At 34.1% G+C, this 54920-nt stretch overlaps 1 protein-coding gene and 1 non-coding gene across 2 annotated transcripts; one reads left to right on the top strand and one right to left on the bottom strand.

Moving 5' to 3' along the window:
• Positions 1-8452: 8452 nt before the first annotated feature.
• Positions 8453-8911, bottom strand: LOC113859513. Its single transcript, XM_027492266.1, has one exon. The coding sequence runs from the start codon at positions 8909-8911 to the stop codon at positions 8453-8455; it is 459 nt and encodes a 152-aa protein (XP_027348067.1).
• Positions 8912-40682: 31771 nt separating this feature from the next.
• LOC113860481 lies at positions 40683-40789 on the top strand. Its single transcript, XR_003503933.1, has one exon. It is a non-coding gene; the product is annotated as a small nucleolar RNA R71 (small nucleolar RNA).
• The last annotated feature ends 14131 nt before the right edge of the window (positions 40790-54920 follow it).

Below are 54920 nucleotides of genomic sequence, written 5' to 3'. Positions count from 1 at the left end.
TTTTAATATTGATCAAATTATAGAATTATAATAAAAAAAATCAAATATTAACTAACTAAAAAAGCCAAATAGCAATATCATTTAATATCTTCCTTAGTCAACAATCTTTGTTATTACGAAACAAATCAATGATGAGATAGAATTATCTTCAATTAGAACTAAAATAGAGTTTAACAAAATTTTATAAGATATAGCCTCAATATCATCTTAAACATCCCAAGATGAAAGTGAAAAAAAGGTTCAAAATAGCGAAGATCCTAATGACTTCTTTAGTAATGGAGATGACTCGTTAATAATCTTCTTCTTTCTTGATGAATCCATATTTTTACTGATATTTTAGCATAATTCTAGCTCATTTAATAAGAAAAATATATGAAAAAAGCAGAAAAACTCAGAAAAAGAGAATGATTGAAAGTTTTATTTCAATTTGTAGTTATTTTCGCATTTGTAGAATTTATGCTTAGTTCTTAAGGAATTTATCTTGTTTTCAAGGAATAAGCTGAGCAAAAGTCATGGAAATGGAGAATCAATGGAAAGGAAGAGGAAGAATGGCAATGTTGGACTCCAAAATACAAGAATTAAGGGTTGCAGCTTGGGCGTGATCACTATTGTTAGTGAAAGTGATCATTCCAGAGCCTAAAGGAGAAGAAGAGCCTTGCGTAATCACTTTTATTTACAAGAGTGAGCGTTGCCAGTGTGCGTTATCACTTTCGCCAGCGAAAGTGAACGTTTCAGAGAAGACTCCATTCCTGAGGAGCTGCGCGTTGTCACTTTCGCCAATGAAAGTGAGCGTTCCAGAGGGATTTGTATCAGGACAGCTTGCGCGTGGTTACTCTTGATCTCGAAAGTGATCACGCGCAGCCCTTGACCTCCTGCGTTGCCACTATTATGAATAAAAGTGAATGTTCCAGAGGAGCCTTCAACTCTGCAAGTTGCGCGTGGTTACTCTTGCTCTTGAAAGTGAACACGCACACTACATAAAGCTTCTGCGTGGTTACTCTTGTGAAGAAAAGTGACAACGCACAGAACTGGGTTTCTATAAATACATGATTGAAGCGCGAAACTGGGATCTTTTTGCTCATTTTCTGTTTTGTTAGTTAGAGTCTCGTTGAGAGAGAGTGGAGAGAAGATTGGGGTCGAAGCTTGAAGCTCCAAAAAGAGGGATCGGATTGGAGCTCGTGGCCATGGCTGCTTTGCATTCTTATTCATCTTCTTCTTCTTCTTTCTCTGTTTTTGTTGCAATGTGTGCTTAATTTCCCATAGTTAGGGGTTTATGGAACTCGAATTGATGTATTGATTCGACTTTATCTTCTGAACTTTAAGTTCTTGGATTAATTGAGTTGTTAATTCTGCTTTTCATGCAATCTCTGAATGGAAATTCATTTGATTAATCAAGAGGAATCTTTACCAATGGGAATTGGATTGTTTGCTCCGATCTAAATTGGCAACCAGAGTTTAGAGATTTCTTAGGGATAAGGAGACCTAATTCTGCAATCTTATAGTTCTAATTCTTAATGCAACCTGAAATTGAATCTCACCTAAGGGATTAGGGAGGTTTAGTGGATTGTTAGGGTCAATGAGTTAAGGAATTAACCTTTGGCTAGATATATGTGAAACTGATTGTCAATTATTCAATTGCTTGAATGTTCAGAGGATTTAATTGGATTGATATTGATATTCTTGTGAAGTAAATTCCTAACTATCCTTCATTGCTATTTCATTTCATCACAAATCTTATACTCTGTTTCTCTGCAAGTTCTTTGCTTTAATTGCTTTGGTTTATTGCTGTTATATGTTACAAATCTCCTTCAAAAATTCGTTGGCTCAAATGGTTATAATTCTGTAAAGTTGTACTTGAAACCTAAATTCCCTGTGGAGACGATATTCTGATCTTAAATTTACTCATCACTTGCTGCAATCCTAGTGCACTTGCTAGTGTTAGATTGCAAACAACATTTCTATAATAAAATTTAGTACCAATAGCATCTACCAAATGATGCCTGACAAAAATAAAGTGAAAGTTAGACAAATGAGTATTGGGAATTTTTTAGAAGGGAATCTATCAATAATATAAAGAAAAAACAAATGACAAGGAAATAGAAAAAATCTGGTAACAATCAAAATTATGTAATAATTTAAAAGAATATATGACAATAGTATTCACAATTATTGTAATGTTATTTTTTAGATTATAGATCAAAGGGAATGCAAAAAGAAATCCTTTCAAAGCAAACCCTCTCTTATAACCTACTAAAGTTTTCTAAAGTCTAAGTTTTATATCTTTAATCTTTTCCACAAAGATTGTATCAACTTACAAAAATATAACAAAAGTTCTGCAATATTTTGTCAAAAATTAGGTTTCTTATTTCTACTTTATAGTCTAATTGTTTCTACTCTGCTTCTTGTTGTATGTTGTTCTTACTTTTACTATTTGTATGATTTTGGTTTTTATGTCTTCCTCCCCAGTATTGACTGTCATCTATGGTACCATAACCTAAACCATGGGAGAGGTTTAAGTTCTAAGTGTTAAAACATAGGTCGTAGTGAGAACTGCGAATACATTGATCAACACAAGTAGTGATCCCAATGGTAAGTCCTCACCTTGGGTAATAAGTCTGTTGATTAGCTGGGGTGGTTTATAGCCTGATGTGTTAAACTTGAAAATCATTACCAAAATTTGTCATTTATAGTTAGAAGCGTTGGGTCTATTCTAGGAAGTAATAGACAAAGTATAGAAATAAAACACAAAATGGAGAAATAGGAATTTCTTTGTCAAGGCAAAATCTCTCAATAGGACAAATAAAAAAGTCATTACATAATTGGTCTATATTAAAAATAAAACCTTCAAAAATTTATAAATCAAGATCTCTTTGGGAATCAAAATCAGATGAACAAATACATGTGGTACAATACTCACAACTAAGAAAATAAATAATAAAAAAAAGAGTGGTTTTTCTTTACTTATTCAAATAAACAATTAGTAGAATTTAGAGAAAAATTTTATAATTATTTATACCAAATAGAGATTAATATTTACTTCTTTGACTAGTTAAAACAAGTAATAAAATTTTTAAATAATTATTTGTAACACCTTAATTATTTTCAAATAATTATTTTTACATAATTCATTTTTCGTAATTCATAAAAGGATAACAATAGTAAAATTTCCATTCAATTTGTTTTAAATGCAATATTCCAATGAGTATTTCAAAATATGGGACGGGTATTACAAGTTTAAATCAAATCATTGTTACATGACTTAATAAATACATTTTTAAAAAATTGTTTCCTAAGTCCTATAACAGTTTCAGCCATCCCCTTCACTAAGTCTGATGCTGATCGTCTTAGTCACCTGAAAAATAAATGTAAGGGTGAGTATTCTACACTATATTACACATAAGCACAGAGACTCACCTTGCATCTTTCATACATTTACTAACATAATTCAAATCATGCTTTAAACAAACATGAACTAGTACTTTTTAATATTCCACTCTAATTCACATATAGGTGTGTTCACTGCATCATCAAACAATCCAAATACACACCCACATGCGCTCACTGTACATTAGTCATGCTCACTGTGGTACTGTGATCACAATTTCATGATCCCATCAACTTTAGGGACTTACTCAGTTTCACATTATGGATGATCGTCAGTTAACCCCTGCCTCACGGATACAATATGTTCAGTCATGGGCCTCTTAGCAAAGGCGTTAGTTAGATGCCGAGTCAAGAGGAAAGTGTATGGCATGTGGTGCACCTACGCTCACTGTTGGTGTCACCACCACCCTCTTTTCTCTAAGGTATTTCTACTACCCCATCTTTCACACCCCCAGTGTATCGCTGTAACCATTTATAGTTTTCAACATTTTTAAAAACAACCACAATCACACTTAACATGCAATTCACACATATTCTCACCCATTTCATACTATTCATCATCAACCAATGGCATGTCAATACATACAATCAATCACATTATACTCCACACTAAATTTTCATCAAAATCCAATCACAATCAAACCATTCTCATCAAATACACATAATCCTACATTTTATCCTAATCACATTGTAGTACATAACATAATAAACGATTTCTAAGTACAATGAGATAGAGTAGAGTTTCCCTCTTACCTCAGAATGAAGACCCAATATGAAATAACGATAGAAAACCTTCTCCACACAGTGCTTCATCCTAAACACATGGAAAATCTCCATGAGAATTCGAGAAAATGAAGAAAGGGACAAAAAAACCAAAACTCTAGCTCTCAAAACTTACCTCCAAATGTGACATATGTGATTCTAACCTTCAATCTAGAACGGCTTTAGAGACAATTTAATTGGTAAAAATAGGTTAAGGGTAGAGAGAATCAAAAGAAGGATGAAGATAAAGAGTGAAAAATGAGTTTCCCGAACGTTAAACCCCTCAAATACCCTAGGAGTCACAATATTCTTGCAACAGCGATACATCTCTCGCTACAGCGAGATCCTTTCTCACTACAGCAAAAATATCATTCCAAACTGCACTCTGATTTCTGCATAATCTCATTACATCGAGATCTTCTTGTTATAGCAAGACTGCACGCATAAAACACCTTCTCTCTGTTGCCCTCTCACTACTGCAAGGAGCGTGGCACTCCTATCTCTTAAGGCCTTCTGGCTACAATAAGAACGTAACAAAGTCACGCCAGTTGTCTAGGATCTTCTCGCTACAGTGAGAATGTCCTTGCACTAAACACCAACATATATTTCCAATCAATTTTAGTTCAGTCACAAGTCTACATTCACATTTCAACCATAATATACACATATATACATATCTATATGTATTTATATACATATCCACATCACCACACAAGTCAAATGAACATTCAAATAGCAATTTATATATTTATATTAATAATCAAAATATCATTACAAAATTCGAGGCGTTACAAAATACCCTCCACATGAAAAGATAATAATACAAACCAATGAAAATGTAGAAGTAAAGGCATCACCTTTTAAGAAAGTCAATCCACAAGAAAAATAAATTGAAAAAATGATATTAGCAAATTACATCAACAAATAAGCTTTACTAGTATTATATTGGAAGTTATTTGAGTTATTTTAGAACAATTAACTAGAATTAAAGATATGCTTGAGTCCTGTAAAAAAAAGGAAGACTTAGAAAACCCTATTCTAAAAACAGGTATATTACCTACAAAAATAATAGAAGTTCTAAGAAAAAAGAATAGTCTAGAATTGGACATAAAGCAATTGAAAACAAAAATATTACAATTAATAGGAAAAACTTCTATAAATACAATAGAAATAAATAAGTTGAATATGAAAATATAAACACTAAAAAGTAAAACCATATTATAATAAGTCATCCTTACTAAATATACTTTTAGAAGAAATAAAAAATTTTATACAAAATTCTTATACTAGAAATTATTTAATAAAGTGAAATTTAAATGAACTAAGTAAACAAGCAATCTTAAATGTTACTACACAAATGGCTATGACAACCACAACATATAAAATAAGAAGAATAAGTTATAAAATTGTAGCAGAGACAATTGTTCAAGAATTTACAGAACAATTAAGAGGATGGTAAGATAATATATTATTCCCAAAAAATAAAAATGTAATATTAGTACATATTAAATAAGAAATATAAGAAGAAGATGCAAGTAAAATAAATTTTACGGAATAAAATTTATAAATTAAAAATAAAGATCGTGAAGCATATAAAAATAGTATATATTATGTCAGCATTCCTCCTGATTTATTGATACACGAGCTTAATCAAATTTACTTATCCTTATTTGATAAGAAATAAAATTATTGATTTCAATTAACTTTTGTATAATATATATCATTGATACAATTTATTCAACTATTTCATAAAACTGACGTTATGTATTTTGTTACTAATATATGATTTCAACATTTTATGCAAGTTCTTTGACGATATAACATTAACATAGATTTTTGTATGTTTTATGAAAAATTTTTTTTTTAATAAAATTCATTTTATTCAAGTACTTTAGAAACTATTTAAATGGTAAATGATTGTGTTATTTCAATTATTGCAGAAATACAAACGAAATATTTAGGTTCAAACACATCATGTTTCTCAAATAAGAATTTTAAAATTAGAGGAAAGTGATTTATACCACTAAGTTCTCAAATAATATTAAATCTTCAAGACTTTCTGAACCATTATGCTATTTGAGAAACATAGATCATTAGTTGGCATATGTAATGGAGCTAGGATAATAGCTAATGAGTTAAGAAGAAATGTTATTGGTATGACAATAATTAAGAGGATAAATATATATTAAAGACAAATTTATACTTTATGGATGAATTTTTTATCCAAGATTCCTCAGTAAATTGGAAATGAGACAATTTCTCATGTTTTGTTATGACTATTAACAAATTTCAAGCATAATTATTGTCTCATGTAATTTTTTTTCTTTTAAAATTAGTTTTCACACACGAACAACTTTATATTGCTTTGTCTTAAGGCAGGATCAAAAGAAGGTCTGAAGATATATATTGATAATTGATGAGGAGAGAAATCTATGTTTTTTTTTAAAATAATATTATTATAAAAAGATATTTTCCAATGTTTGATTATTTTATAATTCTATTTCCTTTAAATTTACATAATTTGGAATTATGAATTATATTTATTTTTCTCTTTTAAATTAGTCTGTAGAATTTAAAATGCATATCTTTATTACCTCCAAAAAGATAGCCTTTTTATTTAGTAAACATCAAAATTTTACTGTTTTTTTTCTTCCAGAAAAAAATGTAAATTATATATCATTAATTTTCATAGTTTTCTTATATATAGTTTGTCACATTATATTGTTCTTTATGTTGCAATTGGATAAGAAGTAAAATATAGATAAAATAAATAGAAGAAAATATAAGAAACAAGAGGATGAGAATTAAAGTAAAAATAAAATATAAAAAATTTGATATTTATATAAATTAAAATAAAAGAAAAAATAAAAAATTCTTTCATTTATTTAATTTAATAAAAAGAGAATAAAAATAATTGAATTATATTAAAAATATTTATAAAAAATTAAAATTAATCTGAAAATTTTTAATTTTAATTTTATCATTTTTAACATCATATTAATATTAAAAGAAAAAAATTCTTCCAACATCTGTCCACGGTCTCTCCCCTCCCCCTCTCTCTTTCCTCTAATTTGGAGAAGTTTTTTCTAAAAGAAAAAAATATTTTTTCCCCTACCAAACAAAAACATTGATCTTCCTTCTTTTCTAATTTCTTCATTTTTTTCCCTTAGTCCCATACAAAATTGTTTTTTTTAAATAATATAAAAGAAACTAATTTCTAAACTAATATTAAATATAAATTATTTCTCTATTTAAATATTTTTTCTCACATCACATTAAATATTGCACTTATAGGAGGAATGATACTAATTTTTTTAAAAATCAACATCACTTAACGTATCACGATACTTAATTTTTTATTATTACTTTTTTAAATATAACATTTATAAGCACGATACATGATCTTTTAAATTAATTTTTAACTTAAAAGGTGGATACTCTGCAAAATCCATTTCCAGATCCAAGCGAAGGAAGTGAAGAATTTGCAACCTTTTTCCCTGAAAATGGCATGCCAAGACCATATGGCTGACTCCCAACAAACCCATTTCTAAGAAGTGGGAGTTCATACTGATGATTTTGTTGAGTAATAAGTGTTTCAAGATATGCGAAGAATCTGAGAAATTTCTCATTTGAAAAGGATCACCAGAACTACTCATCCCACGCATTGAACAGTCATAACTTTGCTACGACCATTGGACGAAGTGTGGGTCCAGCGTTGTGCGATGAACTTCAGGACCAACTTCATATTATGTGAGGCAATATTTATTTAAAAAATAATAATAAATTAATATCACCCTTATAAATGCATTGACTCGATGTGATGTCTAAACAAAAAAATAGTTTATATTTATTATTAATTTAAGAATTAGTCTTTTTTATACTATTTTAACAAAAAAAAAAGAAGTAAAACAGACAATGTTAAAAAGGATCTGTTGAAACTTATCACACTTCTTGACTCTTGTTTTGAAATTAAAATTATTATGAATTAACTAAAAAGTTATATTTCAGTCTTTATTTAAAATTTCTTGAAGAGTAAGTGTTACATTACTTCCAAGTTACAACAATGTCCATAATTGTCAGATATTCATAATTTAACATTAATATTTATTTATTCTTAATATGAACAAAACAAAATTCCTAGCCCAAGTTTTAAACTCTATTTCTAATTTTTTTAAAATATTCAATTAAAAAAAAAAAGACGTCCAGAGACAAGAATCTAAACCACCACACTAGTTTGATAAAAGTCATAGTATTCTACCACGCAAGGAATTAATCTAGAGCAGCTATAAGAACATGTGTGGCAAGTTCATGCATAGCTTAAGGAGCCAACGAAATCAATGATCTGATATCTTGAAAAATTAACGTCATTATGATGATCAACAATGGAAGGAACACCCCATGGTCCCTTCCTCCCCCAAAAGCTCCCAAACGCAAACTCTCCCTTTTGATAAAACTCCTCCATCACCTTTTCCACTTCATCCATGCAACAACCACAATGGCGTCCCGCATCATCCATTAGTGCCATCTCTGCTTGAATTCTAATAGATTGTTCATGAATTCCCACAAGCACATCTTCATAAGAACCCATTTCCTTTTTATCATTTCCCTTCCTTTGACGAAGCTTTTTCTTAGCATATTCCCTTGTTTTCCTCACCAACTTCCACGGAAGCTTCAGCAGCACAAAAACAAGAATTTGCATCATCAAGCACTGACAGCAGCATGATATGACCACACAATCAGCGCCAAGCATGTTCCAATCTTCCATGGTTGCGAAAGAGAAGGAGAAGAGGAAGGAGGAAGAGGTGACGCTGTTGAAAGAGATTATTAAACGAAGGCATGCTTGTTTAAAGAATAGGTTCCTTCTCCCCTGTTCAGGTCTTAGTGAGGACGAAGCAAGAACGCAATTTGATGAGGAAAAGCTAAGATATATTGGTGAATAGTGATGGATACTCGTGCTTTCCAATTATTTGATTGAAATCCAAACGCAAACTATAACTTCGGAATAAGGGTTATCGTATCAGTAGAAAAATATATAGGTGATTCTCTAGGGGTTTAGGACCACTAGATACTAATCAATAAAATTATGGCTTAGTTTTCAATGAAGCCATATCATAATGTCTCTATTTTTTTTTTAAAATTTAGTCCCTATATATTATATATTTATTTTTTATAAAATAATCCTTTAATTTAAGGATTACATTGACGTTAAGCTATGGTTTATTTGCAAGGTGTCAACGTGGGACTTGACTTTTGATGGAAGATTGCTTTCCCTCTCTTTCTGCCACGGCAATACATCACATCAGTTTTAGAAGAGTATTAGAAGATTTCTTCTGTGCTTACTAGTTACCGTACTTCTCCCCTTGTCCAGCCCTTAATATTATAAAAAAACCATGGAAGTACGAGAAAATGACAAAAAAGCCGTGTAACAACTTTTACATTGTCAAAAAGTTCATTTAAAATATTACTTCCTTATTTTATTTATTAAAAATTGATATACCATGTGATGTTATATTTTCGTACTTTATCTTTCTCTTAATTTTTTTATATACATATTTAAAAACATTCGTTTACAATACAATATGTTGTCCTTTCCAAACAATAATTGAAGAAATCTGACTTACAGCACCATCAATTATGAATATTAATATCTTCTAATTATATATTGTATTATCTCCAACCTTTCAATATAAAAGTATATCCACGTGTTACTACTTGTATGAACATTTGTAAATTTGAATTAAAATAAATTTGGTTTTATGATAATAATTTTGAGTAAAAATGAGTATATAATTTTTATTTAAATTTTTTTACTTAAAATTAAGTTTATAGTAAAAATTATTATAAATTTATCAATTTGACGTCACATTAAAATGTATAACACCTTAATGTCAAATAATTGTTGCAATTAAGATTTTGATGGAGAAAAATGAAAAAGGAGAATAAAAATAGAAAAGAGGAAAAATATAAATTTAAGGGTTTTCAACCTATAAAACTTAGATTACAATCTAAAGTTTCGACCCTTTCTCTATTTTCTCTAACCTCTCATTTTTCTTCTTTAGAAATCCTTCTTTAAACTTCAATCTTTCTTCGAATCTGGACTTGGAAGCTCAACTATTTAGATTCAAGTAAGTTTCTTTGGAGCTTGGTTCTCTAACTTTATTTTTATTTCTCCATTTTATGCGATCTAAAGTTTTGTACCTTAATCCTTAAGACATTTGATACACATTTTCTATATCATAGTACTTAATTGGTGTATTTCAATACTAGCAAGTGTACTAGGTAATTGTAGCAAGTTATAAAATGTGGAAATCAGATTGAGTTCCAAGTATCGTCCTCTAGGATCTTATTTTTAATCACCAATTCACAAGATAATAACCATTTGTACCAAACAATTCATTGAATAGATTTCAATATGAAAGAAAGTAAATTTTTAGAATTAAAGAAATGAGAAATTGTTAAAAACAGAATGTTAATTTGTACTATTTGAATGAATTATGAATGAAGGAAAGTTAGGAATTTATTTCACTTGAATATCAATATCAATTCAGTTCTGCCTCTGAACATTTAAGCAATTGATTGATTGACAATCGGTTTCTCTTTACAATAACCAAAGATTGATTCCTCAATTCATTGGTCCTAATATTCAACCAAATCTCCCTAATTCCTTAGGCCAAATTTAGTTCAATATTGCATTACGAATTAGAACCAAAATATTGCAAAACTAAGAGCACTTATACCTAAGAAAATCAATAGTTTTGGGAATTAATTCAGATCCAAGCAACAAACCCAATTTCCATTAGTGAAGGTTACTTTTTGATTAATCAATTGAACTTCCATTCAAAGATCAAGTAAACACAGAATTAATCCCTCAATCAAATCAAACACTCAAAGTTCAGAGTCAAAACGAAATCAATATATCAATTCTAGATCCATAAATCCCTAACAAAAAGAGTTAGAAACACATGACAATGAAATAGAGAGAAGAAAGAAGATAAAAAGCAGAGAGCCATCTCCATCACTTTGTCTTCTCCTAGATTCCTCTAGCAAAGAAGAACAAAAGTCACTCCTATCTTCTCCCTCTGACTTCCCTTGGAAGTTAAAACGGTTATAACTGAATACCAAAACTAAAAAATGACAAAAAGCTCCTTTTCTAAGTTTCTAATTCCTATTTATAGAGTTCCTCTAATTCTTTGACTTAACCCTTGAAATTCTGAAAGTTAGTTATCCCAAGGTGTTTTGGAATCTTCTAAAAGTGATACAAAAGCTCCAAACGTCCAGAATTGGCGAGAAAAAGAAGTTATAAAAATTGCAGAGTTTTGCACCAAAACACGAAATGGCTGAAGTGAAGGCGCGCGGTGTAACATCTGTTGATTTACAAACTCCCAATTAGGGAATTAGTGATTTGATATATATATATATATATATATATATATATATATATATATATATATATACTAATAATGTTCCCTTCATACATAATAACACATTTCAGAATTTTGTCACTTTATAAAGTACTTAAGGTAAACTTTCATAAATATTTAGATATCCTTTTTACAGTAATACAAAGGGTAAAATGGTTAGTAAATTCTCTGCACTACACAACACTGTTAATTGAGGAACTCAATTACCATTTCACCTATCAACATAATTACATTCATATGAAACATCAGTTACTGTTCTTCAAAATAATAAAAGCAACACTGGAGATGACTTCCTACAGAGCAGCATAACTAATCAAAAAGAGTGACTTCTACCCGATATCATAAAGACCTATGTACAACAAAATACTACCTACGACTAACCTTCGCCACTATACAAAAAAAAACAAAGTAGCATCAATACTACTCTGAATCCATATCTTCAGACTCATCGATGATCAAAGGATCATAATCCTCTGGAATATCAATATCCATTTCCTCCTCCTCAGCTGGAGGGGGAATTGGTGGTGGTATGGGCTGAAAAGGATTATTATTATCTAAGTCAAGGGTTAGTCTAGTCCTTATGGTAATAGGGACACCACCTCCAGGTCCTGCCGCTCTCCTAAAAAATATAGTAAGGATGCCCGCAAAAGTATGGGTGTGTCTATCCCAATCGTGCTGCCATCGCTGTGGCTCCGGGCTAATGAGCCTGATCGTCATATTCATTTGGTGTGGAATCTGGGCCATCTCTCTCTGCTACAGGTGGTAACCGATCAAGTCCAATGAATACCGCAGGTACAGAGAAAAAAATAAAGAAAATAGAAACAACGATAGGGTGAGCAATAGTTCATACATCACATTAAAATTAAACATCATAAACATTCACAGATCAATCGCATTCCAATGAATGATGATGATAGTGCATGATCTTAGTTTGTTTTTCTAAAATGTCCATGCATGCGGGCCCGAATCGTTTCTTAAATCAGTGCTGGGGTAGCCAGGAGTTGATACTACTAGGTATGGAAATCCAACCACGGAATTGTTGAGATCTACACTCAAATATGAACCTAGTAGCTCACTGACCATGATATACGGCAAGAGCACAGTCAGGTATAGGAGAGTTTGTACAGTGGGATCCCCGACAACAGGTAGCAAGCCTGAGCCTTTTAGGGCTTCCAACCACTACCCTTCCTATCCCCAAGTCCTCCCTCAGGGCCTCCCCATCGTATTCCCAGAGTCCATAGTCTCTAATTCCCCATTTTGCACAAAATACCATTTTCGGATGAATAATGTATGAGTTCCTAAGTGGTTTTTATTTTATTTTATTATTATAAGAGTTCTTAATCCATCATTCAATCATTTCAATTTGTTTTCATTAAACTTTCCTATAAAAAAAAAACCATGCACATAAATGCTCACTCAAAGATGACTCATATCATATAACACAATTTATGTCTTAATGAAGTATCAAACATATATTTCCATCACCAAACACATAAGCAAACCATTATCAAAATTAAGCATATAAAGAAATCACAATCATTAATCATAACAAAATTTAGATAATTTCAACAAATAAGGTTAAATAAGTTTATGATGTAATCCTTACTACATAGCCCACCCCTTACCTGTTACGTCCACGTTTGTTCTCTCTAATGCTTGAAGTTGATTTCCGATGAAATCTATACACGTAATGAAACGATAGTTAGAACCTTATAGTTCTCTAATTTTATCTCGTGAGAATTTAAACTCACTTTATTTTATTAATCCAATTTTTTTTTTTAATATGTTAAGCTCACATTTACCCCACACTTAACTTAAAAAAATCATCCTAGTTAGTACACACTTAGAGTAGGAAGAATCCTCATGGCAAGCATGAACAAGGTTCAACACTTTGGAATTTTCTAGAGTTATATAGACTGTTTTGGCATGAGGTCAAAGCCCAAATTTTAATAACGTAATTATCTACAATATTGATGTAGAGGTCAAAGTCTAATTCGAAATAAATTGTGCAATAAAGTTGATCAAAATCATGACAGGAAAATTTTCGAGCAGATTGCACAAGGTTCAGTATTTTTGCCATAACTCAAGATATACTTAATATTTTAACATGAGACCAGTTTCTAAATTTCAAGGGTTTATTTATCTAAAAATTTTATGAAGGAATTAAGTTCAAATACCCTATAGAATAGTGCCAGTTTTCAGGTTACAGTGGCTGTTTCTGACAGGGATCAACTACACTAACACTCTGAACATACCTTAGTAATATGGTCATATCTCACGCTACACATAAGATATTGACATGAAACCAATTTCTAAATTTCACGCATACAATTTCCTACAACTTTTATGAAGGAGTTGAGTCCTAATTTTACACTAATAAGTCCCAGTAAATCAAAATCCGTGACTGTTAGAACAGGGCAACCTCCTAAGGTGACAGCTAGAATACCTGTTAGTAAAATGGACATAACTTGAGTTACAAATATCCGTTTGAGGTGAAACCAGTGGCTAAATTTCAAGTATTGAAAGGGCTACAACTTTCATGAAGACATAAACTCCTAATTAAGTCCATACAAATCCCAGAATTTAGTGAACAGTGACCTGCGAATTTGGATTCTTAGGTTTTTAGCTCAACCACTTCTAATCTTCCATTTCAAGCATGATTCTAGTATCCTAGATGTAAAACCACAACAATAAAAGCAAGATAACACCCTTCCCATTCCTATTCAAGCTCATCCAAGTAAGAAGGAAAAATTAAATAACACCATTTTAAAAAAATAAAACCATACAAGTGTAGAGGAGGATAAGGGTAACAAGTTTTGATATGCTGTTTCTTTTTGTAAGCTCACCCTTGCAATTGTTGTTGTGATGTTGTGCTGCGATGATCGTATCTTGGTACGTGAGCAGATCAGGCAGGTGAGGCTTCGGCTTCCCAGGCTGACCGGAGTAGCTGATGAAGAAGCGGAGGATTAGGCATTAGGATACGTTAGGACTTTCCCATGTATTAGTCTTTTGCTGTAATTAATTTTGTAATGACAACTAAGACATATTTTGTAATACTTATATTGTTTAAGAATTATTCTCTCAATCAATACATGTTGATTCCCTTGATAATTATCAATGAATGCCTAATTAAGAGTAATTATTGTGTATTGCTGAGATTTAGTGGATTATGTTTATGACCTTGCCCTTGGGGTCGTGACACTACAACAGTTCCATCCAATCCTTCACTGAGTCTGGTGCTGATTGTCTTGATTACCTGAAAAATGAATGTAAGGGTGAGTACTCTACACTACCAAACACACAAATGAGTATAGAATCTCACCTTGCACAAATAGTTTACATTATTTCTAATACATCTCACACAATATAATCACAGACAACATTATCATGCATTTCATTTCCATTCATAACCGATGCACTCATGGCACCAAAACATTCATACACGCGTGTGTTCACTGCACGCAACAGCGCTTACTGTGGCACTATGATCACAAATTCTCACCATAAATGGTCATCGGTTACCCCCGCCTCACGGATACCATGTCGGCAGTCATGGGTCACTCAACAAAGGTAATGGTCAGAAGTCTAGTCAGGAGGAGAGTGTGTGGCCTAAAACGTCCCTAATTCTAATAGTTCAATATACCCAAGTTTTTTTCTTCATAACATATATAAAAGTCAATTATGTCTAAAGCATCAACTAACTCTTTTACACAAAAGCACTAATATCATACATTGGCCTAATATTATAGTGCTTAATCGGTTACAAACCTTCTAAATTTCTTCTTGTCATTCAATTAATTACATCATAAAAGAACTGAAGGTCTACATAGTGACCCTTAAAAACAAATCACTAAACATGTAATTAGTTGCAACAATCTTAAGCTACTCCCTAGTTAGCTCATCACCTACTCCTTTGGTCCATCTAGAGGAGAGTCATTCTGTATCCATAACATTGTCAAAAGACACAAAACAAAGAAGAGGGGTGAGTACAAACCTTCATAAACAATAATACAAGGCAATACATATGCTTAAATGAACAAAACATCATTCAGGCATCAACGATATCAGGCATCCCCATACTTGTGCTTAAATGAACAAAACAACATTCAAGCATCAAGCAACAATCATTCAATGTCTTTTGTCTGTGCATTCTCCATGGAGTAATTAATTAATTATCCAACATTTTGTTTTCAGGTTGAGATTGAGAGTTTCGTGTCTGCAATTCAGCTAGTGTCATAAGTACATCTTCTCCCTTTACAGGAGATAAAACATAAGTGCACAATTCTCATTTTATGATCACTACCAGTAACCCACACTCAAACTAATCTTGGTATGCTCTAGTGTGTGTCAGGATAGGCTAGCAAAGTTTCCACTGCCTAGACACAAGTTAGCTAGACTTGGTCCCCTGTAAGTCTTGGGCACTCTTCTATCCCCTATGGTAAGACCAACACTATTTGCTCCTCGCCTGTACCTTGGCCTATTCAACCTCTTTCACAATCACAAACACAAATAATATCATAGCCATTAATTGTCTAACAGGCACATTATAACATCTCTATTTCAAGAGAACAATCAATTACATGGACATGGCTAACAATCAAAATTTTCCAAATTTCATGAACTAACTTGTAAAATTCATAACTAATTCGATACAAGCCCAAACATCATGAAATCACCAAGGTTTTCTTTGTTTAAATGTATACTGTAATATAAAATTACATTCAAAATACAAAAGCTTCCAAAGAATTAATCAAGTTTCAGTTTACCTTTGCTGTTCTCAGATCATTTCACTAAACAACCAGCATATTGTAAAATTCATAATAAATTCAATTCTCATACAAAACACATGAGACCAGTGATATTATTCTAATTAACATGTATATTTTCATATAAAAATACTTACAAAATAAAAATATTCCCAGACATCAATTCGTGCTTTAGTTTCTCAGTTCATGTCATAGAATAGCACAATTTAACAACAACATATTGGAAAATTCATAAGTTATTCAATTCATCATCAAAACTCATGAAATCAGTTGCATTATTTCACTTTGGTTATCTAGTTTCCTGTAAAAATATAATTAAAAATTCATGGCTTCCGGATTCCAGAACAAGTCCTAAACATTCTCTGTCACTCTCAGTAACATACTTCTCAGAATAAGTCAAATAGAAAAGTCATAACTATTTTATTTTAAGTCCAAAACTCATAAAACCAGTGGCAATATTTCTCTCATAGTCTCTATTTTAATAAAATAATAATAATAAAATAACACCACTTATAAATTGTAAAATGAAAATATGTTTCTCAGTAACATGCACAAAACGTTACTCTAATACAACATCATATTGAGAAAATCATAAGTATTTAAATTTAACTTCAATTTATGCAAACTCAGAGCCAATATTTTAATTATGAAGTATAATTTTTAAAAGAAATATAAATAAAATAATATTATGGATGGAACTTAAGACAAAGAGAACTTATAGTGAGCTGTTCTCAGGAAATCATTCACACACATCATAATATTCAAAAATTCATATCTATTTTGTTTCAAATCCAAATCAAATAAAATCAGTGATAAAAGTTCCATTAGTAAGTCTATTTCTATAAAAAAATAGAGATAAAATAATTGCACAGAGAGAAATTAAAACGAAATTGAATCAAGGCACACTGCTCCCAGAATACTATTTTCATGTAGCAGAAACTTAGAAAAATCATAAATAAATCAATTTAAATCCAAAAAAAGTAAAAACAGTGGGAAAAGTTTTAAAATATAATTATACACATGAATAAAATACTAAAAAAAGTTTTTGCAAAGGTTTTCTCATATGTTACATTATTTGCAGTTTAGTCCTTTTACTTTATGTTAATTGCAAAAAGGTCCTTTTCTCAATCTTTTTGGTAATTCTTAGATAGTCCAGAACGTTTCTAATCAGCCTATGGGTCTTGAATCATGTCCCCACAAGTTCTAAAATATTCTCTTGGTTCTACCACACATTTGGTCAAGTGTCTTGCACTTTTAAGGTATATTTTAGTCCAAAATCATAGTCCATCATCATGTTAAGGTTCAATCTTTCAAATTTAATCTTAGATCGTTGTTTTCATCATATTTCTCATATATTCCAAAGGTTCCAAATATGTTCAAGGTTCCATAGGTCCTCCTCATAGTCATTTTCTAATTTTAGTCCATTTCTTATTAAAGTTTCATATGAAAATCTTCAATAATGTCCCAAAAATACTTTTTAACTCCAATATAATCCAAACCAAAGAGAAAATCATATATCTTACTTAATTATCCTCAAATAAAATCACACAACATAGATCAAAGAGAAAAATTTCAGAATACACTCCTTAGAAACAAATTTTACAGAAAACCCATATTTATCCATGACAGAAAATATGCAATTTCGTAGAAAATTTCCAAAGTCCATCTAATCAATTCCAAAGCCTAAATCCACATGAATATATCATAGATTCATGAAAATAACACATAGCAAACAAAGTCATTAACAAAATTCCATTAAAATATTGTTTTACAGTTAATTTCAGTTTTTCTGCAAAACTTTCTGTTTTTGCTATTTTAGTGGTTTTCTTGTGCATTCTTTTTCCAATCAATTTTTCTTTCATATGTATACCAAGACCACAAAATTTTCATCATACAAAAAGGGTTAAAGGATCCCCTTTGACTCAAAAATTCATTTAGCAAAGTATTCCCTTAATTTATGAAATAATACTCCTCCCTTACTTGATTTTTGGTTGATTCTTGGCTTGATCTTTGGGAAGTCCTCTTTCTCTCCTTCTCTTACTCTTTTAATCCTTTTGAAATTTATCTTCCTCCTCCTTTGGTCTCCTCTTCCATGTGATCAAGGCTTCCATCAAGAAAGTTGATTGCTTTGTGGATTTTGTGGGGTTTATTGTCTACTTTAGGACTTTTATGATAAGTTGATGGATGATTCAACTTGGTGGAGTTCAAGAGATTGGTGTGGCACTGATTGTAGAAGTGTTTGAAGGTTGCTAATTATTGTTAAGTTTGAAAACTCTCTCTCCCTTGCATGGTTGCTCTATTCTTATGTGAAATGACATTTTACTTTGAATGGGTTTCTAAAATTTTGTCTTGGCTAAATTATTGTGGGTGGCTTACGACTAAATAGAAGAGTCTTAGGCAAGTATTTTTTCTTCACAAGGTGGCCTCCTTATCGCTTCCCATCTACGTTCAAATTGTTCCCAAAGTTTCAAAGCATGGTTAGCAATTTTCCAAGTCATGATGTCATGTTTTATGACTTTGTACTTGTCCAATTTGATTCTAGTTCTTTGGTTTACTAAGTCTAGTTTCTTTCCTCTTAATTCCTCCAATTATTAGTTTCTTTGGAAGGATTTGGTCATGATTTAATGAGGAAATTTGGCAAGGGATAATGTATTGACTTGAGTCAATATTCCTTCATCATTTCTTGAAAGTTTAGATGACTCAATCTCTTCTCTTATTGGCTCTTTCTCTCTCTCCTTTGGCCCCTCACAGTTACTCCCTCTTGTAACAAGTGTGAAGATTTAATTTGGGGTCCAATTGAAGCTTCTCTCATAAGCCTGCACATTGACATCTTTTCTAATGCCAAAATTGCCCTCCATCATTATTCTTGTCCTTAGATTCCTTATCCAATTGTACTTAAATCCTCTTGGTTGATTTCTAATTCTTTTAGTTACTTTAGAATGTATCTTCTAGTCCCATTTGGCTGGGTATTCATGGTTCCTATGTTCAAAATTGGATGGAAATTGAGTCTTGCACTTATTCAAAATCTTAATCATGAAACCTTGACTTGCTTGACTTTCCTTTCTATCTTATTGGCTACTTCCTTCCATCTTCTTTCATGATTCATTTACTGGTCAATTGGATTCTCGTTCAAGCCAAGAAAACGTGCAAATTGAATTGGGTTGGGTAGGTTACAAATTTTGCAAGTTTTTGGCACAAAATGAGCCATTTTCCACATCATATGAAGAATTTGGTTTGAATTTTGTGCTTGGATTTTTGGCTTGATTCTTGAATATACACAACCCTATTTGGTCCAATAACTTACCACAAAAATTCTAGAATTTATCTCATTCATTTGCTTGCCCAAAAGAGGCCTCCATTCTAGGTGTTTTTAGGGATAGTTTGGTCATTTTGGTCAAATTTTGCAATTTTGTTTATTTTCTATTTTTGGATCTTTTTAAACCTCTTATAAATCATATAAAACTATTCTAGATATTCTAAAAAAATTTACATATTTATTTTCTTTTTATATTACTCGATTCTTTACCGATCAGACTCATTTCGGTAAATTTTGTTAAAGAAAATTTTAGTTCTAGAGTCTCCATGTTTTACTTGTATTTTATTCAATGAGGTTGATATAATTCAAAAATCATTTATAGAGTGAAGGAAATTTAGGGTGTTACATGGCCCGTGGTGCACCCACGCTCACTATTGATGTAACCATCACTCTCTCTTCCCCAAGGTATCTCTACCGTCGTCATCTTCCACACCTTCAGTGTATCGCTGAACCATTCACATCTTCATTACAACGACATTCAACATGCCCCATTCACACATACATTTCAACCACACACATTACTCATTCATAACATCAGTACAACGACGTTAACACGCCCCATTCACAGGCACTTCAGCCACACACACAATATTCATGCTTGCACATGGCACACAACCCATATTCATTCATAATACATGGCACATAGTGATGAATCCATATTTTACTAGTATTTTACAATAGTTTTTAGTGCAATTAATAAAGAAAACATGCTAGAAATAGTAGAAAACCCTTAAAAAAATAATAAAATGTTGCATGTCACTTTTAAACATAGTTATTTTAAAATTAATTGATTTTCTATGTAAAAAGTGACATTTCAAGTATGCTTTTGTAGGGAATTCTGAGCTAAGTTCATGAGGATTGGATGCTCAAAGGAAAAATAGAAGAAAAGTAGCAAAATTAGAGGAAAGAAGTTGATAATTGAAGAACAGCCTCTGAGTGATCACTTTCGCTGGTGAAAGTGATCACTCCAGAACCATAAAATGAAGAAGAGCTTCTGCGTAATCACTTTTGCTGGCAAAAGTGATCATTCCAGAGAGGTTGTAATGAGAAGAGCTTCTGCGTAATCACTTTTTCAGGAAAAAGTGAGCGTTCCAAAGAGTCCTCCAAGAAGAGTAGCTGCGCGTGTTCACTATTATCCACAAAAGTGAACACGCGCAAGAAGGTAGCTTCTGCGTGTTCACTATTTCTAGCAGAAGTGAACACGCGCATGACATTAGTAAGGGAAGCTTCTGCGTGGCTACTATTTTCAATAAAAGTGAACACTTTGAAGTGCGCGTGGCTACTATCACTAGCAAAAGTGAACACGCGCAAGTGAAAATGAAGAATTAGCTTCTGCGTGATTACTATTGTTGGAAAAAGTGATCACGCCAGCAGAGCGGGAATTCTATAAAAGGCAGTTAGCTCAGGAATTTAGAGAGTTTTTGTTCATTTTTTATTTTCCATTTGTTTTTGTTGTTGAGAGAGTCAGAGAGGGAGATTGAGGACAAACACCAAGCTTCATTTCTTGAGGGATCAGATTAGAGATTGGCTTGAAGATGTTTCTTCTTTGTTCATTCTCTTCTCCTCTTCTCTTCTCTTCTCTTTTTGTAATGTTTGCTTAAACTCTTTGTGGTTAGGAATTGTGAATCTAAAATGGAAATGTTAAATTGATTTTGGATCTGAACTTTGAGTTTTGGATTGGATTGAGTGATTGATTATGCTGTTAAAGTAGTGATTGAATGGAAATTTGATCAACTAATCATAGAGGAACTCTTATCAATGGGAATTGAATTTGTTTCTGAGATTTGAATTAATTACCAAGGTTATTGGTTTCTTAGCGATAAGATATCTTAATCTTGCAATCTTTTGGTTTCTCAAACCTAATGCAACATTTGATTGGATTAGATCTAAGGGATTGGAGTGATTTGATTAGATGCTAGATTCATTGAGGCAAGGGATTGTGCTTTGATTAATACAACGTGAAACTGATTGTCATTCCATCTAAATGCTTGAAAGTTCAAAACTTTATTGATTCAATGTTGAAGTTTTGGTGAAACAATTTCATAACTACTCTTTCTACATCTGTTTACTATATACTTTTGTACTAACTGTTCTGTTTTACTTTCTAATTTCATTTTTGATACATTCATACCAATTCCATCTGATATTTGTAAAGCTCAACTAATTGTGATCTTGTGAAGTGGTAATTGAGAACTTTATTCCCTCAGGACGATACTTGGAACTCAATTTGATTCTAAGATTTTTTATAACTTGCTACAACAACACTAGTACACTTGCTAGTCAGTTTACCTTCATTGCAACAACAGTTGTAAAGAGTGTGACAAGTTTTTGGCGCCGTTGCCGGGGAATAATTTGTTTCAATATCATTAGTAGTAGAGAGATGGTTAGATTGAGCATTTCTTTTGTTGTTTTACTTTCTAATTTTTCTACTAGCTTTCTAATTTTTTTGAATAATTTTTTTTCCTATATTTTGTGTAGTTTTCTGCATAATTTCGTTTTGCATTTTTCTGCATTGTTGTAGTTTTCATTTTGCATAATTTTCTATGTTTTCTACATGTTTTGTTTTGTAATTTTCTACATAATTTTAGATTTCATTTTGCTTAGTCACTAATTTCATTTGAATTTTGTTTACTTTCTTTTTGTATGTAAGAAAAAAAAAAGTTGCTCTATTGTTTGATGGCAACCAGCATGTATCAGAATTTTCATCAAAGCCAAGTTGCAAGAACAAGAGCTTATGAAGCAGATGGTTTTGAAGCTTTAATTAATAATTTTCAAGCTGGAGTTGCCCAAACTAACCCCTTGGTGTGTGATTTTTACAGCAAAAATGATTTGAATGAAACTTATGATGTGGCTGCATCAGAATTTCAAGAAGAAATCAATTATGGAGGAAATTTTCAAAGACCTGAATTTACCTTTCCTCATATATATCAATATCAAGCTAACATGAGTCAGCCATATTATGATTGGAATCAACAAATTTCTGCTGCAACAACACGTTTGTCAAGTCCTCATTGTTCATAACCTTATTTTCAAGCATCATATTCTCAACTTCAAAGAGGACAACAACCTTCAGAGGCTTCTCCAAAAAGAATGAATGAACTTGAAGAAACTTTGCTCCAATTCGTGGAATTTACTCAATCAAGTTTCAAGAATCAAGAGGGATCCATGGAGAAGATGGAGATGCAAATAGGACAAATTTCAGAACATTTATTAAATAGGAATGATGAGAAATTGTCTAGCAACACCATTGTAAATCCTATAGAGCAATGCCAAGCTGCTTTCACAAGGAATGAGGTAGAAATTTCTACTCATGAAGTTACTGAGAAAGAGAGAGCATTAGATAAATTTGAAGAAAATAAGATTCAAGATAAACAACAAGAGGATTGCAAAGGAGTGCAGTTAACTATTTTAAAGAAAGAAGAACCACAAGATAGCAGCAAGACACAACCTAAAAGAACCAAAAAGCGGTTGTTTGAAGATGCATCTAAGCCAATAGCTGAAGCTAAACACAAAAAGTTTCAATTTTTTCAAGCAGTGCAGAATTTCAAGCAGGAAAAACAGAAGGATGATTCTGTTATAAAAGAAGTCCTTGCTGCAGTGACATATGAAGACAATGAAAAGGAAGGAAAGAAACTTAATGAGCATACCAAACTGCTGGAAGTCCCTCCACTTTTATTTCTCTCAAGTTCTGAATTAAATGAAGAGTTGCAAGTTGGTGAGAAAAAGGGAAAACATTTAAAGATAGAGCAAGAGCCCTTATCATCAAAATCATCTCTTAGAATCAAAGATCAATAGACGTCAAGCTAGTGACGTTAAAAGAGCGCTTTGTGAGAGGCAACTCACATTTCTGAACCATTTTTACTCGATTTGCAATTTACTTAAACTTTTGTTAATTCTTTATTTCAATTTCTGCAATTTTCTGATTTTAGATTCTGTTTTATATTTGTTTTAGGAATAATGTGTTGATTCAATGAAGGCTCATGCTGTGGATGCATAAATGAGATGATTGAAATTGAATGCATGAGGCAATTAAGTTTCTAAGGAGCTTTGAATAACAAAAGGAGTCACTAGTTTGCAGAAAAGTGATCACACAGAGCTTCAATTACAGGGTTCTATTCTGAACAATCACTTTTACTGATGAAAGTGATCACGCAGAGGAGCAAGGAACGACACCCTTCTCTAGAACAATCACTTTTGCTGATGAAAGTGAACACGCAGAACCCTTTGGAAGACACCCTTCTCTGGAACAATCACTTTTCCTAGTGAAAGTAACCACGCGGAGGCTTAAATAGAGGTAATGTGATGCGCGTAGTTACTTTTTCCAATAATAGTGATCACGCGCATGAGTTATGTGTAGTTTCAAGTTAAAGTTGATGCGCGTTACCACTTTTTCTAGTAATAGTAATCACGCAGAAGGATATTACTTGCGCGTGATCACTTTTTCCAAAAAAAGGAACCACGCAGAGCCATTTTTAGAATCTCAAATCTTTATTTCTTCATTTCATTTCTCAAATTCTTGATCTTTCTGACCTTTTACTGAACAAAATTTGTTTCTAAGCAATCAATTGAAGTTCATTCTGCACATTTCTCCAAATCCAGGTCAGTATTCTACTTCTCTGATTTAGAAATTAGGGTTCTTCATTTTGCAGAATTGTGGAAAACACTGAGTAATGGAAAAATAGAAATTTTCTTGTTAATAACTAATCTGAACATGCAATTACAAGGCAATGTAGAGTAATTCTAACTTCAATTGATAGATTTTTAGATGGAAAAAGACCTACATTGACAAATTGCATGAGTTAACCTGAGGATTTAAAGTGAGAAATAGTTAGGAAGAAATTTCTGCATAAATGTAACTCTTGAACTCTAGCATTTTGCATTCAAAATCATGAATATCTGAGTTTAAATGCTTCAAGGAACCATATTCTGCATTGTTATGATATTCTTAAATTCTGCATTATTCATATTCTGCTATTCTGAAATTGAAAATGTCCTGCATTGCATTGCATTCATGCCTTTCAGTGTATTGAAATATTCTTTTTATGCAGGAAATTTTAAAAAAAAAATGGTAAGGACATCAGACAACACTCCAGTTGGCTCTTCTAGAGGTACTCCTAGAACAAAGAGAGGAAGATTAGCAGGAGCCTCTTCATCAAGGCCAAATCCTTAACATGATCCAAGGTTCAGAAGCATAGCTCATGAGAATTATTTCAGAGCTAATATCTTGAGAAGAAAGATTGTCCAAGATAGAGCAATTGAGATAGTTGAAGACCATTATCCGGAATACAAGGAGGAAATTCAGAAAAGAGAATGGGAATCCTTCTGCATGATGGCTGGCATTGGCTGGAGAGACATTACACAGGAATTTTATGCCAATGCCATGAGATTCAAGGGAGATCAGCTGCCTAAATACCATTCAATGGTCAAGGGGACAATAGTTGATTTTTCTGCTGCTAACATCAACAGAGTCCTCAACATTAAGACTCAAAAGCAACCTGGGCAGCAAGACTTTAAAGCATTCAGGGATACTGAAGGTAAGGACTATGTTCAAGTCCTTGAGAGGATTGAGAAACCAGGGACTACTTGGGAGCTGAATCTATCAGAGAAACCCAAATGCATCATAACCAAGAACCTTTTGCCCTTTGCAAAAGTGTGGAGCACATTTATTTTAAGTTCATTCATGCCTGTTAGGCATAGCTCCACTCTAGCAGTGAAGAGAGCTGAACTCCTATATGCTATAGTTAATGATTTTTATATAGATGTAGGAGAAGTGATTAGTGGATGCATTCTGGACATCCTTAAGAGGAAAAGAGATTCTTTAGCTTTTCCTTCGTTAATAACTGTTCTTTGTGAGGATGCAGGTATTGAAATTGGAGATTATCAAATCAAAATTAGAGCTGCACCTCCAATTACAGTAGCTATGGTGAAGGAGATTTATGCTACTGTCTCTTGCACATCAGCAGCACCAATTCCCTCCCAGTATAAAAGAGAGAATCCAACCACAATAAAGGAGAAGATAGCCTTTATGGCTGAAAGACAAAATTCCTTAGCTAAGAGGCAGAATGAGTTACACAACAGTCTGAAGGCTGGCATCATGCTTCTGGAAGGTGTTCTCATAAACATTGGTCAAAAGATGGGCATGACCAAAGAAGACTTGTACCACACTCCAGATCAAGCAGAGAATGCCCAATGCCTGAGGTCAACTGTCTTCAAAGAACTCCCCATCTACAGAACTCATTTCCCTCCACCAGCAGCTGCTGCAGAAGAGGAAGAAGATGATGATGAAGAGGATGATTTGGAAGATGAGGATGAAGAGTAGATTAGAAATTTAAATTTCTGTCATTAGTTTAATTTTTGTTAAAAGATTGTAATTAGAATTTCAGACTTTTGAGTGTTGTAATTACATTTTAGTTTTATTTTGGTTATGAACAATTCTGTTTTAAATATCTACTAGCTTTGAATTTTATTGAGTTTTTTTTTTCTGATAATTGATGAACAACTTGTGATGTTTTTGTGCAGACCATGCTCTCAGACTCTGAACAAGGAGGCATGGAATGATTAAAATATGCACAGCTACCATGAAAAGGGGGGTTTAATTCTGTACCTTTATTTTCATATGTACAACTTACATTTTGCATAAAATTTTCACAAGTTAGAAAAATATTAAACTGCATTAGATTTTGTTTTCTTGATAAATAAACCTGATTTTCACCTGATTGAAATTTTAATTGTTGAATTACATAAGTTGTTTTTCTCATTCTTAACATGATTGTCATACTTATATTTTTATAAAATAAAGCAGTCTTGCCATTTTATTCATGCAAATTCTTGAAGTAAATAGTGAACTGAATTGATGAATATTATCCATTTACTTCCTTGGTGAGACTTGAACCTTTTCATTCATTGATGTGTGACTGATCTCAAATTCTGATTCACTCTCTAGAACTTGCTTTGTTTCTTAACTGAATATGCTGTTTTGCACTAATCACATAAAGGATGGAGACAATTATTCAAATTTACCTAGTGAGCCAAATAGACTGCCTTTCATTCTTGAATGTCCTAGTTAACCCCTTTGAGCTGATAGCCTTTCTTTGATTAACCTCAATTCAAGCTTTTCTAGAAAAACCATTTTACCTATTCAAATAGAAAAGAGATAAATTGAGTTGAATCACAGATAAGTTTTAAAACTAAGTTTTGGGTAACATCATGTTTCTAGTGCATTACTTGACGACAAGCAATGTTCTAAGTTTAGGGTAGAAAGGATTGAGAAAAGGATTGAAATGAATTCAGAAAGTTAGAAAAAGTCATGCAGAGAAAATATGAAAAAGAAGTAACAAGCTGCAAGTAAAAATAGAAAAATGAAAAAGAAATAAAAAGAAATCAGCAAATAAAAAAGGAAAAGGAAATTGGTAGATAAGTCTGCAAAAATTTAAACTGTGATTGAAAGTTGATTAAGAATAGAAACAGTTGATGCAGCCCTTACTAAGTTTAAAAGCTTATCTACTCAATTTGCATCTTTTCTGTTTGAAATTAGCTGCATTGATATCCTGAATTCATTGAAATCATACCTGTCCTTGAGCCTTAATATTACCTAAAAAGTCCTCTTAATATGTGATTAATTGTAAATTTGCAAAGGAGGTAGAGAATATAGGCAAGCTTATGGCAGAGTTTGATGAATTTGGTGATGCTGAGAGCAAACACAAGCTTAAACACTAATTGAGTTAGACAAACACTTTCTGAGAGCTGTGATAATGTTTCTCAACTCTGTTTGCATGTAGCTTTAATGATTTGCTTGATTGAAATGAATGAGAGTGTGCAGCAAACAGATAAGTCAAGTGTGACTATCATGATGAAGAATTGGTGAATGACTTAGTGAGAAAACAATTAGAATGCATTGAAGTAAAATGGATTCTTAATCTGAATTTTTCTGAAAAATGTAAAAAGTTTTTGGATTCCAATTAATAAGAATTTACACCCTTGATATGTTCTAATTTGCTTGAGGACAAGCAAATATTCAAGTTTGGGGAGGTGATGAATCCATATTTTACTAGTATTTTACAATAGTTTTTAGTGCAATTAATAAAGAAAACATGCTAAATAGTAGAAAACCCTTAAAAAAATAATAAAATGTTGCATGTCACTTTTAAACATAGTTATTTTAAAATTCATTGATTTTCTATGTAAAAAGTGACATTTCAAGTATGCTTTTGTAGGGAATTCTGAGCTAAGTTCATGAGGATTGGATGCTCAAAGGAAAAATAGAAGAAAAGTAGCGAAAATTGGAGGAAAGAAGTTGATAATTGAAGAACAGCCTCTGAGTGATCACTTTCGCTGGTGAAAGTGAACACTTTGAAGTGCGCGTGGCTACTATCACCAGCAAAAGTGAACACGCATAAGTGAAAATGAAGAATTAACTTCTGCGTGATTACTATTGCTGGAAAAAGTGATCATGCCAGCAGAGCGGGAATTCTATAAAAGGCAGTTAGCTCAGGAATTTAGAGAGTTTTTATTCATTTTTTATTTTCCATTTGTTTTTGTTGTTGAGAGCGTCAGAGAGGGAGATTGAGGACAAACACCAAGTTTCATTTCTTGAGGGATCAGATTAGAGATTGGCTTGAAGATGTTTCTTCTTTGTTCATTCTCTTCTCCTCTTCTCTTCTGTTCTCTTTTTGTAATGTTTGCTTAAACTATTTGTGGTTAGGAATTGTGAATCTGAAATGGAAATGTTGAATTGATTTTGGATCTGAACTTTGAGTTTTGGATTGGATTGAGTGATTGATTATGCTGTTAAAGTAGTGATAGAATGGAAATTTGATCAACTAATCATAGAGGAACTCTTATCAATGGGAATTGAATTTGTTTCTCAGATCTGAATTAATTACCAAGGTTATTGGTTTCTTAGGGATAAGATATCTTAATCTTGCAATCTTTTGGTTTCTCAAACTTAATGCAGCATTTGATTGGATTAGATCTAAGGGATTGGAGTGATTTGATTAGATGCTAGATTCATTGAGGCAAGGGATTGTCCTTTGATTAATACAACGTGAAACTGATTGTCATTCCATCTAAATGCTTGAAAGTTCAGAACTTTATTGATTCAATGTTGAAGTTTTGGTGAAACAATTTCCTAACTACTCTTTCTACATCTGTTTACTATATACTTTTGTACTAACTGTTTTGTTTTACTTTCTAATTTCATTTTTGATACATTCATACCAATTCCATCTGAAATTTGTAAAGCTCAACTAACTGTGATCTTGTGAAGTGGTAATTGAGAACTTTATTCCCTCAGGACGATACTTGGAACTCAATTTGATTCTAAGATTTTTTATAACTTGCTACAACAACACTAGTACACTTGCTAGTCAGTTTACCTTCATTGCAACAACAATTGTAAAGAGTGTGACACATAGCCCACATTTATTCACACTTTAACATTAATTCACCAATCAATGGCATATTACATGTATAATCGCCCACAATGGGTTTAACCATCTCATCACACAACAATTCCATCAAACACTATTTTCTATCCTCTATCTCAGCCACATTGCAAAACTCAACAAAATAAACAGCAAATCACACACATTGAGAAAAGGTAGAGTCCCCCCTTACCTTGGATTGAAGACCCACATGCAAATCGACCCAAGGAAGTGCTCCCCATACGAATTTCGTCTTAAATACATAGAAGAATTCCATGAGAACCCAGGGAAATCACGAAAACAGAGAAGGAGGAGTGAAAAACCAAAATCCTAACCATTAAAACTCACCTCCAAGTGTTCCCAACACGAATCCGACCTTCAATCTAGCTTCCAAATGGCTTTAGAGATAATTTAATAGGTGGAATAGGGCTGTGGGTCGAGAGAATCGAAGAAATTTCAGAAGGAAGGTGAGAAATAACCTTTCTCAAACCCTAACCCCCTTTTAATTCTCTTTGGTCACGACTCTCTCGCTATAGCGAGAATGCCTTGCAGCAGCATCCACACTTAGCCTGGATACACACAGCCATACATATATGTATATATATTCAACCTATTTCAGTCCAGTCTCAATCCACATCATTACACACATATATCCATCATCTTTATGTCAATCAACACACCTCATAAGGCAACCCACACATAAATACATACATACATACACACACACATATATATATATACTTTAATAATTAAACGGTATTACAAAATCTGGGATGTTATAACTCTTCCCTCCTTTAGGGAATTTCGTCCCCAAAATTCAAACAAATGAACATGCAATTTATTCAAACAATCCTGGGTATAATTCTCTCATCTTACTCCCCGTTTCCCATGTGACATCTCCTTCATCACTCGAGCTCTATCTCACCTTCACCAATGAGATCTCTTTGCCCCTTAGTTGTTTAACACGGTGATCTGCTATCCTCATTGGATACATGTCATAAGACAAGTCTTCTCTTACTTGAACCAGGTCAAGATCGATCACATGAGAAGGAGCCAACACATATTGCCTGAGTTGTGACACATGGAATATCGGATGTAGGTTCGAGAGGTTTAGAGGCAACACTATCCGGTATGTAGCAGGACCAATTTTACTCATCACTTCGAATGGCCCAATAAACTTAGGAGATAGCTTCTGAGATTTCAGAGCTCTCCGAACTCCGGTCACAGGTGAGACCTTAAAAAATACATGGTCACCCACTTGGAAGTCCAACGACTTCCTTCTCTTATCATAGTAGGTCTTCTGCCTATCTTGTGCTGCATTTATCTTCTTTTTGATCATCTTGATTTGGTCATTTTGCCTTTGGATCATATCCGGCGCACACAGAGTCACCTCTCCATCCTCATACCAACACAGAGGAGTCCTATGATAAATGCAAATTTTACTAGTATTTTACCTTAGTTTTTAATACATTTGATATGAAAAACATGATGGAAAAAGCTAGAAAACTCATAAAAATAATAGAATGTTCAATTCATTTCTAAATAGTTTAATTGTTTAGATTTTGTGAATTTTCTATGTAAAAAGTACTAATTAGAACCTATTTTGTAGGAAACTTTGAGTTAAGATCATAAGGTTGGAGGATTAAGAGGGAACAGAAGAGAAAGAGTAGCAATTCTGGGCTTAAAATACAAGAAATGAAGAATATAGTCTGGGCGTGGTCACTCTTGTTGGCAAAAGTGAGTGTTCTAGAGAGTCCCTCAGCAGAGCACATTAGGCGTTAACACTTTTCCTGGCGAAAGTAAGTGTTCCAGAGGGCTTCTTAGAAGAAAATGCTCTGCATTACCACATTTATCACTAAAAGTGAACGTTCCAGAGAGACTAAATATCAGGAAGTTCTGCGTGATCACTATTATCACTAAAAATGAACGTTCCAGAGAATCTCAAATATCAGGAAGCTTTGCGTGATCACTATTATGAATAAAAGTGGATGTTGCAAAGAGCCCTCAACTTAGGAAGTTGCGTGATGAATTCACTTTTTATTATATTTTTACTTGCCTTTTTGGTGCTCCTTAATAGAAGAAATGGACTTAGATAAATAATATAGAAATCACATTTTGAGTAAATATTATAGGTTTATTAATTTTTGATTAATTTGCATTTATTTACATAGATATAGATTGCAATTTTAATTATCTTGATGATTTTGCAGAATGACCAAGTTAAATTTGAGAAATCTTGGTCCTTGGATGAAAGTTGCCCTCAAAGTAGCCACTTTCAAGACCAAAAGTGGCAACTCCAGAAGCTCCAGGGACGCTAAATTGGAAGCATGATGCGCGTGGCCACTATTGCCTCTCAAAGTGGCTACGCACATCCAAAGTAGCCACTTTCAAGACCAAAAGTGGCAACTTCAGAAGCTCCAGGACGCTGATTTTGAAGCCTCCTGCGCGTGGCCACTATTGGCTCTCATAGTAGCCACGCGCACCAAAGTAGCTACTTTCAGCACAAATAGTGGCAACTCCAGAGAAGCGGCATTCCTTCCATCCTGTGCGTGGACACTTTCAAGGCCCAAAGTGGACACTTTCAAAGGCAAAAGTGGACACTTTGGTGACATGTCATCCACTATAAATAGATTTTAGGAATTAGGGTACGGGACTTTTGACACTTTTACAATTTTTCCTTTGCCAAATTGGGATAATTTCTTACGACATTGGAGTCTTGGGTAACAGCCAAGGATCCTCTATAGGTTTTAATTTCAAATTTCTCCGTTGATTTTTGTTGAATTTGCATTAATGATGTTTACGTTCTTGCATTTCTCTCTCTTATTCGTGAAGCCCATCCATATGGAGGGCTAAACTTTCTTGTAATTCCTAGTCAATGCACATGAATCTTGAATTCTTGGGATTAATTGCAATACAAATCTTTCTTTCCTTGAATTTATTAACCCCAATCTCTGAATGAAGTGGAATTTGCATGAAGGGAACATTGCTTAATGAACCCTAATTTACCTAACGAAATTCTAATTCAAAATTGCTTAATTTTGATTAATCCTTGAGGTTGCTTAATCTTAGGGATAGAGATTGGAGCCCATTAAGATGCTTAATTTTAATTGGGATGTTAAAGTTAGTCTTCTCTTGTTAGATTAACTTAATTCAAGGGAAAGAAAGGGGATTATTGAATCATTTGAAAGAATAATGATAGAACTCATTGCTTGACTAGGGATTACTCATTTTAATTGATTGAATTTCATTAATTTACATTTCGTTCTTGATTAAAATCCGGAAATTGACAAACCTCCCCCCAATTTACTTGCTTTAAAATACATGTTCACACTTGTTCGATGTATGTTCTCAACCAAAAATTCCTTGGAGACGACCTAGGATAACACCCTAGCACTGCATTCATTTCTTTCCATAATTGATGAGGATTAACGACAATCTTTTGCATGACGAATAGCTAAACATCGTTTCATCATTGCGCGTTGCCACTTTTACTCATAAAAGTGAATACGCGCAACCACTTGACCTTCTGCGTAGCCATTATAATCAATTTTATTGATAACGCACAAAAGGCAGGAAATCTATAAATTGCAGAAACACTCAGATTTTCAGGATTTTTTCTCATTTTCTCATTTCCACACCTTAGGAGAGTTAGAGAGGGAGATTGGGGGCGACTTCCAAGCTCTGCACCTTGAGGAATCAGGCTGGAGATTGGATTCATGAAGAAATTCTGCAGCTCCTCTTCTTCTACTTTTTCTCTCTTTTTTTCTTTGATGAACATGTTCTGATTTCTTTTTCTTATGGATTGATGGATCCAATTTTGGTATTCTAAATTGATTGTGGATCTGGATTTTAAGATCTTGGTTGTATTGATTGTTTAACTCTTTCCTTAATGCGATTCTTGAAATTGTTATTCAATTGAATTGAACCTAGCGGATTTTCATCAACGGAAGTTGAGTTAATTGCTCAGATCTGAGTTGAATGTCAAGGTTAGGGATATTTTAGGAATAAGAATTCGTGATCTTGTGATCTTATAATTTCCAACACCTAATGCAATGTTTAATTGATTTACACCTAAGGAATTAAGGTAGTTAATTGAATATTAGGATCAATGAGTCAAGGAATTGAACTTTGATTAACCTAGTGAAATTGATCATCAATCAATCAAGGAACTTAGAGTTCAGATCTACTTCAATTTGCAATTGATGAAGAGGTGAAATCAATCCTGACTTTATTCACACATTACATTCAAACTCTATTTTACTGCAAATTTCTTATCTTTTAATTGTTCTAGTTTATTGCTTTTGGTATGATACAACTCTTCCAAATTCGTATGGCTCAAATGGTTATAATTCTGTGAAGTGGTACTTGAAATCTAAATTCCCTGTGGAGACGATATTCTGATCTTAAATTTACTCATTACTTGCTGCAATTCCTAGTGCACTTGCTAGTGTTTAGAATTGTGAATAACATCCTACACGTCTGCCCATATAAGGCCTCAAATGTGCCATCCCAATACTAGTATGATAGCTGTTATTGTATGTGAACTCTACCAATGACAAACATTCCTCCCAACCCTCCTGCTGCTCGAGCACACAATCCCTCAGTAAGTCCTCCAGGGACTGGATAGTCCTTTCGATTTGTGGATGTTGGTGTTCAACTTTCGCCTTCTGGCAAGTCAAGCATCTAGCTATATATTCAGCCACATCTCTCTTCATTCCATTCCACCAAAAGCTCTTATAGAGGTTCTGATACATTTTGGTCACACCGGGGTGAAAACTCATCCTGCTCTTATGTGCTTCCTCAAGTACCATCTGTCTTAATTCATCCACTTGGGGAATACACACTCAGTTCGGGAACTTAATCACCCCATTTTCATCACAATGGAACTCCAAGTTCTTGCCCTCATTCCTCTGTCTTATCATATCTTGTAGAAAGGCATCTCCCTAATGTGCATCTCGGACATACACCAAAAAGTCGTTATGAATCGTCGTCATTCCGAGATACAAACTCCTCGGCTTCACCTCCATGGCCAAGTTCATGTCTTAAAATTTCTCAATCAGTGATGAACGAAAGATTTTCTTGTTTGCAAAAAGATTTGTTGTCAACCTTCATCAAAATATGCAGAAAAATTTATGTAGTCTAGGATGCAAGCCTAGGTTGTCTCCAATGACTTTGGTTCGTAACATACATTGAACATATTGTAAACATTTACTATAAAAACAATTAAAACAAAGGGGTTTTGTGTGATTCCAATTTTAATATAAAAGCAAGTGATGAAATTAATGAGTCCAATCAATGAAATGTGCAATCCTTAGTTTGTTCATGTAATTCTATCCCTATTCCTCTTAAGGTTCAATACTTTTCCTCTTCCTCTGAATTAGGGTAACTCAACAAGCAAGAATTACCCTTAAAGTCCCATATGAATTAAGCAATTTTAATGGGTTCCAAACCTTTTCCCTAAGATTACGCAACCTTAGAAATTAACTTAGGATTAAGCAAAGCAAGTTAAGAATTTCATTAAAATGAATTAGGGTTAATTAAGCAATGTCCCCCTTATTCAACCATTAATTCAATTCAAAGAGTTAGGAAATATAAATTCATGAAGGAAAGGGAATTAAATTGACAATCATACCCAGGAATTCAAGAATCTATGAACTCACTAAGGATTACAAGAAAGTTTAGCTCTCCATAAGGATGGGTCTTACAAATTCAAGATGAAAACAAAGGGAATTCAATATCATTAATGCAAGAATTAAAGGAAAATGAAGAGAAATTGTAAATCAAACCCTAAGATTGGCCTTGGCTGTCACCCAAGGGTCCTATGCTCTACAAAATGCTCCCAAAGTGGCAAAAAGAATCTAGTTATGAAAAAGCTCCGTACCCTAATTTCTTAAATTCTATTTATAGTGCAGAAATTTTTGCCCAAAGTAACTACTATGGTTTCATAGTGATAACGCAGTGCTCTATAGTAGTTACTATCGCTCCATAGTAGCCATGCAAAAGTCCTTTGATTTGGGCTTCTCTGGAGTTATCACTTTGGTATCAGAGTGATAACTTTGGTTGCTCCAAAGTGTCTACTATGGTTCCAAAGGAAACATGTGCAACACTTTTTCAAACTGGGTCTGTGTAGTTGTTACTATGGGTTCATAGTGATCACTTTAGTTTACCCTTCTGGACTTAGCTTGCTATAGTGTTCACTATGGGATCCAAAGTGATCACTTTCATATCAAACTTTCTCAAATGCTGAAAATCCATGGAAAAAGTCTAGAAATTCCTGCACAATTACTCAAATGATCAAAATTGTAAACTATATCTATGTAAATCAATGTAAATTAACCCAGAATTATGAAACCTATGATATTTGACCAAAATGATGTTTTTATGTTATTTACACTTCCTAAGTTTACTTTTTCTATTAAGAACCATCAAAATGACAAGTAAAAATCCAATAAAATGTGAATTCATCAATCAGCTCCATTTCTTTTATCATCATTGGTGCCACGTGCAATGACTTCTTGCTTAAAGCATCGGCTACCACATTTGCCTTGCCAGGGTGGTACAACAATGTGAAATCATAGTCCTTGAGGAATTCCCTCCATCTCCTCTGCCGCATGTTCAGCTCCCTCTGATCAAATAGATACTTCAAGCTCTTGTGGTCACTGAACACCTCAAACCTTGCTCCATACAGGTAGTGCCTCCATACTTTAAGAGCAAAAACCACCGTGGCTAACTCCAAGTCATGAGTTGGATAGTTGACTTCATGTGGGCTGATGAATCCATATTTTTACTAACATTTTAATATAGTTTTAATCCATTTGATATGGAAAATATGTTGGAAAAAGAAGAAAAAGTCATAAAAATAGAAGGATTGAAAGTTGTCTTTAAATACATAGTTATTTTAGCATTTGTGTATTTTCTGCATAGAAATTAATAATTCAAGCATATTTTCGTAGAAAATCCTGAGCAATGTTCATGAAGATGGAAGATCAATGGAGAGATAGAAGAAAAGTAGCAAGTCTGGACTCAAAGAACAAGATTTATGGAGTTTGGGTTGGGCATGATCACTCTTGCCAGTGAAAGTAAGTGATCCAGAGCTTAATTGAGAAGTAGAGTTTGGGCGTAGTCACTATTATCAGTGAAAGTTAGTGTTTCAGAGCGTTTCTCAGAAGAACACAGTGTGCGTTGTCACTTTCGTTGGTGAAAGTGCGCATTCCAGATAAGCTCCAAACATTGCATGCAGTGCATTGTCACTTTTGTTGGCAAAAGTGAGCATTCCAGAGGACTTCAAACTTAGCAGACTTGCGCGTTGTCACTTTTGCTGGCAAAAGTGAGTGCTCCAGAGAGACCCCATTGATGAATCCATATTTTACTAGTATTTTACAATAGTTTTTAGTGCAATTAATAAAGAAAACATGCTAGAAATAGTAGAAAACCCTTAAAAAAATAATAAAATGTTGCATGTCACTTTTAAACATAGTTATTTTAAAATTCATTGATTTTCTATGTAAAAAGTGACATTTCAAGTATGCTTTTGTAGAGAATTCTGAGCTAAGTTCATGAGGATTGGATGATCAAAGGAAAAATAGAAGAAAAGTAGCAAAAATTGGAGGAAAGAAGTTGATAATTAAAGAATAGCCTCTGAGTGATCACTTTCGCTGGTCCCATGAAATCAATCCCCCATACATCAAATGGTTCCACTTCTAGGATGTTGGTTAATGGCAGCTCATGTCTTCTTGAAATATTTCCAGTTCTTTGACATTTATCACAGTTTTACATATACTTCTTGGCATCTTTGAAGAGTGTAGGCAAAAAGAAACCTGCTTGCAAGACTTTTGCAGCAGTCCTTGAACTTGCATGGTGGGCTCCATATTCTGAATTGTGACAATGCTATAGTATCTTAGCTTGCTCACTTTGTGGAATGTATCTTCTAATGAACAGATATGGGTCTTCCCACACATAGAATTTGCTATCATATAAGAACTTCTTCTTTTGCTGCCAAGTAAACCTCTTTGGAATGAATTAAGTGGCTTTAAAATTTGCAATGTCAGCAAACCAAGGCATGTTTTCCACTGCAAACAGCTTTTCATTTGGAAATTCTTCATTTATTTCCAATGATTCAGTGGTTAAACTCTCCAAAGGAAGTCTGGACAAGTGGTCTGCTACACAATTTTCTTTTCCTTTCTTGTCTTTGATTTCTAGCTCAAATTCTTAGAGTAGCAAAATCCATCTTAATAACCTGGGTTTTGTATCCTATTTTGTCAAAAGGTATTTAAGAGCAGCATGATCAGTGTATACAATCACTTTTGAACCCATTAAATGTGGTCTAAACTTATCAAAAGCATGTACAACAGCTAAAAGTTCTTTTTCTGTTGTTGTGTAATTCACTTGTGCAGGATTTAACACTTTGCTTGAATAATAGATAGCATGTAATTTCCTATCTTTTCTCTGTCCTAACACAGCACCCACTGCACTATCACTTGCATCACACATGAGTTCAAAAGGTAATTTCCAATCTGGTTTTGCAAGAATAGGTGCAGAAATCAATTTCTCTTTTAAAACAGAAAATGCATGCAAACAATTATCATCAAATATGAAATCTGCATCTTTTATAAGTAAATTACTCAAGGGTTTAGCAATCTTAGAAAAATCTTTTATGAATCTTCTATAAAAACCAGCATGTCCTAAAAAACTTCTAACTCCCTTAACATTGATAGGTGGAGGCAATTTACTAATGATTTCTATCTTAGCTTGGTCCACCTCCATTCCTTTCTCTGGAATTTTGTGACCAAGGACAATGCCTTCTTGTACCATGAAATGACACTTCTCCCAATTCAATGCAAGGTTAGTATCTTGACATCTCTGTAAAACAGTGGATAGATTAGCTAAACAATCATCAAAAGAATCACCAAAAACAGAGAAATCGTCCATGAACACTTCTATGATGTTTTCTACCAAATCAGAAAAAATAGAAAGCATGCATCTTTGGAAAGTGGCAGGGGCATTACACAGACCAAATGGCATTCTCCTATATGCAAAGACTCCAAATGGACATGTAAATGCAGTTTTCTCTTGATCCAAAGGATCCACAGCTATTTGATTATATCCTGAATACCCATCAAGAAAACAATAAAATGAAAGTCCAGCAAGTCTTTCTAGCATTTGATCTGCAAATGGTAGTGGGAAATGGTCTTTTCTGGTTGCATTATTTAATTTCCTATAGTCTATGCACATTCTCCATCCAGTCACAGTCCTAGTAGGGACAAGTTCATTCTTTTCATTAGGTACAACTGTCATACCACCTTTCTTTGGAACAACTTGGACTGGACTTACCCAATTGCTGTCAGAAATAAGGTATATTATTCCTGCATCTAACAGCTTCATGACCTCTTTTTTAACTACCTCTTTCATGGCTGGGTTTAACCTCCTTTGTGGCTGCACAAAAGGCTTAAAATTCTCTTCAAATAAAATTCTGTGCTTACAAAATGAGGGATTTATACTTTTCAGATCTGCAATACTCCAGCCAATTGCAGATTTGTGTTCTCTTAAGATTCTTAACAATTTTTCCTCTTGTTCTTCCTTAAGTTCATTGTTGATGATGACCGGATTTTCATGTTTCTCATCCAGAAATGCATACCGCAGGTGTGAAGGAAGTTGTTTCAGTTCTAGCTTATGCTTTTCTTCTTCTTTAGCGTCCTTTTTCAACTCTTCTTTCACTAAATTTTCTGCAGGTTTTTGCATCGTCAGAGCTTCCAATTGCTGCTGCATTTCCATGATATCTTCTTCATTTAGAGTTTCAGATTTGTCATTCCCTGTAGATATTATTTCTTCTAACACAGCAGTTTCATCAAATTCTTTCATATGGTGTTGTGTAATAAAAGCATCCAGTATATCTACCTTCATACATGTATTATCTTCAACTGGATATTTTAAAGCTTCAAACACATTAAATGTTACCTTCTCATCTTGAACTCGAAGCATAAGTTCACCTTTTTGCACATCTATTAAAGCTCTCCCGGTTGCAAGAAATGGCCTCCCTAGGATCAAAGGAATGTTATAATCCACTTCCATGTCCAGAATTACAAAATCTGCAGGAAAAATGAACTTGTCAACTTTAACTAATAAATCTTCAACAACTCCATATGGATAAGTGTATGATCTATCAGCTAGCTGCAGTGTAATGTTGGTAGGCTTCACTTCCTCTATGCCAAGTTTCTGTAGAACAGCTAATGGCATCAGATTTATGCTTGCTCCCAAGTCACACAATGCTCTTCCCACAGTGTAGTTTCCTATTTCACAAAGAATGCTAAATGATCCAGGATCTTTCAACTTTTGAGGAAGTTTTCTCTTAAGAATGGCACTGCACTCCTCTGTCAAAGGTACTGTTTTGTCATGCTCTAGCTTCCTTTTTCTGGAAAGTAGTTCTTTCATGAACTTTGCATATGAAGGCATTTGCTCCAAAACTTCTGCAAAAGGAATGTTAATTTGTAATTTCTTAAAGACATTCATAAACCTTTCGAATTGTTCCTCTTGTTTAGGATTTTGGACTCTTTGAGGATAAGGCAGCCTCTTGTATTTTTCTGGGTCTATTGGCTTACAACCTTCCTCAAAGAGTTGTTTTTTTGTTTTCCTTTCAGAATTCATGGGAACTTTTTCTTTTTCTTCTAAATGGTCTTTCTTCAATAGTTTAAAATTTCCTTGTTGCAGATCTTGTTCAATTTTCCTCTCTGCTACATCATTTACTTTCTTTTCTTCAGGTTTAGGACTTGCAACTACAGCTCCACTTCTTGTAGTTATAGCTTGACATTGCTCCTTAGGATTGATTACTGTATTGCTTGGAAATCTTCCTTCATCCCTGCTGGACAGTTGTTCAGCTAATTGTCCAATCTGTGTCTCTAGTTTCTTCATGGAAGCTTCTTGGTTTTTGAAGCTTGTTTGAGTCACCTTCATGAATTGCAGCATAGTTTCTTCCATCTCAGTCAACCTCTCATTCATAGGTCTGGAAAATTTCTGATTTCCTTGAGGTTGAGTGGATGAATTCCTCTGAAAATAAGGCTGTTGTGTTGTTGGACCTGCATTAGAAAAAGGCAAATTTGAGTTAGAATTCTTTGCAGCAGAATATTGATTATTCCAATTAGAATACTGCTGAGTTCTATTATTCAAAAATTGAAATCCAGGGGGATATGATGGCTGTTGTCTCTGAAAATTATTCATATAATTCACTTGCTCTTGTGGTTCACTTGTGGATGCCTCACATGCACCATTTACATGGTTTCCTCCACAAAAATCATAACTTAGCTGACTAGTAGGCATACTCCCTGTTTGCAGATTGTTGATTTGTTGTGTTAAGGCAGCTAATTGTTCTTAAAACATTTGATTTTGTAGCTGATTTTGTGCAAGAAAAGTTTCCAGAACCTTAGCTTCATGACCAAAGTTTCTTCCTTGATTCCTTGAGTTTGAATTCTGATACATTGAAGATGCCATCATGTCAATAATCCTCTGAGCTTCTTCCAAGGACTTTGTATTTAATGAACCTCCAGCAGCAGCATCAACCATTGTTCTTGTTACTGCATTCATTCCATTATAAAAAGTTTCCAATTGCATCCAATCTGGAATACAATGATGTGGACACCTTCTTAGCAATTCTTTGTATCTTTCCCAAGCTTCATACAATGATTCTCCATCTTGCTGAACAAAGGATGTAATTTCTCCTCTCAGCTTAGCAGCTTTGGATGGAGGGAAGTACTTGGTTAGAAACCTGTTCACAAGTTCTGTCCAAGTTGTAATGCTTCCTTGTGGTTGAGCTTGTAACCAGCATTTTGCTCTATCTCTCAAGGAAAAAGGAAATAGTCTCAGTCTGATGGCTTCTTCACTAACCCCATTTATTCTTATGGTGTCACATAGCTGTAGAAAATTTGAAATATGTAGGTTAGGATCATCAGAATTTCTACCAGAAAACTGATCTTGTTGGACTAAGTGTAATAAGGCAGGTTTAATCTCAAAATGGTTGGCTTGAATAGTTGGCCTGATTATAGAAGAGTTAAAACCTTGCATGTTAGGAATTGCATAGTCCCCTAATGTTCTAATTCTATTTTGTTCTGCCATCTCTATTTCTGAATTTAGTTGTCTCAAAGATGTAGGTGTTCTTTTCACTCTAGGATTGTTCTGAAATTCTGGAGAATGGACAGCTTCTAATTCACTATCACTCCCTATGACTTTTTCTGCTCTAGACTCTTTTCTTAATCTCCTTAAGGTTATGTCTATGTCAGGATCAAAGACTAGAGTTGATTTGTTTTTGTTTTAGCCACACATATACAAATCAAAATGAAGCAAAAGTAAACTACAAGTTAGTATTTAGAACTGCACCACAAAAATTATGCAGCAAATATCAGAAAAAGTAATTGAAACACAAGTTTAAAAGCTGCAGAATTATGCAGAATGGACAAAATGTCTAACTACAAACTAATACTACAGAAATTCAGAGAAACAAAATACTCAATCTAGCTATTCTTATGTTACTAATGATATTGAAACTCAAATTCCCCGGCAACGGCGCCAAAAATTTGTTGTTTGCAATCTAAACACTAGCAAGTGCACTAGGATTGCAGCAAGTAATGAGTAAATTTAAGATCCGAGTATCTTCTCCACAGGGAATTAGGAACTCAATTATCACTTCACAGAAAAATAACCATTTGAGCCATACGAATTTGGGAAGAGAGTTGTATCATATAAAAGCAATAATCAGAGCAATCAAAAGTAAAGAACTTGCAGAAAAATAGAGTATAAGATTTGTGATGAAATGAAATAGCAATGAAGGATAGTTAGGAATTTACTTCACAAGAATATCAATATCAATCCAATTAAATCCTCTGAACATTCAAGCAATTGAATACTTGACAATCAGTTTCACATATACCTAGCCAAAGGTTAATTCCTTAACTCATTGACCCTAACAATCCACTAAACCTCCCTAATCCCTTAGGTGAGATTCAATTTCAGGTTGCATTAAGAATTAGAACTATAAGATTGCAGAATTAGGTCTCCTTATCCCTAAGAAATCCCTAAACTCTGGTTGCCAATTCAGATCGGAGCAAACAATCCAATTCCCATTGGTAAAGATTCCTCTTGATTAATCAAATGAATTTCTATTCAAAGATTGCATGAAAAGTAGAATTAACAACTCAATTAATCCAAGAACTTAAAGTTCAGAAGATAAAGTCGAATCAATACATCAATTCGAGTTCCATAAACCCCTAACTATTGGAAATTAAGCACACATTGCAACAAAAATAGAGAAAGAAGAAGAAGAAGAAGATGAAGAAGAATGCAGAGCAGCCATGGCCACGAGCTCCAATCCGATCCCTCTTCTTGGAGCTTCAAGCTTCGACCCCAATCTTCTCTCCACTCTCTCTCAACGAGAATCTAACTAACAAAACAGAAAATGAGCAAAAGACCCCTAGTTTCGTGCTTCAATCATGTATTTATAGAAACCCCAGTTCTGCACGTTGTCACTTTTCTTCACAAGAGTAACCACGCAAAAGCTTTATGTAGTGCGCGTGTTCACTTTCAAGAGCAAGAGTAACCACGCGCAACTTGCAGAGTTGAAGGCTTCTCTGGAACATTCACTTTAATTCATAAGAGTGGCAACGCAGGAGGTCGAGGGCTGTACGTTATTACTTTCGTGAGTAATAGTAACCACGCGCAAGCTGTCCTAATACAAGTGCCTCTGGAACGCTCACTTTTGTTGGCGAAAGTGACAACGCGCAGCTCATCAGGAATGAAGTCTCTCTGGAACGTTCACTTTCGTTGGCGAAAGTGATAACGCACACTGGCAACGCTCACTCTTGTAAATAAAAGTGATTACGCACAGGCTCCTCTTCTCATTTAGGTTCTGGAATGATCACTTTCACTAACAATAGTGATCACGCCCAGCCTGCATCCTATAATTCTTGTATTTTGGAGTCCAACATTGCCATTCTTCCTCTTCCTTTCCATTGATAATCCATTTCCATGACTTTTGCTTAGATTATTCCTTCAAAAACAAGATAAATTCCTTAAGAACTAAGCATAAATTCTACAAATGCGAAAATAACTACAAATTGAAATAAAACTTTCAATCATTCTCTTTTTCTGAGTTTTTCTGCTTTCTTCATATATTTTCCTTATTAAATGAGCTAGAATTATGCTAAAATATCAGTAAAAATATGGATTCATCAATAGATTGTAGAAAGCTGAACGATGCAACCAGAAAAGATCATTTTCCTCTACCTTTTGCAGACCAAATGCTAGAAAGGTTAGCTGGACATGCATTTTACTTCTTTTTAGATGGATATTCTGGCTATAACCAAATTGCTGTAGATCTAATTGATCAAGAAAAAACTGCTTTTACTTGTCCCTTTGGAATATTTGCATATAGAAGAATGTCTTTTGGGCTGTGTAATGCTCTAGCTACATTTCAAAGGTGCATGTTAGCTATTTTTTCTGACTTGGTTGAGAAAATAATTGAGGTATTCATGGACGATTTTTCTGTTTTTGGGAATTCATTTGATGATTGTTTATCTAATTTGTCCATTGTTTTGCAGAGATGTCAAGACACCAACTTGGTGTTAAATTGGGAGAAATGTCACTTTATGGTGCAAGAAGGAATAGTGTTTGGCCATAAGATTTCAATTAGAGGGATGGAGGTTGATCAAGCTAAAATAGAAGTGATTAGTAAATTACCTCCACCTGTGAATGTGAAAGGAATTAGAAGTTTCTTAGGCCATGCTGAGTTTTATAGGAGGTTCATTAAATATTTTTCTAAAATTGCCAAACCTCTGAGTGACTTGCTTGTAAAGGATGCAGCATTTGTATTTGATGAATCTTGTATGCATGCTTTTACTGTTTTAAAAGAAAAACTGATTTCTGCTCCAATTCTTGTTAAACATGACTGGACTGTACCATTTGAGCTAATGTGTGATGCAAGTGACAATGCAGTGGGTGCTGTATTAGGACAAAGAAAAGATAAAAGACTACATGTGATTTACTATGCTAGTAGAGTCCTAAACTCTGCATAGATTAATTACACAACCACTGAAAAAGAGTTGCTTGCTATAGTATTTGCTTTTGATAAATTCAGGTCTTATTTAGTAGGGTCCAAGGTTGTGGTATATACTGACCATGCTACTCTGAAATATTTGTTTTCTAAGCAGGATGCTAAACCAAGACTGCTGAGATGGATTCTACTACTTCAAGAATTTGAGTTAGAAATTCGAGATAAGAAAGGAAAAGAGAATGGTGTTGCAGACCATCTATCCAGAATTCCATTGGACACATTGCCATCAGATTATTTGGATATTAATGAAGAATTTCCTGATGAAAAGCTGTGAACTGTGGATGAATTACCTTGGTTTGCTGATATAGCGAATTTTAAGGCCACTCAGCACATTCTAAAGAGAATGAATTGGCAGCAAAGAAGAAATTTCTTCATGACAGCAAGTTCTATATTTGGGAAGATCCTCATCTATTCAAAATTAGAGTAGATGGCATTTTGAGAAGATGTATTCCACAGAAAGAACAAGCTGATATCCTATGGTATTGCCACAATTCAGATTATGGAGGCCATCATGGTGGATCAAGAACAGCTGCCAAAGTATTACAAGCTGGATTTTTCTGGCCTACATTGTTCAGAGATGCAAAAATTTATGTAGAAAACTGTGATAAATGCCAAAGAGTTGGTAACATTTCCAAAAGACATGAGATGCCTTTGAACAATATCTTGGAGGTGGAACTGTTTGATGTATGGGGAATAGACTTTATGAGACCCTTTCCAACTTCTTTTTCTCATGAATACATACTTGTGGCAATTGATTATGTGTCTAAATGAGTGGAAGCTATACCAACCAGAACAAACGAAGCCAAAGTGGTGATTTCCTTCATAAAGAAAAACAATTTTTCAAGATTTGGAGTGCCAAGAATTCTGATTAGTGATGGAGGATCACACTTCTGCAATAAATACCTCTATAATGTTCTGCATAAGTATATAGTAAAACACAGAGTAGCAACTCCTTATCATCCTCAAACAAGCGGACAAGTGGAAATTTTAAACAGAGAAATCAAGAAGATCTTAGAGAAAGTAGTCAGTAACTCAAGAAAAGATTGGTCAAGGAAGCTTGATGATACATTATGGGCATACAGAACAGCATTTAAAACACCAATTGGTATGTCACCATATCAATTAGTGTTTGGGAAATCATGTCATCTTCTGTGGAACTTGAACATAGAGCATATTGGGCTACTAAATGGCTGAATTTTGATTCAACCAAGGCTGGAGAAAAGAGAGTGTTACAGCTACATGAACTAGAGGAATTCAGACAAATTGCATATGAAAATGCAAAACTGTATAAAGAAAGGACTAAAAGAATACATGACAGATTCATCCTGCAGAGAGAATTCAGACCAGGGCAGCTAGTTCTATTATTCAACTCTGGATTGAAGTTGTTCCTTGGAAAACTCAAGTCTAGATGGTCAGGACCTTTTATGGTAAAAGAAGTATCTCCCTTTGGTGCTGTGTTACTTGAAGATCAGAGAGAAGGGAGAAAGTTTAAAGTCAATGGCCAAAGACTGAAGATTTACAATGGAGGAGAATTCAATAGGAACACTTTTTACATTAACTTGGTTTCTCAGCAGTGAGGAACATTTAACGTCAAGCTAGTGACGTTAAAAGAGCGATTTGTGAGAGGCAACTCACATTTCTGAACCATTTTTACTCTATTTGCAATTTACTTAAACTTTTGTTAATTCTTTATTTTAATTTCTGCAATTTTCTGATTTTAGATTCTGTTTTATATGTGTTTTAGGAATAATATGTTGATTCAATGAAGGCTCATGCTGTGGATGCATAAATGAGATGATTGAAATTGAATGCATGAGGCAATTAAGTTTCTAAGGAGCTTTGAATAACAAAAAGAGTCACGTGCATGAGTAATGTGTAGTTACAAGTTAAGGCTGATGTGCGTTACCACTTTTTCTAGGAATAGTAATCACGCATAAGGATACTACCTGCGCGTGATCACTTTTTCCAGAAAAAGTGAACACGAAAAAAGTGATCACGCGCAGCTCATTTCAAATTACCTAATGCAAAGCCCTCTGGAACGTTCACTATTTCTAGTAATAGTGAACACGCGCATTCTATTTACCCTCAAAGTGTTCACTTTTGCTAGCAATAGTGAACACGCACACAACATCATTTCTACAACTTTCATTTTTTCTGAAAAATGTGGCCACGTGCAATAAGCGTGTCCATTAAAATCCATAAAAGGAACCACGCAGAGCCATTTTCAGAATCTCAAATCTTCATTTCTTCATCTAATTTCTCAAATTCTTGATCTTTCTGATCTTTTGCTGAACAAAATTTGTTTCTAAGCAGTCAACTGAAGTTCATTCTGCACATTTCTCCAAATCCAGGTCAGTATTTTACTTCTCTGATTTAGAAATTAGGGTTCTTCATTTTGCAGAATTGTGGAAAACACTGGTAATGGAAAAATAGAAACTTTCTTGTTAATAACTAATCTGAATATGAAATTACAAGGCAATGTAGAGTAATTCTCAATTCAATTGATAGATTTTTAGATGGAAAAAGACCTACATTGATAGATTGCATGAGTTAACCTTAGGACTTAAAGTGAAAAATAGTTAGGAAGAAAGTTATGCATAAATGTAACTCTTGAACTCTAGCATTTTGCATTCAAAATCATGAATATTTGAGTTTAAATGGCTCAAGGAACCATATTATACATTGTTATGATATTTTTATGTTCTGCATTGTTCATATTTTGATATTCTGAGATCAGTTCTGAAATTGAAAATGTCCTGTAGAGTTTTTATTGTATTACATTCATGTCTTTCAGGGTATTGAAATATTCTTTTATGCAGGAAATTTTTTTTAAAAAAATGGTAAGAACATCAGACAACACTCCAGTTGGCTCTTCTAGAGGTACTCCTAGAACAAAGAGAGGAAGATTAGTAGGAGCCTCTTCATCGAGGCCAAATCCTCAACATGATCCAAGGTTCAGGAGCATAGCTCATGAGAATTATTTCAGAGCTAATATCTTGAGAAGAAAGTTTGTCCAAGATAGAGCAATTGAGATAGCTGAAGACCATTATCTAGAATACAAGGAGGAAATTCAGAAAAGAGAATAGGAATCCTTCTGCATAATGGCTGGCATTGGCTGGAGAGACATTACACAGGAATTTTATGCCAATGCCATGAGATTCAAGGGAGATCAGCTGCCTAAATACCATTCAATGGTCAAGGGGACAACAGTTGATTTTTCTGCTGCTAACATCAATAGAGTCCTCAACATTAAGACTCAAAAGCAACCTGGGCAACAAGACTTTAAAGCGTTCAGGGATGCTGAAGATAAGGTCTATGTTCAAGTCCTTGAGAGGATTGGGAAGCTAGGGACTACTTGGGAGCTGAATCTATCAGAAAAGCCCAAATGCATCACAACCAAGAACCTTTTGCCCTTTGAAAAAGTGTGGAGCACATTTATTTTGAGTTCATTCATGCCTGTTAGGCATAGCTCCACTTTAGCAGTGAAGAGAGCTGAACTCCTATATGCTATAGTTAATGATTTTTATATAGATGTAGGAGAAGTGATTAGTGGATGCATTCTGGACATCCTTAAGAGGAAAAAAGATTCTTTAGCTTTCCCTTCGTTAATAACTGTTCTTTGTGAGGATGCAGGTTTTGAAATTGGAGATTATCAAATCAAAATTAGAGCTGCACCTTCAATTACAGTAGCTATGGTGAAGGAGATTTATGCTACTATCTCTTGCACATCAGCAGCACCAATTCCCTCCCAGTATAAAAGAGAGAATCCAACCACAATGAAGGAGAAGATAGCCTTCATGGCTGAAAGACAAAACTCCTTGGCTGAGAGGCAGAATGAGTTGCACAGCAGTCTGAAGGCTGGCATCATGCTTCTGGAAGGTGTTCTCATGAACATTGGTCAAAAGATGGGCATGACCAAAGAAGACTTGTACCACACTCCAGATCAAGCAGAGAATGCCCAATGCCTGAGGTCAACTGTCTTCAAAGACCTCTCCATCTACAGAACTCACTTTCCTCCACCAACAGCTGCTGCAGAAGAGGAAGAAGATGATGATTTGGAAGATGAAGATGAGGATAAAGATGAAGAGTAGATTAGGAATTTAAATTTCTGTCATTAGTTTAATATTTGTCAAAAGATTGTAATTAGAATTTCAGACTTTTGAGTGTTGTAATTACATTTTAGTTTTATTTTGGTTATGAACAATTCTGTTTTAAATATCTACTAGCTTTGAATTTTATTGAATTTTTATCTGATAATTGATGAACAACTTGTGATGTTTTTGTGCAGACCATGCTCTCAAACTTTGAACAAGGAGCGCATGGAATGATTGAAATATGCACAGCTACCATGAAAGGGGGGTTTAATTCTGTACCTCTATTTTCATGTGTACAACTTACATTTTGCATAAAATATTCACAAGTTAGAAAAATATTAAACTGCATTAGATTTTGTTTTCTTGATAAATAAACCTGATTTTCACCTGATTGAAATTCTGATTGTTGAATTACATAAGTTGTTTTTCCCATTCTTAACATGATTGTCATACTTGTATTTTTAAAAAAATAAAGCAGTCTTGCCATTTTATTCATGCAAATTCTTGAAGTAACTAGTGAACTGAATTGATGAATATTATCCATTTACTTCCTTGGTGATACCTGAGCCTTTCCATTCATTGATGTGTGACTGATCTCAAATTCTGATTCACTCTCTAGAACTTGCTTTGTTTCTTAACTGAATATGCTGTTTTGCACTAATCACATAAAGGATGGAGGCCATTATTCAGATTTACCTAGTGAGCCAAATAGACTGCCTTTCATTCTTGAATGTCCTAGTTCGCCCCTTTGAGCTGATAGCCTTTCTTTGATTAACCTCACTACAAGCTTTTCTAGAAAAACCATTTTACCTATTCAAATAGAAAAGAGGCAAATTGAGTTGAATCAAAGATAAGTTTTAAAACTAAGTTTGGGGTAACATCATGTTTCTAGTGCATTACTTGAGGACAAGCAATGTTCTAAGTTTGGGGTAGAAAAGGATTGAGAAAAGGATTGAAATGAATTAAGAAAGTTAGAAAAAGTCATGCAGAGAAAATATGAAAAAGAAGTAAAAAGCTACAAGTAAAAATAGAAAAATGAAAAAGAAATAAAAGGAAACCAGCAAATCAAAAAGGAAAAGGATGGTAGATAATTCTACAAAAATTTAAACTGTGATTGAAAATTGATTAAGAATAGAAACAGTTGACGCATCTTTTTTTGTTTGAAATTAGCTGTATTGATATCCTGAATTCATTGAAATCATACTTGTCCCTGAGCCTTAATATTACCTAAAAAGTCCTCTTGATATGTGATTAATTGTAAATTTGCAAAGGAGGTAGAGAATATAGGCAAGCTTATGGCAGAGTTTGATGAATTTGGTGATAATGAGAGCAAACACAAGCTTAAACACTGATTGAGTTAGAGAAACACTTTCTGAGAGCTGTGATAATGTTTCTCAACTCTATTTGCATGTAGATTTAATGATTTGCTTGATTGAAATGAATGAGATTGTGTAGCAAACAGATAAGTCAAGTGTGACTATAATGATGAAGAATTGGTGAATGACTTAGTGAGAAAACAATTAGAATGCATTGAAGTAAAATGGATTTTTAATCTGAATTTTTCTGAAAAATGTAAAAAGTTTTTGGATTCCAATTAATAAGAATTTACACCCTTGATATGTTCTAATTTGCTTGAGGACAAGCAAAAATTCAAGTTTGGGGTAGTGATGAATCCATATTTTACTAGTATTTAACAATAGTTTTTAGTGCAATTAATAAAGAAAACATGCTAGAAATAGTAGAAAACCCTTAAAAAAAATAATAAAATGTTGCATGTCACTTTTAAACATAGTTATTTTAAAATTCATTGATTTTCTATGTAAAAAGTGACATTTCAAGTATGCTGTTGTAGGGAATTCTGAGCTAAGTTCATGAGGATTGGATGATCAAAGGAAAAATAGAAGAAAAGTAGCAAAAATTGGAGGAAAGAAGTTGATAATTGAAGAACAGCCTCTGAGTGATCACTTTCGCTGGTGAAAGTGATCACTCCAGAACCATAAAATGGAGAAAAGCTTCTGCGTAATCACTTTTGCTAGCAAAAGTGATCGTTCCAGAGAGGTTGCAATGAGAAAAGCTTCTGCATAATCACTTTTTCTGGAAAAAGTGAGCGTTTTAGAGAGTCCTCCAAGAAGAGTAGCTGTGCGTGTTCACTTTTATGGAGAAGTTAGCTTTTGCGTGTTCACTATTTCTAGCAGAAGTGAACACACGCATGACATCAGTAAGGGAAGCTTCTGCGTGGCTACTATTTTCAACAAAAGTGAACATGCGCAAGTGGAAATGAAGAATTAACCTCTGCGTGATTACTATTGCTGGAAAAAGTGATCACGCTAGCAGAGCGGGAATTCTATAAAACCAAGTTAGCTCAGGAATTTAGGAACTTTTTGTTCATTTTTTATTTTCCATTTGTTTTTGTTGTAGAGAGAGTCAGAGAGGGAGATTGAGGACGAACACCAAGCTTCATTTCTTGAGGGATCAGATTGGAGATTAGCTTGAAGATGTTTCTTCTTTGTTCATTCTCTTCTTCTCTTCTCTTCTCTTTTCTTTTTGTAATGTTTTCCTAAAGTCTTTGTGGTTAGGAATTGTGAATCTAAAATGGAAGTGCTGAATTGATTTTGGATATGAACTTTGAGTTTTGGATTGGATTGAGTGATTGATTCTGCTGTTAAAGTAGTGATTGAATGGAAATTTGATCAACTAATCATAGAAGAACTCTTATCAATGGGTGATGAAACGAATTATAGCTATTCGTCATGCAAAAGATTGTCGTTAATCCTCATCAAATATGCAAAGAAATGAATGCAGTACTAGGGTGTTATCGTAGGTTGTCTCCAAGGAATTTTTGGTTGGGAACATACATCAAACAAGTGTAAACATGTATTTTAAAGCAAGTAAATTGGGGGGAGGTTTGTCAATTTCTGGATTTTAATCAAGAACGAAATGTAAATTAATGAAATTCAATCAATTAAAATGCGTAATCCCTAGTCAAGCAATGAGTTCCATCATTATTCTTTCAAATGATTCAATAATCCCCTTTCTTTCCCTTGAATTAAGTTAATCTAACAAGCGAAGACTAACTTTAACATCCCAATTAAAATTAAGCATCTTAATGGGCTCCAATCTCTATCCCTAAGATTAAGCAACCTCAAGGACTAATCAAAATTAAGCAATTTTGAATTAGAATTTCGTTAGGTAAATTAGGGTTCATTAAGCAATGTTCCCTTCATGCAAATTCCATTTCATTTAGAGATTGGGGTTAATAAATTCATGGAAAGAAAGATTTGTATTGCAATTAATCCCAAGAATTCAAGATTCATGTGCATTGACTAGGAATTACAAGAAAGTTTAGCTCTCCATATGGATGGGCTTCACAAATGAGAGAAAGAAATGCAAGAACGTAAACATCATTAATGTAAATTCAACAAAAATCAAAGGGAAATTGGAAATTAAAACCTATAGAGGACCCTTGGCTGTCACCCAAGACTCCAATGTCGTAAGAAATTATCCCAATTTGGCAAAGGAAAATTGTGTAAAGTGTCAAAAGTCCCGTACCCTAATTCCTAAAATCTATTTATAGTGGATGACATGTCACCAAAGTGTCCACTTTTGCCTTTGAAAGTGTCCACTTTGGGCCTTGAAAGTGTCCACGCGCAGGATGGAAGGATTGCCACTTCTCTGGAGTTGCCACTATTTGTGCTGAAAGTGGCTACTTTGGTGCGCGTGGCTACTATGAGAGCCAATAGTGGCCACGCGCAGGAATGCTTCAAAATTAGCGTCCCTAGAGCTTCTGGAGTTGCCACTTTTGGGCTTGATAGTAGCTACTTTGGAACCTTTAATGCCCAGACTTGCTGTAGTTGCCACTTTGGCTCCTAAAAGTAGCTACTTTGGGGGCAACTTTCATCCAAGGGCCAAGATTTCTCAAAATTAACTTGGGGACTCTGCAAAATTATTAAGATAATTAAAATTGTAATCTATATCTATGTAATTAAATGCAAATGAACCAAAAATTAATAAACCTATGATATTTACTCAAAATGTGATTTCTATATTATTTGCACTATCTAAGTCCATTTTTTCTATTAAGGAGCATAAAAAAGGCAAGTAAAAATATAATAAAAAGTGAATCCATCACAACCCCAAACTTAAACTTTTGCTTGTCCTCAAGCAAATCAAAATTCAAGCAAAGCAAATGAAGAGGGTTGGATTTATCCAAAAAATTTTTAGAGATTTTCATTCCAACTTCATGCTTTAATTAGCACTTCCAACATCTTCACAACCATAGACTCATTCAACAGAGGAATCATATTCATGTCAAATATTCAATGCAAAGTCCCACTAAATTGAAACAAAAGAATCAAGCAAGGTTTCATGTGACTCACATAATGCAAAGAATCTATCCATCTCACAAGGTGGTGTTTCACTTATCACTCAACAACATTTCAGGCTAAGTGTTTTCCCTCAATCCATGCATTTAGCCTCACCCTACCATAGGCTTGCCCCTATTCTCAATCTCCTTTGCCTAGATACAACGAACCACCTATCATGAGGGCTTTGTTGGTCACAAATGGGGTTAGGATAGGCTCAAATTTTAACCAAGGAGGGTGACAAGATCAAGTGGGTACTCAAGAGGAGGGAGTTCTTTTGAGTGATTTAGTGCAACAACTAGAGTGGAATACCTTAAATGATGTAGCTTAAGAGGTTAAAGCATTCTTTCACCACATTAATTTTCTTATTTGCCTTATGTGGAGATCCTTTTTCAACTCAAATGCCTTGCTATATTTTTCTTTCTTTCTTTTCTCCTTTTTCATTCATTCATATTTTTGTGATATCATGGACTTTGACAATCATTTTTTTTTTTTTTTTATTTATTTTTTGACATGTATTATGAACATGTATGCTGTCCACCACCCCAAACTTAAGACATTGCTTGTCCTTAAGCAACTACAAGCATAATCAACACCCCAAACTTAGTTTCTTGCACTCAATCTTGAGGCAACTCAAAAGAAATACCTCTATTAAGGAAAGGGAAGTATATTTGTTGACTAAGTTTGGCAAAAGCAAGAAGTGGGGAACAGGGAAGTGAAGTGCAAGGGTAGGGGGAAGGGTATGTGCAAAGAAGGCCTCAATCATCTAGATGGGAAATTGCACAATGCATATTGAATTAAGAAACAGGGCAAGTTCTAGAAGATGAATGCAAAAATACATGTAATATGCACACAGAAAAGAAGAAGAAAGGCCCAATTCACTACCATGGTAAAAGTGATAATAACTTGCAAAATGAGAGTACAATTCACCCGACAAGAAAATATGTTCAAAATGGTAGGGATAGTAAATATGTACAAAAATGAGAATGAGTAGGAGTTAGATGGGAAATTCAATCAAAGCATAAAAGCAAAATAGAAAGAGAACTAGATTAAAAGGAAAAGAGAAAAAATGAAATAAGGAAAATATTTTTGTCTTTTATCTAGTACAGTGCAGGAAAAGTAAGCTACAAATAAATGCAAAATAGAGACAAAGAGTTCACCCCCTTTTATAGATGATGTATTCAAAGTTCAGGGTAAAATGATGCTCCTCTTGATGGAACTGAGGGCATCTCTGCACAATGATAACAAGAGTTCAGAAAAAGAACGAAAGGGAGGTAACATAACTGTTTGAAGGAAAGTAACATAAAAGCAGGAACGGAAAGACAATAAAAGGACAAGTGGTTCCTAATTACTTGGGGAAAATAAAAGAAAATAAGTACAAGCAGAGAAATAAAAGAAAACATGAAAGGTGGACTAAATGGCATCTTTATCAGAGGTGGATGAGGTGGCGCCTTCATCTTCCTCTACTTCTTCTGCTTCCTCAGAGGAACTGGAGTTGCGGACATCTCTAGGGGCATTGGGATTGAATGGGGGCAGGTCATTCTGAACAGCAGCTCGGAGGAAAGGGGTAGGGAAACGGTGGGCCTGGTATATCTGGTCTGAAGTCATCCCCATCTTCTTGCCAATGTTCAGCATCATGGTCTCCATGAGGAGAAGCATGCTGGTTTGACCAGAGTGGGTGGCAGTCTGCCTCTGTGCTATTTGCTGCAGCTGCTCCTTGAGTGTTGCAGGGGTCTCCTTCTTGTATTCGGCTGGCAAGGTGAGACCGGGGTCTGAAGACTTCTTTGGCTTAAATAGGTCTTTCACCAAGGCAGTGGAAATGGGGGGAAGTGCTCTAATTCTCTGCTGGTAGTCTCCAAAATAAACACCTGCATCCTGGCACAACATAGTGATTAGAGAGGGAAAAGCTAAAGAATCTCTGCTCCTTTTAAGGACTTCCAGCATGGCGCTGCTGATGACCTCCCCAACATGGATGGGCATGCCAGTGAGAATAGCATAGATGAGTTATGCCCTCTTTACTGCAATGGTGGAGGTGTGGATGACTGGCATGAATGAGCTGACAACGAAGATACTCCACACCTTGGCAGGAGGGAGAAGGTGTTTAGTGGTCAGATTCTTGGGCTGCATTTTACAATCAAATTCCCAATTTTCTCCTTCAATGCAGATTACTTGAAGTATAGGCTGGTAATCCTTTTCCTTTTGTTTGCAGAATGCAGTGAAATCCAGTTGGCCAGGTTGCTTCTGCAGAGGGGGGATGTTTAAAACCATCTGGATGGTGGCTGGAGTGAAGCTAACTTGCTTAC

Source organism: Abrus precatorius, unplaced genomic scaffold, assembly GCF_003935025.1.
Source record: "Abrus precatorius isolate BTA unplaced genomic scaffold, Abrus_2018 Scaffold2, whole genome shotgun sequence".
NCBI lineage: Eukaryota > Viridiplantae > Streptophyta > Magnoliopsida > Fabales > Fabaceae > Abrus > Abrus precatorius.
This window is presented reverse-complemented; position numbering and strand designations above follow the sequence as displayed.

Excerpts from the sequence above, each read along its gene's own strand:
- LOC113859513 (XM_027492266.1), bottom strand. The coding sequence starts at position 8,911 with ATGGAAGATTGGAACATGCTTGGCGCTGATTGTGTGGTCATATCATGC.